The sequence below is a fragment of the Nicotiana tomentosiformis genome, chromosome 2 (assembly GCF_000390325.3).
Source record: "Nicotiana tomentosiformis chromosome 2, ASM39032v3, whole genome shotgun sequence".
Classification (NCBI taxonomy): Eukaryota; Viridiplantae; Streptophyta; class Magnoliopsida; order Solanales; family Solanaceae; genus Nicotiana; species Nicotiana tomentosiformis.
The window spans coordinates 166,017,138-166,089,226 of record NC_090813.1 but is presented as its reverse complement, the minus strand read 5'-3'; the positions used below and the strand labels follow the sequence as shown (position 1 = coordinate 166,089,226).

The window sequence follows — 72,089 nt, the reverse complement described above, 5'->3', positions numbered from 1 at the left end:
GCTAAGAATTTGGGAGCAGAGGTCATCGAAGAAAAATGTGACTCCTTACTTGTAGTAAACCAAGTCAACGGAACCTTCGAGGTTCGAGATGATCGAATGCAGAGATACTTGGATAAATTACAGGTGACACTACATCGGTTTCAAGAATGGACCCTACGACATGTACCTCGAGAGAAAAACAGCGAAGCCGATGCCCTTGCGAATTTGGGGTCATCGGTCGAAGACGACAAAATTGGCACGGGGACTATCGTGCAACTTTCGAGGTCAGCGATCGAAGAAGGCCACGCCGAAATAAACTCCACAAATCTGACCTGGGATTGGAGGAATAAATATATCGAGTACCTAAAGAACGGAAAAGCTTCCATCGGATCCTAAGGAATCGAGGACTCTACGTATGAAGGTCGCACGATTCACATTGGCCGAAGATGGAACACTATATAGAAGGATGTTCGATGGACCATTGGCAATATATTTGGGTCCCAGAGACACCGACTACGTCCTAGGGGAAATTCATGAGGGAACTTGCGAAAATGATTCTGGTGCTGAATCATTGGTTCACAAAGTCATCAGAGCAGGATACTACTGGGCCAATATGGAAAAAGATACGAAGGAATTTGTTCGAAAGTGCAACAAGTGTCAAAGATGTGCACCGATGATCCACCACCCCGGGGAGCAACTCCATTTGGTCCTATCCCCATGGCCGTTCATCAAATGGGGAATGGATATCACCGGCCCTCTACCATCGGCCCCAGGTAAAGCTAAATTCATTTTATTTGTGACTTACTATTTCTCTAAATGGGCTAAAGCACAGGCCTTCGAAAACGTCAGGGGAAAAGAAGTTATCGACTTCATCTGGGACCACATTATATATCGATTCGAAATGCCTGCTGAGATCATATGCGACAATGGAAAATAATTCATCGGTAGCAAAGTAACAAAGTTTCTTGAAGACCACAAAATCAAAAGGATCTTGTCAACGCCATATCACCCCAGTGGGAACGGACAGGCAGAATCAATGAACAAAACCATCATTCAAAATTTAAAGAAAAGGTTGAACGACTCTAAGGAAAAATGGAGAGAAATGTTGCCCGAGGTCCTTTGGGTGTATCGAACAACATCAAAATTCAGTACGGGGTCAACACCGTTCTCTTTAGTATATGGTGCCGAAGCTCTAATCCCGGTAGAAGTCGGGGAACCTAGCATCAGATTTTGATATGCAACAGAAGAGTCGAATCACGAGGCTATGAATACAAGTCTCGAATTGCTAGATGAAAAATGGGAAAGCGCCCTCGTTTGAATGGCCGCACAGAAGCAACGGATCGAAAGGTACTACAACCGAAGAGCCAATTTTTGACATTTTAGAACCGGGGACTTAGTACTGAGAAAAGTCACCCTCAATACTCGAGACCCAAAAGAAGGAAAATTCGGCCCAAATTGGGAGGGAATGTATCAGATCCTCGATATCGTCGGAATAGGATCTTACAAACTCGGCATGATGAACAACGAACAGTTCTCAAATAATTGGAACGTGTCACTCCTCAAACGTTATTACTGCTAAGGTATAACCTTCTCCATTTTTATTTATATTTTATACTAACCTTTGCAAGTGTTTAATCGAAGACATCAAAGGATTCTTAAAATGCAGTCCTTAGGTCTGAAAGCACGCGTTGCACTCTTTTTCCCTTAGACCGGTTTTTATCCCAAATGGATTTTTCCGGTGAGGTTTTTAACAAGGCAACCATTGTTCGTGCTAACTTAGAACAATTCAACAGTATCCGAGGCTCCTTTACAATCAACCTCGAATACTGAGGGGCATCACCCTCGGATAGTTATAAGGAAAATACTTCGTGTCGACAAGGTCTCGATAGGTAAATTTTGTAGAGGACCAAATGGTCAAATAAACCGTATCCATTTAGATTACTCGAGCCCTAATGGCAAAACATGTACGCATGTATAATTTATTGCAAGAAGTATTTTTCCTTACCAGATACTCCATGTTTTAGAAAAATTTATACTTTGCAATTTCATACTTATGATCTATGGTAGAAACTGGCTTAAGGGCCGATCGCAACTGAAGTTCAAACAATTTATCCGATACTCGGGGACTGCCGTCCAAAAAACCGACATGATCGAATTACTAAACCTCGAGATCGTACGACCTTAAAAGGGCAATCCTTAATTTTATAGGTCACGGCCACCCCACTCGGGGACTGATACTCCAAACAAGTTTGAAGTATAACAGGGGAACAAGCCCAAAAGGCGAATCCCAGTTAAATACGGCCAAATCAACACGGTTCGGTCCGATTTACGTTATTAAACAAGCCTTCGAATATTTTCATAAACCGGTTAAAAAAGGCTACCCTCAGCTAAATTTCTAAGGGTCTTGATAATATCGACCCTCGAAAACCCTAATGGATACAAAGGCGTTCGAACTCTCGAACAAATTCTTTATTTTATGCTAAGGCATTACGAAACAAAGGGTCTCAATAATATCGACCCTTGAAAATCCTAATGGGTACGGAACTGTTCGAACTCTCGAGCAAATCTTTTATTTCGTGTAAAGTCACAACAAAATTTATATGATTAAACGATAAACTTATCAAGCAAAAAAAGGGAGAAAGCCATTCTTTTTGCTATGGCCGTGTAGGCCTAATTTAAGAGCCTAAAAGGCCAGTTTATTTTTGAGTTCGAAGAAATCATCCTCACTCAATTAAAACCTAAGGGTCACCCTATTCCGTGTTCGAGCAAGTACTCACTTGATTATAAAAACTATACTAGTTCACTTTCGATCAAAATGCCTAAGCCTCGAACTTATGAAAAAAACTTTCACAGGGCATAAAAGAAATAAAGACAAGTCGGAAAGGTAAGAGATCTTTATATATATGAATATTTACAAGGTCCGATCAGGATCCTATAAAAAATATCAAAAGTGAAAAATCCTAAGGTTCCTGATCTCCTCCGGGGGCAGCTTCTTCAATATCGAGGTCCTCCCCATTCTCGGACCCGCTCTTGCTGCCATCATCATCCTCATCATCGGATGTGGCTAGCGCTCCAGCTTCGGCTTCATGCTCTCTAGCCTTTGCTATCTCGTTTGTAAGATCGAAACCTCGAGCGTGAATCTCCTCGAGGGTTTCCCTCCGAGATTGGAATTTGGCGAGTTCAGAAATCTAATATGCTCGAGTTTGAGCGGTCTCGGATGCCTCTCTCACTTGGACTTGAGTGGCTTCAGCATCAGCCTGATAGACGGCCACGATCGCATCCGCCTCGTCCTTTGCATTTTCGGCTTCAGATTTGTCCTTGGCAAGTTCGGAAGCCAACCGAGCCTCGAGCTCCTCTATTTTGCTTGCTTGAGCCGAGCTCTTCTCTTTCATGCCTTAAAGTTGAGTTTTGACCGATGATAATTGGGCTCAAGCAGTCTTTTTTTCTGCAGCAAAGCGGTCCATACCTTCTTTCCACCCCAAGGACTCCGCCTTTATCATGTCGACCTCCTCACGGAACTGCTCGATCCTCTCGATCTTCTGCTGCAGTTGTGAGATTGAAATGTTATCCACCGTTCCCGAATCGAGCCCATGAGCTTTTAACATTTTCATTACCTGCTCGATCAGGTCTGTCTGATCTTGGTGAGCCTTGTCCAACTCGGCTCGAAGATCTTTGATCTCTTCCTCTTTCTGCCCACTAAGAAGTTTGAGGGCATTTCTCTCCTCCAAAAGCCCTCGGAAGTCAACCTCACATTGGCTCAGCTCTGCCTGAGACTTGGAAAATGCCTCCTGATGAAGAGCTAAAGCCTATATGAAAAAGAGGAAAAGTTAGGCAGAAAATGGAAGAATATGACATCAACAAAGGGAATCGAGACTTACCTGATTCAGGGCTTGTTGAGCCTCGAAGAAAAGACCAAATGCATCACTCGGGTTGGCAGCATCCTCGATACCTGTAAACAAATCACGGAAGGGGTCCTCTCCCTCATGAGCTCTATCTACCTCGAGGGCTCCCAAAGCTCGGGCTTCCCAAATCTCCCCTTCGGAAAAAGCAGGGAGAGTGGGCTAGTCTACGATCACTATTACCCCAAGTGAGTCACTTGGGGCGTTCTCCTCAGTTCGAAAAGCTTCAGGGCCAGTCCCTTCAGATATACCCGCCGTTTGTTTACTTCGGTGGGAGGCATCCTGGATCTCCAGCGACTCGGGGACTTTGCCCGAGTCCTTCTCCAATACCCCCTCAGTTCGAGGTAGAACCTCATCAACCACCATTGATCCAGCTGTCTTTGGGGCATCAATGGTTTTCTTTACTAGGGCCACCAGTATGAGGCCGTCGTTTTCCTTTTCTTCGTCATCATCCCTTAGACGCCGAACAGATTCTTCGGTCAGAAGGATGGTGTTCTTCCTCGGCTTACGAGCTGTCCTTGTCTTAAGTTCTGGGTCCTCGGAAGCCGAGGCCCTTTTTCTCTTGTTGTCCTTCGCCGGTTTCGGAACCGGGGCTGAAGTCTCTTCCTCACCAGACGGGGGCCTCATGGTCGCATCTTTTCCCAGGCCTACACGCAAGAAAATTGGTTAAGTATAAGAAGACATTTTGATCGAATCATCAAAGACATGGGAAAGGGGGCTTACCATGAGTTTTGGCCTCCCATCGGCCCTTTGATAAATTGAGCCATGAGCGCTCAGCGTACGTAGAGGCCGAGGCCAGGTCCCGAACCCAGCTCTTGAGGTTAGGAATTGTACTAGGCATCCAAGCGACTGCTACATCGACCGCTACATCACGGAAAAGGATATTGATAAGAAGAAGCAAAGGGGAAAAACAATAAATAAGAACTAACAGAGGGATAATACTTACGCTTCATATTCCATTTCTCAGGAAATGGCTTTTTCTCGGCCGGGATTAGGTCAGAAGTCCTCACTCTAACGAACTGGCCTATCCAGCCTCGGTCCTTGTCCTCGTCTATGCTCGAGAATAACACTTTGGTGGCCCGGCATTAGAGTTTTATTAACCAACCTCGATAGAGGTGGGGACTGTATAACCTGATGAGGTGGTCGAGGATGAAAGGCATACCCTCGACTTTGCTCACGAAGAATCGGAGCAGAATAACAATTCACCAAAAAGAAGGATGGATTTGGCCTAGGGTTATTTGGTACTGACGACAAAAATCAATGACAACGGGGTCGAGGGGGCCCAGCGTGAAAGGGTAAGTGTAAACACTTAAAACCCCTTCCACATGGGTGGTAATGTCTTCTTCCGGGGTCGGGATCACCACTTCTTTGCCTTTCCAGTTGCAATCTTTACTTACCTGCTTAAGGTACCCTTCGGTTATCGAGCATATGTGCCTCGACACTGGCTCGCATCAACCAGGAATCGACGAGGCTTTATCGGTTTTGAAGTCAGAAGTGATAACACACCCCCCGGGAACACACTCTTCAGGTCATGGCTCCACCGATGTTTTGTTGCCGGCCGGCCGCGATGAAGAAGCGTTTTCCTTTTGAGGAACAGTCTTTGATGTTTTTGCCATTTTTGTATGGATTTGAAGTTAAAAATAGATGAAGATGATAATATTTGGTGTTTTGAGAAGATGGTAGCAGTGAAAATCATGGATTTGCAGATGAAGAAGTTAGAAGATATAAAAAGCTTTGGAGATTAAGAATCTGAAAGTAAATGTTCGAAATGGTGGAGAGAGGGGCTATTTATAAATTTCACAACGACAGTTCAATATTGGCAGTGGCCGACCATCGACTGACGTGCATTTTATTCCAAGAAAACTGTACATACGGGACGTTTCAGTCGCTTCCGTTGCTTATGTCACAAGGATGACATCATGACAGGTCGAGGTAGAAAATCGAAGGCTCAATTCATTTCTTGTCATTACACTCCAAACAAATGAGGGGACTATCTGTATACGGTTAAAACTAGGCCCACCCAATTTTACTGTTTGACCGAGACCGAAAGTTTGTATCGAAGGACGACTCTGAAGTGGAGCGGATTGAGGTACGAAAACAAGGTGCCGAGATCGAGATTCGAGACACCTGCCAAGATCGAGGCCTATAGCAATCGAGACAGAACGATACAGGCATCGAGTAATACCGAAGATAGCATAGTAACGGAAAAGCAAGATATCCGCGACTGGTCGAAGATCATGGCGGAAATTTCGGAACGGATCGAATCAAGAACGGTTGTTTAGTTAATCATGGGATTTCCTTCTGTAATTAAAATTGTACCATATATAGAATTCCTCTACTATATAAAGGGGGTTCCAACAATTTGTAGACACAACTGATACAAAAGCAATATAATTTTCTTTCTCGCTCATACTCTTGTTCTTCAACTTATTGTGTTTTTATTGTCCTTGCATCAATCAGTTCGAGGATACTCTAACTCAAGGGTTGTGTTCTACACATATACTGGTTTGATTTACTTTATTGTATAATTCTATCATTAATCTTTATATATTTCAATTGGTATTAAGTGAAATCACGTATCCTTAAACCTATATTATAAGTTTAATTGTTATCCAATTTTAAGGGTAAATAGCTTGGCGCCCACCGTAGGGCTAAGGATAATAGTGATTGCTTAAAACCGATTCCGATAACACATACTACTTTACGCTTGTTCTTGTAAGTATTTTTGTTTTCAGGAAAAAATATGTCAAACTCACAAACAACACCCGCACATGGTGACAACGGTTTCGGATTTCACGGGGAGAATGACAATATAGCCGCCCCAGGAATCGAGGTGCCTTAGGCTGATCTCCAGGGAGTACCAATTGCAAACCCCCATCGATGTCAGTTCACTTATCGCCCTAAATACAAATTTGGGCGCTGATCCCGAAGGCAGCGTACGCATGGAAGGTCGATCTGGTGGTCGAGGTACGCAGGGCGGAGGAGATGGTGGAGTTAGCCTCAAATTGATATTTGAAATGTTACAGGCTCAACAAGTCGCTATAGCGCAACTACAAAATCAACATCGAGGGCCGAATGGGGTAGAACCAGGAGTCGTCCATAGGACCGAGCCAGTGCCGGAAAGGTCAAGTGCCAATGAATCGGGGACTGACCCCTTATTATGAAAATGCTCGAGGAGCTCACTAAACGAATTGAAACGGGAGAAAAGAAAATCGAGGCAAATGACAAGAAATTAGAGACATATAACTCCCGGGTTGACCAAACACCGGGGGCACCATCAATTTTAAAAGGTATGGACTCGAAGAAGTTCGTGCAGAAGCCGTTCCCCCCAAGTGCGGCTCCGAAGCCCATTCCGAAGAAATTCCGCATGCCGGAAATTCCCCAAGTACAATGGGACCACCGATCCAAATGAGCATGTCACCTCCTATACATGTGCAATAAAAGAAAATGATTTAGAAGATGATGAGATCGAATCGGTTCTACTAAAGACATTTGGTGAAACTCTATTGAAGGGGGCAATGATATGGTATCACAATCTGCCACCTAATTTCATTGATTCCTTTGCCATGCTTGCAGACTCTTTCGTAAAGGCACATGCCGTAACAATAAAGGTTGCGATTAGGAGGTCAGACCTCTTCAAGGTAAAACATAAAGATAACGAAATGTTGAGGGATTTCGTATCTCGGTTCCAGATGGAACGCATGGAACTACCACAGTCACAGACGATTGGGCTGTTCAAGCTTTTACTCAAGGTTTGAAAGATCGGAGTTCGGTGGCCTCACGACAGCTAAAGCAGAATTTAATTGAATACCCAGAGTAATCTAGGCCGATGTACATAATCGATACCAGTCGAAGATCAGGGTCGAGGATGATCAATTAGGGACCTTTTCCGATTCCTCTTATCCGATCAGGCCCGTTGGAAGAACTCAGAGAGATATCGACAGAGAACCTCGGTCGAACAGAGACCGATATCAACCATACAATGCAGATCGTAGAAACAGCGGCCCGAGATGAATCCCATCCAAAATGATCGAAGGAACGATCGAGGACAGAGCTCTCGAGGGCTCATGAGCAAAAACGGTTTCGATAAACGTGCCGATCCCACAGAGGCACCACGATTATCAGAATACAACTTCAGCATCGACGCATCAGGTATTGTGTCAGCCATTGGGAGAATCAAAGATACTAGATGGACCAGGCCCTTACAGACCGATCCATCCCAAAGGAACCCCAATTAAATATGTAAATACCATGGTACACATGGTCACAGAACCGAAGACTGCAGACAACTAAGGGAGGAGGTGGCCCGTCTATTCAACAAGGGTCACCTTCGAGAGTTCTTGAGCGACCGAGCAAAAAATCATTTTAGAGATAGGGATGCAAACAGGAAAAACGAGCAGGAAGAACCACAGCACATGATTCACATGATCGTTGATGGGATCGATATTCCACAAGGGCCCGTTTTCAAACGCACTAAGGTATCGATCACCAGGGAAAAACGAACTCGAGACTATGTACTAGAAGGCACTTTGTCATTCAACGATAAGGAAGCAGAAGGGATCTCACAACCCCACAATGATGCGTTGGTAATCTCTATACTTGTGAATAAAATTCAAGTTAAACGTATTTTAATTGATCCAGGAAGCTTGGCCAATATTTTTCGATCGAGGGTTGTGGAGCAGCTCGTCCTACAAGTTCAGATCGTGCCTATACACATACTCTCTCTCTTAAGCCTGCTATTCGACCTGTTGAGCCACTTTATTTTTCTCAAAGAACAAAAAAAAAATGAATTAAACTGAAAGAAATCTTTACTCCAAGTGTAAACCCTAGAAACATGTGGAGTAAGAAATGAAAGTTAAGACAATACACTCATTTTTCGCTATCTGTAAGGGTTTTCAAAGAAACTTATTCACGTAGATTTTCTGAGGTTTAACATACATTAGTTGGACTAACTTATCTGCCATACATTTTTCTATTTTCATATTTACTTTTTACCATTATTTGCTCTGTTCTTCGTTTTTTTGTTGATTCTTATCAAAATTCATGATAACTATTTTTCAATTTTAAATGTCTACTTTAAAAGATTTTAAAGTTTTAAGTAGTGCAATCAAAACATATAACTAGAAAAATAAGTTAGTTAGACTTTAACGGTTGAGTAGAACTTCTTGAATAAATTATGAAAGAAAGAACTAAAAAGCACCTTAAAAACTTCAGATTTTAAAGTAAAAGGTCTACTCAAAAACAATTCTTATTTCGTTTGGGTAACAAAAGAGTAAAAGAGAAAGAGAAAAAAAGAAGCTAAAGTAGTGGAAAGTTGGGGAAAAAAGAAAAGACATTGCATAGGTAAGATTGTCCAAGTTACAGTGCCATGAGGATGGAAATTAAAATTGTTTGAGGCATAAGCTTATCAATTTGGAAGTCCAAGTTTAAAATTCAGTTATAACACTCGATATGAGCTCACCTGTCAATAGCTTGATGTCCAATTTTAGCAAGGACTTGTACTTGTGGATTGTACTATGAGGTAGTTCGATGAATTAATCAAAGTGCGCATAAATTGATTTAAATATGATCATTATTTTAAGAAAAAAAGTTAATCCAAATTAATACAACATGATTTTTGTGGTTTGATACCTTAGAAAGGTGTCTGCAATGATACACCCAACAAAATAAATAGGGTTTGTGTGTTCTCAATGTAGATAGGAAGTTAAAACAATTACGGCTTTTTTCATTTCCATGAGTACTAAATATCTCTGTTTGTTTGGGAAAGAGAAGATGTATTTTGTCTTTTCAGAAGTAATATTCTTTTTTACAGGGAGATGGAATTAGGCAATTGCAAAATCATCAAGTCATAATTGCGATTTTGCTAGGAAATAAAGTTTGAGCCAAACAGCACTTGAAAAAATGCTTATACATTGTTGGAACAGGCAGCAATGAACAACTACCTTTTGCCAGAAAATTACCCAGTAAGTGGTTTCTACACACCAAGTCAATATGATAGAGCAATATTCCCATCAACTACACGTTGGGATTCATTGGTAAAACCTTCCTATACTTTATGTATGAATATTCTATTTAGGCTGGGTTTTGTTTGAGACTAGACTTTATATGGAGTTGGAGCAAGGAAGATTGCACTGTTTGGATTACCCCAAATAGGTAAGAGTTGCAAAAACACAATACCAGAACATGTGAAATGAGGCACTTCAACTATGTACGAAAGCAAATGTAACGCCCCGACCAGTCGTTTTGAGCATTCACATTCCGTTTAACTATTTGAAGTCTTGAGCAGTATCGTATGATGCATTATGACCTGTGTGAATCGTCGGTTTTGGTTTTCAGGTTATTCGGATTCGATTTGGAAGAATGAATTTCATGATTGAAGCTTTAAAATTGGATGAGTTGACCGAGTCTGACTTTTGTGAATTTGATCCCGGAACGGAGTTTTGATGGTCCCGTTAGATCCGAATGGTGATTTTGGACTTGGGCGTATGCCCGGATATGCATTTGGATATTTCTAGAAGGATTCGGCGCTAATTGGCGAAAGTTGAAAATTTAAAGGTTTGGAAAGTTCATAAGTTTGACCGAGAATTGATTTCGATGATATCGGGTTCGGATTCTGGTTCCGGAAATTGGAATAGCTTCGTTATGTCATTTGGAACTTGTGTGTAAAATTTGGGTTCATTCCGGGTTGATTTGATATGTTTCGCCGTGAGTTTTGAAAGTTGGAAGTTCAAAGTTTATTTAAGTTTGAATTGAGGTGCGATTCATCGTTTCGATGTTGTTATGTATGATTTGATGCCTCGAGTAGGTCCGTGTTATGTTATGGGACTTGTTAGTATATTCAGACGGGGTTTCGAGGGGGCCGGGTGAGTTTCGGACGAGGTTCGGGCCATTTCATCGCATGTTGCAATTGGCTAAGGTTGCTGGCTCTGGTGTGGCCACATCTGCGGACAATTGGTCGCATAAGTGACTTCGCAGATGCGGGGGTTTCCTTCGCAGAAGTGAAAAGGGCAGCTATGCGTGAAGGCCGCAGAAGCAAAATTTATTTCGCACTCGCGACATCGCAGACGCGGAGGGATAAGTCGCAGAAGCGAGATTCGTCGCAGAAGCAGAAGCAATGGTCGCACCTGCGTGTGCGCAAAAGCGGAATTTGTTCCATAGGTGCGATGGGCAAAATCTAGTGACTATCCGCAGGAGCAAAAATTTGGTCACACAAGTGACGCCACATAAGCACAAATCTATTCGCAAATGCGAATATGCCTGGGCAGAACATATATTTCGGAGAGTTGGTGCTTTTTCATCATTTTTGAATTTTGGAGCTCGGTTTGGACGACTTGGGAGAGGAATTTCACCATGTGAATTGGGGTAAGCATTCTTAACTCGCTTTTGAATATATTTCATGAATATATCCTAGTTTTTGGCATTAGGGTTTTTGCCATAATTTCACCATGATTTCGAAAGAGAAATTAGGGTTTTTTGCCTAAAGTTTCATATAGTGAATTTTTGAGTTTTGAACGTCGATTCGGAGTCGGATTTGAGTGAACCTAGTATGGTTGGACTTGTACTTGAATGAATTTTTGAATTTTGTGAGTTTCATCAGGTTCCGAGGTGCGAAATCGGGTTTGAATTTTTGGTTGACTTTAGACTTTTAATTAAAGATTCGACCTTTATCATTTGGAATTATTTTCTTAGGCTTAATTTGATGTATTTGAGTTGCTTTTGGCTAGTTTCGAGCCGTTTGGAAGTCAGTACGCGTGAGATGGTATTTTTGAAGCATCGTTTGGCTTGAACGGTATTAGATTTGGCTTGTTCGAGGTAAGTAACACTTCTAAACTTGGTGCTGAGGGTATGAAACCCTGAATTACGTGTTATGTGATTGGTGTTGAGGTGACACACATGCTGGGTGACTGTGAGGGCCGAGTGTTGATGACTTGTGATTCCATAAATGAGGTGCGAGATGTGTTTTTGTGTGCTGATGATGGGCCAGTCTGGAGGACCTGAGGCCGGCTTTTGATTGTATCTTGAGCACGGTGATTTCGGTTGTGTGAGCATGTGCTTTTGGACTTATATGTCCGGTAGTGTTCCTATGGGTGGAAATTGTGGCTCGATGATTGGTTGGATGACTATATGTTGAGTAGGATGTGACTGCGGGATGTGTTCAGATAGTTCGAATGTGATGGGAAAGTTTGCTTGAGATGTGAGAAGGACAATTGGATGCTCGATTTCTGTGGATATTTCATATAGTCTTGAGTTATGAAGGTTTTTGAGGGATTCATTCTTGTTATTTCATTTGTGGAACGAAGTATATTTTCATGTCTTGTTGATGAGTTCAGACTCAGGAAGATTAAGTGATTACGTAGTAGTTGTGGCTGTGAAAGGGTATAGAGAGAGATCAATTTGAGGCTAAGCAGGTGGGTTATCACATGCGGGGTAATCTACGGATGTGTGATCCTTATGATGTTGTGAGGAGGGTTTCTTTTCTACTAGTGGGTTATAGCTGTTGCGATTTGAGTTTGGATTGGTTGAGAAAGTTGACCTGATCATCACGAGGATGAATGCAAGATTTGCAGATGATTTGAAGTATTAGATGGTTATGAAGGATTGAGTTGAATTTCAGTGCGAGATTATGGCAGTAATAGAGTATGGGTATGGTGAGTTATCAGATGTTTTGATATATGGCTTGAGCTAAGTGGGAGAGTCCGCTATCGAGGATTTGATTGCATGGTTATGTGTTAAATACTAGTTTTGTTCTGAGGCACACTTGTGGATCAATTATGACTTGCAGAGGTTGAGATCGAGGATGACTCGAGTAAGAAAATTTTTAGATACAGGTTATGTTGCACTTTATGGGTATATGAAAATCATGGGATGATTTGATTTGATATTCGTGACGGATGTGGTGTGCATGGAGTAGGGATTCATTCAGTTGCTTAGAGGTATGGATTACTTCTTTGGGTGTTATTGTGCTAATGGGGCACGGGTCATTCGGCCCGTTGGGCGGTGCAATTGAGATTTGAGTAGAGTGGATGACTTTCGAAAAGGTTCTAATGGATTCAGGATTTACATGTGGCAATTGAGAATTTTTCGAACTTGTATATGGCTAGAATCTGAGATTTGCATCGGATGGTTTCGGGACTTGCGATATTTATATATCATTATGGATTCTAAATTTTAGCATCAGGAAGGTGAAGAAAACGACTTTAGATTCATAGAAGGTCTCTTCAGTGTGGGTGTCTCGGTTGTGGTACTTTTGGGGTGCTTAAGAGGGAATACAACGGCTTATGGACCTTAGGGCGGTGTGGTTTTATGCTAGGATCTCTGGTGGTGAGTTTTGGGTAAGGATCATGGTGTTCTGTCAAGGAGAATGTCAACTTGAGGATAATTCGGAAGGAGCTCGGGGAAAGGGGATAGCTTGGTAGCAGTCTGGATCAGCATGGTAATGGATAAGATCGGTTCTTTTGGTACTTATGATGTAGTGAGGCTCTACAAATATTTTGATGGCAATACTCTTGGGTTTGGCGACCTGTGTGGCTTGGTTGAGTTAGAAGATTCAGTTCTGATGGCTTGGTTATGTGCAAATGGATTTCTAAGAGTTCTTGATGGTTTCTACCACGGTTTGAGATGGCTATTTCATACCAGCGTTGGGAGCGTGTTACGTGTTATGATTTTCTCCTAGATGGGATCAAGTGAAAGGCTCCTGGATAATTGAGTACGTATTCTACTGGTGACTCAGAGTTGATTATGAGATTCTCGTACTTTACATATTATGGCATGATAGGTGCGGTATGTTGTGTGGAATGGAGATTTGCATGTGCGGGGTCACGGTTCAGTTTTGAAGGGGAAGGTCATGAATTCTTAGGCAACATGGACGGTTTCAGATGACTAGATGAATTATATTACTACTTGGTATTGCCTGAGGAGAGTGTACATTTCAGAAGGTGCGCTGAGTGTTGACTTACGGATGCTTCGTTGGTATTGCGGTACTCGTTTGGTTGATCGACTGCTGATATTTAGATTTTTGCTATGTGGCACGGAAGAGTTATAGAAGTATTCCTCATGGGATGATCGTGTATGAGATATGTGTTAGGCATTCGAGTGTTGGAGCTGGGATCCGCTATAGTGATTCATGCGTTCTATGAATTTGGAGGCCAGGAGTTCTCAGAAGCAGATTGTTTCGTGGTTGTGGACTGTGAAGATGTGGACAAAGCTAGCCAGATGGTGGTATGAGTTAAGGTTAGGTCATTGTGGACTTTCGGAGGGTTATTTATATATTTGTGGATGATCAGAGTTGATTTGGGGGCCATTGTAGGCCCCATAAGGATGTGTATTCTACACCGGGTTGGATTTGATGACTCAGAACTATTTGTGCTGAGGGGTGTGGAATTCGGTTAGAGTTGAGTTTGTTAGTGTTCGGATATGTTCTATGTGTTACTCTTCTATTCTACGAGGGGTTGTGATTCGTTGGTTATATGCACACATGATGCGGTTCTGTTTGGGCCTTATAGCAGAATTCGTGTGATTTGGTGATTTGGGGTGTGGAATGGGTGATTGCGCCTTGGTTATGGTCTTTTCCGAGCTGTGGTATATTGTGTTGTTTGCTTCTCCGTGGTTATGGTCATGCAATTGTGTACTTAGCGTCGAATTGCTTATGGTTATTGATTTTGAGCATTGGGGACTCGAGGTATTTCATATGGATCAGTGTTTGGATGGGTCACGTATTGCAGCTGAGTTATGATGAGATATGATCCTTTGTGATAGATTCATGTGTTTTGGTTCTACTGTGTGTAATGGGTTCTTAGCATTGCGTTGTGGTTGTACTTGTTGAGCTTGCGAAACAGTTCTCTCATTTGAGTCATTTTTCATTTTTGAGTGCATTTGAATTTTTGCTTGTTGGTGCACGAGTTGCATAGTTTGTAATTCTAGGTAGTATTAGTGTGGCGTGTTAGTAGAGTAACTTGTATTTGATGAGATGAAGTCTTTGGGCCTGAGGTGATTGTTATCGAATTTGATTACGGTGTGTTTGGAAGAGTAATATCGGAAGTCAGCTTAGAATTCGGGTTATGGTTCTGGTAAGGCGAGAGAGCTCCATGACTTGTTGATCTGATAAGTGGTTACGGGTTTCTGCGTATTTTTTCATCATCGACAGTGTACGAAGGTTTTAGAATGAGGTTTTTGTTGGATATGAGGTTTATTACCGATATTGGTCTATATTTAGTAGCTACTGTGGTCAGAAGTTATTGTTGTCAGTATCTAAGTTATGTGGTATAGTATGTGATTGCATCTTGGGATTTGGTTAAGGCTTGATACAGTTTGTTCAGACTTATACAGTGTGTAGATGCAAGATTCGGGTCTTTAAGGAATTCTGGATGTTGGAAATTAGGTTCTAAGGCTTACGGACTAAGGTTGAAGTAATGATCTTTGGTTATATTGTGTTGTCAGGCTTATAAGGAATAAGGTGATGTGGGATCACCCCGGGGTATGTGCACGGTAAGGTGGCATAGTGATTTGATGGATTTGGAACGACTCTTGGCATGTTCGAGGATGAATGTATGTTTAAGTGGGGGAGAATGTAACGACCCGACCGGTCGTTTTGAGCATTCACATTCCGTTTAGCTATTTGAAGTCTTGAGTAGCATCGTATGATGCATTATGACCTGTCTGAATCGTCAAGTTTGGTTTTCAGGTTATTCGGAATCGATTTGGAAGAATGAATTTCATGATTGAAGCTTTAAAGTTGAAAGAGTTGACCGAGTCTGACTTTTATGAATTTGACCCCCGGAACGGAGTTTTGACGGTCCTATTAGGTCTGGATGGTGATTTTGGACTTGGGCATATGCCCGAATTTGCATTTGGATATTTCTAGAAGGATTCGGCGCAAATTGGCGAAAGTTGGAAATTTGAAGGTTTGAAAAGTTTATAAGTTTGACCGGGAGTTGACTTCGATGATATCGGGTTCTGATTGTGGTTCCGGGAATTGGAATAGCTTCGTTATGTCATTTGGGACTTGTGTGCAAAATTTGAGTTCATTCCTGGTCAATTTGATATATTTCGGCGCGAGTTTTGTAAGTTGGAAATTCAAAGTTCATTTAAGTTTGAATTGAGGTGCGATTCATCGTTTCGATATTATGTGTGATTTGAGACCTCGACTAGGTCCGTATTATGTTATGGGACTTGTTAGATATTCAGACAGGGTCTCGAGGGGCCCGGGTGAGTTTCGGACGAGGTTCGGCCATTTCGTCGCATGTTGCAATTGTTAAGGTTGTTGGTTCTGGTGTGGCTGCGTCTGCGGACAATTGGTCGCAGAAGCGACTTTGCAGATGTGGGGTTTACCTTTGCAGAAACGAAAAGGGTAGCTGGGCGTGAAGGCCGCATAAGCGGGATTTATTTCGCACCCGCGACATCGCAGACGCGGAGGGATAGGTCGTAGAAGCGAGATTCGTCGCAAAAGCGGGAGCAGTGGTTGCACCTGCGTGTGCACAGAAGCGGAATTTGTTCCGCAGGTGCGATAGGAGAAATCCAGTGGTTGTCCATAGGAGCTCAAATTTGGTCGCACAAGCGACGCTGCAGAAGCGCAAATCTGTTCGCAAATACAGATATGCCTAGGCAGAACATACATTTCGGGGAGTGGGTGCTTTTCATCATTTTCGGATTTTAGAGCTCGGTTTGGGCGACTTGGGAGAGGAATTTCACCATGTGAATTGGGGTAAGCATTCTTGACTCGATTTTAAATATATTTCATGAATCTATCCTCGTTTTTGGCATTTGGTTGATGATTTCGAAAGAGAAATTAGGGGGTTTTGCCTAAAGTTTCATAGAGTGAATTTTTGAGTTTTGAACGTTGATACGGAGTCGGATTTGAGTGAAACTCTTAGGGTTGGACTCGTACTTGAATGGGTTGTCGGATTTTGTGAGTTTCATCGGGTTTTGAGATGCGGGCTCGGGTTTGACTTTTTGGTTGACTTTGAGCTTTTGATTAAAAATTTGACCTTTATCATTTGAAATTGTTTCCTTAGGCTTTATTTGATGTATTTGAGTTGCTTTTGGCTAGTTTTGATCCATTCGGAGGTCGGTACGTGCGAGATGGCATTTTTGGAGCATCGTTTGGCTTGATCGGTATTGGATTTGGCTTGCTCGAGGTAAGTAACACTTTTAAATTTGGTACTGAGGGTATGAAACCCCGAATTATGTGTTATGTGATTGGTGTTGAGGTGATGCACATGTTAGGTGACGGGCGTGTAGGTGTGCACCATAGGAAATTGTGACTTGGTCAATTCCATGGAACTGTATAGTTGAATAATCTTGTTGTTATTTGTATATTCTCCATGTGTTAGAGAAATTGAGCTATAAGTCATGTTATAAATCATGCTTAGGCTATATGTTGTTACTGTTGGGACTCACAAAGGTCGCATTACATGTGGAATTATTTGCTTAATTTGAAATCACGCACTCAGTCACAACTATTATTTTCATATCATATCTCAGTCTTTGTTGCTATTTATTTATACATTATATCATCATTATTTGGGTTGATTATCATGATTCTTGTGAGCCCGAGAGACTATAGAGATTGATGACTGAGTGAGGCTGAGGGCCTGATTGTAAGGATATTATGGGATCGGGCTACACGTTGCATCATGTTTATTTGATTCATGCCATGATTGGCTTATTATAGCGCTTGGGCTGGAATTGCCCCTCTGGAGTCTGCACATCTACAGTGAGCGCAGGTACCTACTGAGTGCGAGCGCGGGTGCCTTGAGCCAATGCTGAGTAACTGTGAGGACTGAGTGACTGTGAGGTCTGAGTGACTGTGAGGGCTGAGTGATTGGGAGGACTGTGTGAATTGATTACTCTGAGAGTATGCATATAATTTTATCATTGAGTTGCATTGCATTTAACATGCACACTTGACATACAGGCATAGCGACGTATTTTTCTCATGTTGTACGGTATTGCATCTTTCATGACTTCACATATACATTGACATGTAGGCGTAGAGATGTATTTTTCTCATGCCATTCAAAAATGAAACATTTACCTGTGAAAGATTTGGGGAAAAATCATAGTTTTACAATATTACTCATATTTTTGGGGATTTCGGTAAAAGATTTGGGTTTTCACTGATATACTTAAAAAGCATGCCTATTTTTCCGGAACTGTGAACGAGCTGACATTTTATCTCTAAATTATTTCTTTTAGCAATTTTATTATGTTGTTATGAACTATTGTTGGCTATTGGTGTTGGACTCTGACTTTTGTTCCAGCTCGTCACTACTTTCAACCTAAGGTTAAGTTTGTTACTTATTGAGTATATGGGGTCAGTTGTACTCATACTATACTTCTGCACCTTGCATGCAGACGTTGGATACTGATGTTGATGCGTACGGTGGGAGCTGGATCTGAAGATGTACCTGTGTTTCAGTTATGGCTATCACTTATCCTTGGTAGCATTAGATTCGAATTCTGTTCATTTACATTTCAAACAGATGTTGTAATTATTTCAGTTCAGTCTTGTAAAAATCTATATCTTAGAAGCTCATGATTTGTACTACCAGTCCTTGGGAAATTCTTGGTATAAAAGTAGTTGTATTATCATTTCTTCTCTTAATAAATCTCACTAAATTGGATAGTTGTTAATTGACTTATCTAGCGGGGTGGGTTAGGTGCCATCACGACTAGTTGGATTTTAAGTCGTGACAGCAAAATTCACATATATAAACACGTATAGCATTTCATCAATTATGGGTACGTTAATTGATGTTGGGCATATTTCTATATGTTTTAATATTACTTTACATGTTTTAACCTCTTTTTGGTGCTATTTGGTGTTAAAACTACACAACATGTGTTAATTATTGATTTTATGACTAATTAAGTTGTGTATGATGATTTAGGATGTTTGTAGTGCAAATATGAAGAATAGGTGCTCCAACTATAGGGGGAGAGAGTGGATCAAAAATTTATTGATCCCAAAGCAAATGCAAGTATATGTGGTCGTACAAGTAATAAAATTATAAGTCGAGTGTCGAATCCACAAAGACTTGTGTTAACTACCTACTAGTTTCACTAAGATTATTATATAGTCAAGTATTTCTGAGTTCAAAAGTGTGATTGTACTATGCAATAATTCTAACAAGTAACTAATTTATCAAGCAGCAAAATTGTTGTTGTGTATTCAGTAGAGACGAATATTCCAGGGTTGTGATCGATTCACCAATCCTATTGTGCTCTAGTTAACTCTCACTTTCATACAATTTACTCATGGATGCTAATTAATCGAACAATTTTCTCTCGTAGCCTTTTCCTGAAGTACTGCTCGCCTATTCAAAATAGATTAACGCATTGATTCCTATGGAATAAATCTATTAAGAACGCATTAAGATTACGATATATAATTAAGCACGGTGACTAGATATATTCCTATCCTAACCACAAATCCCCCTCCCTCCCTCCCTCCCCCCCCCCCCCTTTCCAGAGTTAAGATCATGCTCTCTTCAATTCTTCTCTAATCTAAACATGGCTTTCCCAAGCATAGCATAGATAGTAAATAGAAACTAACTGTTGGCCAGACAATTAAGCTATTAATCACAGAATTAAAGAAACAAATATATATTGGTGAATTGTAATCAAAGTTAAGTCAACTTTAAACGACAATATTCACGGCTAAATCACAACCCCAGAACTATGGGTTTTAGCCACTCATGATAGTATCAAAACAAATTCACAAGTGTTGAATAATTGAAAATACTAAGAAAAGATGAAGAAAACTGAGATATCCTCACTCCCGGATGTTCCTCGTGTGGAAGACCCATAAACTGCCCATTCACATGTAGTAGCTGGATTATGCTCTGTTTCAGCTCAAAGTGCCCAGTGATTATGGGCTTCACAATATTGGAGGTGACATTAGCAATGTTGGGCATCGCCACCTCCAGAACAGCCATATGTTGCTCATATGCCATGTCCACAGGAAATTGAACAAGTGCATGAAGATTATTTGTGTTCCTTGCTTCCCTCAACCTCCTGTGAAATGTTCTCTCAGGCTCGGGGTCAAAGCCTTGAAGTCTATCCTGGATTCTGACCCTTCGCATTCAATGAAAGTTCCTGAGAACAGAGCAACCAATAAGAAACGTTAGACTTGATGAAATAAATAATTAAAGCAAAAACTAGAAAGTGATCAATATTCAAGTCCCCGGCAACGGCGCCAAAAAGTTGTTGCTCCCAGTTGCACATGCAAGTATACGTGGTGGACAAGGAATATAGGATTGTAAGTCTAGAAATCATGCCCCCGGGGACTTATGATTAACTATCAACTAAATTAAACTAAGACAATTAATCTATTCAAGCAATTTTTTAAAGTATGAATATTTAACTAAAACTAATCTAGAATAGTAAACTATGAAATTAAAGGAAACAAGTCTGCAATCTAAGAGATGAATTCAATGGGAGAAAATATTTCAGAGTTATGGGTTAGCTAACAATCCCGTTGAGTTTTCCACTTAAATTGTCTAATTAATTTATCTGGTTTATTGATTAATAAGGTTAATATTGCTTGTAGCCTTCTCCTGAAGTATTACTCGCCTATTCAAGATAACCTAATGCCTATGTTCTTATGGAACTAGGATTAACAAGAACGCATTAATAATTCCCGTATAATAACCAAGCAAAGCGATTCGGCATATCCCTATCCTAACCGCAAATATGTTCCTGATGCTCGAGTTCAAGATCTTGTTCTACTCAATCTTATATGCAATCTAGAATTCTCTTTCCCGAGTTCAATCCTAGATTCGTAGATAGTATTCAATTGGTGATCAAGCAATCAAATAATTAAGCGCAAGATTGAATAAATTAACCAATATGATAAAATAATAAAAATAATTCAAGCTTCAAACTACAACGTTCATGTAGCACCCAAAACTCTAGAACTAATGAACTATGAAATTAAAGGAAGAGAAGAGAAGAAAAACTAGTTGAAAGCCTCCTCCAAGTGTGGTTTATGTTCTTCCCTCCAAAGTGGCGTGTTCTCCACCAAAATATATGTTAGATCCCATCCAAATTAGGTTTAGGACCCTTTTATATGAGTTGGGACCGTGTAAAGCCGAAATAACCTTGTCCCGAGCGAACTAGGAAAAGTCCACGCCTCCGGCGTCCAGGACAGCGCCTCGCGCTGGCCCTGACGCAAAATGCAGTAGCGTTTTGCGAATTCAACTCTTTTCTTGCGGCCAACTTCCAACTTTCCTTATAAACATTTTTTGCTTTCTTCTTTGTTTCCTTTAATCTCCAATCATCAACCAATCATTATGTCCCCCTCTCTTGTATTAATTGTTACAATTCACATATTTACTTCACCTCATGCCACGTAAACAAACATCCTATGTCCTCCATTTTTTTTCATTTCATGTGCTGCTCCAAAATTGTCTCATCCATGTAGATTTTTGTCTATCCTCTTTCCGATTATAATTTCGTGCTCTTTTTATTTTTGCATAATCTTTGCTTCTAATCTTTCTATTTTTGCACCGCCTTATTCCTACACAGTTAAAATATAATATTAAGTATAAAATGATATAATTAATACTCAAAAGATGATTAAAAGTACTAGAATGTGAGGCGACAATGGTTAAATATATGTATTTTTGGCCAAACATTAGTGGATGTGTCGCATCCGACCTTGGAAAAAAGGCTATTTGCGCACCCTTAGCAGTGAAGTTGGAAGAAGGCATCCACCTTAGTATCCGCACCTAGGTGCAACAAAGTTTAGGTAACAGAGGGTGGACGCGAAGTATCCACCCCAACATCCGATGCTGAGAAGTTCAAGCTGAGGCAGACATGAAGCATCCAACTCAACATCAATTCCTGAAGCTGATTCGGAAAAGGAAAAGGAAAACTTTGGCCCACGACTTTTGTATGCAATCTATAAGCCAAAACGCCTATTTTAGGTCATCTAACACACTTGGAAACAGAGAAAGTCCATCACAGAGTTTGGGAACCACGGAATTCATTTTAAGTTCTTACGTTTCCCTTCTTTTATTGATTTTTATGTATTCTTGGCAATTATTTGAGATTGCTACCATGACTATGTGTGGCTAAAATCATTTATTCTGGGGTTATGGTTTTACATGAATGTTGATATTCAGAGATTGATTTGATGATTTAATTTATCATATTGGGTTATTTATTCATATCTTGAGCCTAATTATTTTACTGCCTAGCTAACAGTGAAATACTATATATGAATCTTGAGTTGAACTTGAAAGAGGTAATTCTTGATTGCAATAGGATTAAATAGAGCGCGATCTTGAACCTAGTCATTAGGGAATTAATTTGCGAATACAGATAGAAATATACCTATTTTCCGTGCTTAGCCAATTTTGCAAGAGATTATTAATGCGTTCTTTTTATCTCTAATCTCATAGGAATATAGGGTTTAGAATAGATTGAATAGGCGAGTAAAAGTTGTCAAATTTCTCTGAGTATTATTGTCCTTGCAGGTTAATAACCCAGATAAATTAATAAGTCGAGTCGATTGAAGAATTCAATAGAATTGTTAGCCATCCATAACCCTGGAATATTATTTCTCATTTAATTCAACTCTTCGTTCTAAGTGTGCTAGTTAACTTTTTCTTCTTTTTAATCGCAGACCTAGTTAGTAGAATTAATCAAACAAAAATCAACTTGAAATTGTTCTTGACTCGATAAATTAGCATTTGCTTGATTTAGTTGATAATTGATTACAAGTCCTCGTGGGAACGATAATCTACTCACTCTTTATTACCGCGTATACTTACGTGTGCGATTTAGGGCAAAATAAGTTTTGGCGTCGTTGCCGGGGACATAGAAATTAATTGTTTCACTAGATCAAGCTTTTACTATGTATCAAGTCAAGTTTTAATTTTATTTTTGTGTTTTCTAGTTTTAGTACAGTTTAGTATATTTTTACTTGTGTTAGATGGCATCTTTTAATAAAAATTGGTTGAATATTGGTTATTCTTATTTTGGTAATCAATTTCAACGACCACATTGGAGCAACGTCTGGGGGTATGATGATGTGCATGGTGGTTTTGGTTTTGGAGATAGAAACGGAGGAGGAACATCTCTGCTGGACTTTACTAGAGAATTTGATTTGGTGTTAGCAAACTCGAGTTTCCCGAAGAAGAGGGAGCACTTGGTCACCTTTCGGAGTGCGGTGGCCGAGACTCAGATTGATTATACTCTGCAGGAAGTTCGATAGAGTTCTTTTCATAGATTTCAAGGTCATCCCGAGTGAGAACCTCTCGACCTTTCATAGGTTCCTAGTCATGGAACTTGAGATCACTAGGAAGTAGAGGAAGAGGGTGATATATAGCCAACATAGGATCAAGTGGGGAGCCTTAACGAAAGCTAAAGTGCAGGAGTTTGGGGTCAAGCTGGTAACTATAGGGGCTTGGAGGAATAGTGGGGACGCAAATGCTATGTGGGCCACGACTGCGCAGTGCATTAGGGAAGCCACGAGAGAAGTATTAGGGGTCTCAAAGGGTTACTCTGGTGGTCACAAGGGAGACTGGTGGTGGAATGGAGAGGTGCAAGGAAAAGTGAAAACCAAGAAAGAAGCATATCTGAAGCCAGTGGAAAGTGTAGACGAGGTGGAGAAGAGGCCGAATACGGAGCATTATAAGTTGGCTAAGAAAGAGGCAAAGCTAGCAGTTACGGCGGCAAAGACTGCAGCTTTTAGTAGTTTGTATGAGGAACTCGAGGGTCGAGGTGGGGATAAGAGGTTGTTCAGGTTAGCCAAGGCGCGAGAAAGGAAGGCGCGTGATTTGGACCAAGTAAAGTGCATCAAGGACGAAGAAGGTAGAGTTTTGTTGGATGAGGGGCTTATCCGTCGAAGATGGCAGACCTACTTCCATAGTCTCTTGAGCGAGGAAGGGGACAGGAGAATTGTACTGGGTGATTTGGAACTCTCCCGAAGTCGTTGTGACTTTGGGTATTGTAGGCGGATTAGAGTTGATGAAGTTGAGGGGGCTATGCGTAAGATGAGCAGGGGCAAAGCGACCGGGCCGAATGAAATCCCGGTGGAGTTTTGAAAGAGTGCGGGCAAGGCAGGCTTGGAGTGGCTCACTAGGTTATATAATGTCATTTTTAGAACGAAGAAGATGCTCGAAGAGTGGAGGTGGAGCACGACGTTTCCTGTATATAAGAACAAGGGTGATATCCAAAATTGCAATAACTATCGGGGTATCAAGCTGCTTAGCCATACTATGAAAGTCTGGGAGAGAGTGGTAGAGCCATTTAAAGGTTTCAAGTTTAGCAGGACCAAGACAGAATACTTGGAGTGTAAGTTCAGTGGCGAGACTCAAGGAGGGGAAGGGGAGGTGAGTCTGGACTCGCAGGTCTTCCCTAGGATAGGGAGTTTTAAGTACCTTGGATATGTTATTCAAGGGGAATGGGAGATTGATGAACATGTCACGCATCGTATTGGGGTGGGATAGATGAAATGGAGACTCGCTTCTGGTGTTTTGTGTGACAAAAATGTGCCACCGAAACTTAAGAGTAAGTTCTATAGAGTAGTGGTCAGACCAACGATGTTGTATAGGGCAGAGTGTTGGCCAGTCAAGATCGCTCATATCCAGAAGATGAAGGTAGCAGAGATGAGGATGTTGAGATGGATGTACGGGCACACTAGTTTAGATAGGATCAGAAATAAGGTTATTCGCAACAAGGTGGGCTTGGCCCCTATTGAGGACAAGATGCGGGAAGTACGACTTAGGTGGTTTGGTCATGTGAGCAGGAGGAGCACAGATGCCCCGATGAGGAGGTGTGAGAGATTGACATTGGAGGGTCTACGGAGAGGTAGAGGTAGGCCAAAGAAGAGGTAGAGAGAGGTGATTAGGCAAGACATGGCGCAGTTTCAGCTGACCGAGGACATGACCCTTGATAGGAAGGTATGGAGGTCGAGTATTAGGGTAGTAGAGTAGGTAGTTTAGGGTGTTCATAACAGTAGTATTGGCAGGCAGTCTCGCTTTCTGTTGGTAGTAGGTTTTTATGACTAACCTTTATTTTCTTTCATTGTTGATCACCTTACTATCTTGTTATTTTTATTCTGCTTTTATATGGCTTTTTAGTATTGTCCCTTCTTGTCTATATTTTTATTAATGTGGTACTTTTTCTTTTCTGAGTCGAGGATATATTGGAAACAACCTCTCTATCCTCATAAGGTAGGGGTAAGATACGCGTACACACTACCCTCCCCAGACCTCACGGTGTGAGATAATTCTGGGTATGTTATTATTTTCTTGTCTATATTATGGAGGACTCCACTTATGGCAAAATTGTAAAAATATTTCCGGGAGCAAGTTGGGGGCAATATCTCAATCTTTTGAGTGAAATATTTGTAATGTGTGTGGTAGTCAATGTGGCCATTGGGATTATTGTCCTAATTATTTTTATCCTTTTTCGAGCTCTTATTATGATTTTTCTAATAATATTTGTGAATTTGATAGGAGCAATGAAGTAGGGGATGTTGAGCGTGCTTCTTGTATTATGGACATGGTGAGGCAAGTAGCTGAGCAACGAGATGAAAATCAAAAAGCTATAAAAAGAATTAGTGCAGCAATCACGAGAATGAATGCCAAGGTGGAGGAATTAGATGAAAAGAGCGAGTTCTCATAAGAAGATAACTTGAAGAAGCAGATATAGTAAGCCAATCTTGGCTATAGGAACAAGCTCAATTGATGAAATTTCATGAGTTTCTCCGTAATGGTCTTTCAAAAATGGCAAAACAGCTGATAGAAGGAAGAACTGAGCTAAGGCAAGAGATAGACCAATTTGGCTCAAATACCCATGACCTGCAGACTCAATTGAATAAAAAGGTTGAGGCGTCTGATGCTCAACAACCAATTGTTATGGATACTGGCCAGCTTGTGGAGCAGAAAAGGAGTTCCAACTATTCCACCAAATTATTATTGATGATGCCAAGGTTGAGGATGTGTGCAAAAGTGAGGATGTCAAAAGTGAAACGATTTTAGAGTTGGAGCGTATTGGACCTCATTTTAACCACTTTTCAATATTATGTTGGGATGATGACATGGGAATCGATCCTTTCGGGCCTATGAAGGAGTCAATGGATGAGGAACAAAGTGCATACACTCTAAAATTTGCGATACCAAGGAGATAAAATGATATTCTTCACTTAAAGGACAAGAAGTGCAAAATGCGACATTATTTGCTTGGTTCTTTTGTATTCATAGCATCACCCCAGAACCATAATTTCAAGCTTGACTCAAATTTGGGGATACAATTTATATCTTCGAGGTGGAAGAAAAAGTGGTGAAGTTGGTGTAAGTCGGGCCACTACTATAAATCACGCGTTTGTTGGGAGGCAACCCATCATGTATTTTTTTTACGTTTTATTTTGTTTTTGTTTGCAGATTAGGGGAAGTCTGAGTACCCGAAGTTGAAGTTGAGAAGCATGTTTAAGCTTAAGTGTGGGGTCGTCCCGACCCAAAATATTGAAGATCATATTGCTAGCTACCCTAGAGGGTCTCAGGGAGTATTTCTTATCCTTGTTTTAATATTTTTCTTTGTGATCATGCATCGAGGGCTATGCATAACATAAGTGTGGGGTGGGGGAATTACTTTCTGAATGTAATTGTATAAAAAAATCGTTATTTTTTTAACCCGTAGCTAGAAGTAGTTTAGTTTAGAGTAGTTTCTTCTTCTTAAAAAAAAAAGGAAAATTCTTTATTTTCCGCTAGCTTTATATACAAGTAATTTTCTAATTCTATTTCCTAATTGGCAAGTAGGTACTCTTAGTTTTTTGAATAATCCTTGCTGCAAAGTTTGGAAAATGCAAAACTCCGTACCTCCTTAGGGCAGTACAACTATTTTGGGACAACAGAAATTGCAAATTTGATTGCTATTGAGAGAGAGCGTACAATGATCTTCTACCTTCAGATACGGATATTCGTCATTTGGTCATGGACAATAATTTTGGAATTTGGAGTAGTGCAGCCGTTTATGAAATTGAAAATGGAAAAGAGCACTGAAATTTCTCAATTTACAGTTTAGTTCCAGTATTTGAATCTTTTTCTTTTTGTCCTCGTTTGGTTTTGTTGAAGGTTGTTATCCTTGCCAGCAAGGGATCTCCCAAATCTATATGTAATGAGTTGCTCTCTCATTTGGGATATATGATAAATGAAAACCCATAATTCCTCTCTTCTTCCTCTTCTCCCTTTGTTCTTTCTTTTCTTTTTCTCTCTTGTATTGCTTGCTCAGCTTAATTCTGATAACAAGTTGGTATCAGAATTACCCTTCTTGTCGGACCAAACCCATGGCTACAGCTCAAAGATGGAATGGGCCCAAACACAGCTGAAAGATATAGAGCTTTTGACAAAGTTAGCCGCTCGGCAAAAACTATAAACAGCCGCCTAGCCCACAATTGCATATTACAACTTGTAACCAAAAATAAATAAATTATGTTAACTAGCATATATGTGCTGCACGCCCTCCCTAGTCACCGAAGTCCAAAATTTGGCGATGGATCGCCACTTCTCTAGCATTCATTTATTGATTCTCCTTCTTGCACTAAGCAATTTCTTCTATCGGATTGTCGTGTCCGTTGGGAAAGTTTCGAGTGTACTTTTTTTTTTTTTTGTGAAATTGAAGAAATCATGAGTTTCGCAAAGAAAGACTACGAGTTTCTGAAGGAGATCGGAATTGGCCCTAAAAATCTAGGTTGTTATGTCAATGGCACCTGGAAAGCTAGTGGCTCCGTCATCTCCACTGTTAATCCCGCCAACAATCAGGATCTTAATTTTTAACGATTTTAAGTTTTTTTTTAATATTTAAATTGTACTAGTGGTTAATTTAAAGCTATTTTTGTGGATACAGACTATTGTTGAAGTTGTAGAAGCTTCTGCCCAAGATTATGAGGAAGGCATGCAAGCTTGCTCTGAAGCAGCAAAGATAATTTGGTTCAAAATTCACCTGCTAAAGTAACATTTATGATCTTGACGAGGGAGGTTTTATTCTTCTTAGTTTCTGCCGCCAGAAAGGATCCTAGAAATCCTTATCCCTGTAACCTCTTTCTTTTGTGTATTATTAAGGAACAATTGTAGTTTGATTGAGAACAAATATCTGGTATACAATTTTAAATAATTTAATTTCAGGCCCACCATTAGTAAATATTTACATGGATATTTATGTATTTCTTTTGGTGAAAATAGATTTAAATATTGGTATATTACAAAATATATACAAAATAAACTATCACTATACAAAAATTATATAAAATAGACTGTCACTATACAATTTATATACAATAGACTGTCACTTTACAAAATATATATAAATAGACTGTCATTATACAAAAAATATACTAAATAGACTGTTACTATACAAAATAGACTGTCACTATACAAAAAATATACTAAATAGACTGTCACTATACAATGTATATACAATAGACGGTCACTATAAAAAATATATACAAAATAGACTGTTACTATACAAAATATATACTTAATAGACCGTTATTATACAAAATATATACAAAATAGACTGTTACTATACAAAACATATACAAAATAGATATATCGAGCTATTAGATGTAATATGTTTGGGCCGGAGGGATATTTCATGTCAATGGAAAAAAATATGGGTTATTAAAATTTTAAGGGGCTATAGGGTAATTTACCCAAAGATATATTTTGAAACTCAACGTCTGGTGGTGATGTCTGGACAAATGTGATCTAACTATTAATTCATAAGCATTTCAACCCCTCTACAGTCTTGAACACTGGATCTAATTCTGGAAAAGACTAATAAGGTTTGGTTCTTATACAATATAGTCTAAATATGCTTCCCCTTACTGGTATTTCAGAAATAAGGCTTGAGGCTTCTTTGCATGAGCACTACCATTTTGATCTATTTCCTTTACTCCACCGTGAGAGTTAGTGGTGGCTAAATGGATTTAAAAAATAGTTATCCACTCATATTATTCATTCATAAAAAATGGATTGGATAATGAAAATTTTAAAAACGGGTTAAATATGGATAAGAACCATATTATCCACTTAAAAAATGGATAACTAATGAGTTTAACTTTAACATTACTCAAGTTTGGGAGACTAGAAATTCTCCCAAAAGTAATCATATTCAAGAAACCATGGATTATATGGATATTCATATTTTCCGTCGGTTAACCCGTCTTTTATCCGTATTAAGTATGTATCGGGCCAGATAATTTATCCGTTTTTGCATTACCCGTTTTCGACCCGTCCCATATCCAACCCTGTTGGGTGACACCGTTTGGTGTTATAGACCACATAAGGGAAAAAAACTGTCTCCATCAATTTTCACTTCTGAATTCCGTTCAACCTTTGGCTGACTTAAATTTTGAGCGAAAAATGTCTTAGATCTACTTTACCTTTCCGTCTACACCCAAACAAACCAGTTTAACCTTTCCCTTCTTATCAATTTTGCCCATTTTCCTGCTCCAAATAAACATGCACCAGAAAAGTTAAAATCATTCAGGGTAATATTATCGGAATCCATGATTAGCTAAGCGCAGAGTAGATAAGCAAAAGAGTTTCTAGAGATCAAGGACCAATTCAGTACTTATACCTATAGCAACTTTAAGAGATCTAACAAAACTAAGCTTTTTGATTTCTTCTCTTAGTACAAGTCTAAAAGTATAACTTATGCATTGAGCATTCAGAAACTATAACTTCAAACGTACTCTACTTTCCACCTAAGTTTACAACTATCTATTTCTCGTACTGCACCTATTTCAAAACAACAGCTGCATTTCTGAGAGCCAAATACCTCTGAACATAGTCACTAGGAAGCGATCTTATTATCTTGAAAACCTCAGTGTTAGCATAACGGAGTTTAGTTCTTGGGTCAAAATATGGTGCCTGCATGTCAAACATAAGAATATTTTACCATCCAAAAACATTTGTGCTGGAAAATTATTTTTGATGGCATAAAGGACTATAAGAATGCACACAACCCCTATTCAGTGAGAGGATATGACAGTAAGACAGCACAGGACAGCAAGCAGAAATTTAGACCATATCATACAAGGCACTCTGGGGCAAAGGTACCTCGAATCCTGTTACGTCGCATATCTTTTTGCATGGATGCATAGAAGGTGGTGATTCAATGTTAACATCTACAGGGATTGAGCAAACAAAGTCAAAACTTTGACATATTCATTAAGCTACGAATGATTGAAAGGAATATCTGCAAAATAATGTCCCTACACTGGGAAACAAATAGACTGTTGCTCATGAAAGCATATTTTGAACGTTCAACTTGTATGATGATTGATGATAACAGTTCAGCATATAAACACGAAAGATATCATTTCCCCATCTGCAATTTAATTCAAAATAAAATAGACTGTTCTTTAATCACTTTCTAACTGATAGTCAAAAGTCTGGGGGTTTAGACTGTTAGCAAATGTTTAGTGATGTTGCTGGAAAATGCAGCAAATTTCAAGGCAATCTTCATCAGGCTCGACAACGACAACAAAGGTGCAATGCCAGGAAAATGCATCCATGTTGTAGAGTTTTCCAGGGAATCATTATCTTCACAACCTAATTATTGATAGATCTTGGCAACCACATATGTTTTCTCAAATACTAGCAACCAAAAAAATGCCAGAGCACTGTCAGTCACAGCAATATCTGCCTGAAAGCTCTTCAAACAAATTGGGTAAGAGCTACTATACATGCTCAGGAAAAAGTGGTTGCAACGAGGAATAAAAACTGATGACATGATTTGCAGCTCAATATGCACTAGTAAAGAAAATTAACCAACAGCCAGCACTGAACAGGAAGTTCTTCAACTCCTAGGTCTTGCAGAAGTTGAAATGCAGTGTATTGAGTCAAGGAAATGATGCAATCAGTCAGAGGCGTTCATTATTCAATTATTCCAAAAAGTCAGATAGAAGCATTCATTCCAGCTGTAGTGGTTCTACTAATATGGTTTCGGTCAGTTTCTTTTGACATTTTTAAGAAACTTGGGTAGCAGGTTCAGTTGCGGTTCTCAAGAATAGGCCACTGAACTGAGCGAAAAACTTACTCTTATGTTCGCAACAACATAGTAAAAAGGAAAATACATATCATAGTGGAAAATAAAGTATAAATGGAGAAACATGGTTAGTGAGCATTCATATAGACGACCCACTTGTTCGGGACCGATGCCAAGTTGTTGTTGTTGTTGTTGTAGTGGAAATATGTCTATTTGCATCTGAGATTTGAAGGATCAAAATGTTTAAGGTTTTTCATTTTTGAATTAGAAATCAATTTGTTGTCCTTTTTTACTTTTTCCACTTGGTATAACAACTTACTTTTTAGAACTCAGTCGTGTACTCTCACCTTTTCACTCTTACCATCAGCCTTCCACTTTTGCACTACTGCACCAATTTAGGCGGCCTCTTCTCCTTCTCTCTTTTTTTTGACCATCTTCGGAAGAAGTAGAACCCTCTGTCTCTCTTTCACCCCCCCTCTCCCCGACCCCCTCTCCCTCTTTGATATAATGGTAGCACAGTTTGCAGTTGATAATATGCACAAGAACTCAAGAAATCAAGTTCGTATGTCACACCTAGTTGTGTTCTGTATCAAAGAAATACCATGTAAAGGAGTTCACAGATTCTTCTTTTCACAAATTTCAACTCTTTTTCAGTCTAATATCAAGCGTTTTTACGTCTTTCTTAATATATTCTCAAGTTGGTATCTGAGGAGAAAGAGTCCTCTATCTTCTTTTTTTCAAAGGTCTACCATTGGGTCAAGTAGAATCCTACATGAACTCCACAATGCATTCAAACCACTTTGAAATTTATATATATATATATATATATATATATATATATATATAGGGTTTGCTAACCTACTACATGGTTGTAGTAGGTTAGCATTGTATACATATTTAGTTTCTCTAAAATGTCCTCATTATTTGTTGCCATCACATTAAATTCAAGGACTTTTTTGTCCTTTTACTAAATTTTACATTTCATCTTTTCATTTCTATTTTCAGACGGGAAACATTACCCCTCTATTTTCCATCACCACCCATTGTTCTTCCCAAATTCCAAAAGGGATTTTCTTTTTTCAGTATCTTTCTCTTTGCACTTGACAAATAACGTAATGAAGTTAAGAGTTTAGGAACATGGATGAAAAATAAGAGAGATATAATGAACACGAAGAATTGGTAGTGCCGCTATCTCTTTGCACTTCCACCTCTATTTTCCATCTTTTTTCTGTTTATTAGTACCTTTTCTCTTTTTTGTCATCTTTCTCTTTGCACTTGTCAGTGCCGCTATCTTGGTTTCCCATCATTTACTTGTATAATGTTTAAAATTTAGGAACAGGGATGAACATTTAGAGAGATCTAGAAAATAAAATTTCACATTCAATTGAAAGGAACATGAAGAATTAGGGGAATATAGGTGAATTCATAGAAGATTAAAAACTGGGCATACAAAACTGATGTTGAAAGTAGAAGATGAAGCTTAGATTTTTCTTCTACAAATTGCTCATTGACTCCATGTATATCATTTGTTCTTCGGTTACGGATAAATGAGAAGAGGAGAGGTTCTTTTGGTTTAGAGATGAAATGTGGAATTTAGTAAAAGTACAAAAAAAATCCTTAAATTTAATACGTTGGCAACGAATAATGAGGGTATTTTGGAGAAACCAAATGTGTATACAATGCTAACCTACTACAACCATGTAGTAGGTTAGCAAACCCCATATATATATATATATATATATATATATATATATATATAAAAATAAAAAATTGGATTCCTACCCAGTGTTTGGTACCCACATTGGGGCCCTGAATAATCCGGATTCCTGTGGCGTCAAACCCATTAAAGAGGGGAGCGCTCCCTTTCATGATTTTTTCCATTTCCAAGGCTCAAACCTCAAACATTTGGTCAAGGATGGAGGTAGCCTATCCATCCATATGCCTCATATATATTAGTGGCTTCAGTACATTGTGATTGTCAAGTATATAAATGTGGACATGAGGTTATCTTCAATGCTCCAAGTGCGACTGGGCATGTTTCAAACCACTTGCTTTTTACTCACTCTATAAGCATCCAAATAAAACTCCTAATGTTTTTGAATTACAAGTATATGCTAAAGATGAAAATAGGTCGGAAATCAGAAATTCAGAGTCTAAAAGCATTTAAACAAGCGCTCCTCCGCTACAATTATAGCGCACATGTGAATTCTACGTATTATATATCTCATAATGGTAATATATATGTCATGTCAATCCTTTGTTCACCATAGCTGACCACTATCGACACGGCATGACAATGATGCAGGTGTGGAATTTGTGTCGGGTCAATTTAAATAGAGTATGTAGGCTAACTACAATGAGGAAGGAGGACGACAAAAGAACAAAAGGGGAGAGGGAGAAAGAGAACAAACACAAGAAGGAAAAGGATAAAAGCATGTCAGAGAATCAAAAAGAGAAGCATAGTATCTGAGCCATCACTGTTATCGTCGACTCTTGGATATCGATTTGAAACCATTAGCTATGAAAAACAAAGAATCGTATGACTAGCACGGCCTAGCGGTTCTTTTTTCTAAATGCTGGTATGCTGGTCTTAAACAAAGAGCTTACAAATAACTCCAGAAAAATGTACTACATTTATTGGGATGCCCATAGTTGTGGGTAAACAAAGATTTATACCACAAACACTGTTCTATCTACATGTACTCAACCTAGTAAGAATTCCACATTCACCTCTATGTCAACTTTGATCTACTCATGTCAACCGATGATTCATCTAATAAAGCAAGTATATGGTCACTCATTTCTTTGACAAGAAGACAACTGCCAAAAGATACAACTACTTGGGAATCGTCCAAAGTGACCAATTCAAGCGAACTCCATAATAATTCAAAACAACCAAACAAGCGAGTTCCTCTACAAGTAGCATAGACTAGAACAAGCTATAGACACAAGACATGGACAAAAAAGCAAGAGATGAAAGGAAAGAAGGGGGTCAGGGAGGAGAACGGGAGCAAAGACAGAAAATAAGATAGCGATGACAACCTCCTGACTGAGAGGGACAAAACACTATTAGATGTAATTACATGGAGCTCGGCATCCTATTATTTATCCTTAGGGAAATGATCAAGGGGTTGTCGATATGAGTTCTCAACTTCTCTTCTTTTCTTACTGGACAAGAATGTCATGTGGTTAATGGAAGAATTTTCTGAGTTATTTTTAACTTGTACTTCTTTCTGCGCTGAAACTCAAGCTCAATTGGGTGAGATAAGGTATCTATATTGAGATTGTAAAAGGATATTTTTCCACAAATTTTTCTTTTCCCGTCTTATAATTGCATTTTACATCAATCTACTTATCTTCATAGAACCTAACAAAATAGAAGTATTGAGCAAAAAATATAAAAGAGATTAAATTTAAACTACGTGTACTGCTTGTTACATGCAATTATGCCTCGAGTACCTTCTTATATCAAATCTGATATTTAATAAAATCTCACGCCTTCTTCTTCCCATAATAATTGAGTTCCTCATATGATTTTATTTCCAAAAAAATTACCATTTTATGTTCCTCCTCATGTCTTTAGTGGTATGTCCTTTGCTCATAATCTATCTCCGTAATTGGACAAGCATTGTGCTCATGCTATCTAGCGTGTTTTGACTTGGATATTCTATGTTGCAAATAATATCATTTTCTCTTCTTTCCTTAGCCAACTTGAAGTTGTTTATAGGACTTTGGTTGTCTCATAATTTTACCCATCTATGTGCAGATACCCTCATCATCTACTTTAGAAGTCTAGTAATTTCAGAATATTTGTATGACGACAAGTGAAGCAAATCACCTAGTGTGCTATTATCATGTTTTCCCTCGTAAATGTTGCTAAGTAGTTAGTCATATACAGTGTTCCACATCGGGAAGTAGATACCGATTATTATGTAATCAGTGTATATAAATAAACATTGTACAACACTTTAATTAATTAATAAAAAATTTCTCTCGTGCATTCTCATATGGTATCAGAGTTACCGTGAGAAATTTATCGCTGTACATAAATTCTAGCGACTCCGGGAAGAGAAAACAGTCAATCGGAAGCCCTTTTTCCGGCAAAAACAAGTCTGTCTGCAAGAACCATACTATCCGGCAGTGTTGGGCAAAAACCAACACCACCAGGAAGTAGATCACACATCGGCGACCAACCCTCAAAACAATCTCCGGCAGAAAAGGACCCACGCGCCCTCAAGCGCCGCCGGAAGAAGTTCTCCGGCATAGCTCCGACGTCCACGCACCGGCGCGTGAGACTGTTTCAGGCCAGATTTTGGAAAAATTTCTTCAGAACAGTCTCTTCTCCTTGCAAATCCGAGCCTACCCATCCAATTAAAATCAAATTCTGACCACTTTTATATTTTTTCGGCGTGAACAGTGAGCTTTCCGGCGAGAACAGTAATTCCCAGAAAATTTCTACTTTTCCCGGCGCAATATTATAATGGCATTCGTATCAGAAGCCTTTAACTCGCAATCTGTTGGATCCAATGCATTGAATCCAATCCAAATGGTTTCTTTACCGGATTATATGGAGTTCCTTCGGTACAAAGCATGTAAACAGACATCTTCAGGGATAGTTTCCGTTTTTCAAACAGATAGTAGCGTGACTTGTGTCTCTCAATCTTCAACCTTTGAGTCTTAGGTCACTGATTCAGGTGCATCTAATCATATTTCTGGTAACAAATCTCTTTTCACTACTATTTCATGTTCTCAATCTCTCCCAACAGTCACAATGGCCAACGGGTCTCAAACCATAGCAACTGGAATAGGTCAAGCAAGTCCACTTCCTTCCTTACCTTTAGATTCGGTTCTTTATGTTCTCGGTAGTCCTTTTAATCTCATAGCCGTTAGTCGCTGAGCCAAATCACTTAAATGCTTTGTTTTATTTCTTGATGACCTTGTTTTTATACAAGAATGCAGTACAAAGCGGATCATTGGTACCGGGCGTGAATCAGATGGACTTTATTACCTTATCCTTGCAAATCACATGGACTCACATCTTTTCTTCCTTCAACAACTTGTCGTGTCACTGATTCACCAGATTTATTACATAAACGGTTGGGATATCCCATTTTGTCAAAACTTCAGAAAATGGTACCCGGTTTATCTCACTTGTCCACTCTAGAGCGTGGGTCATGTCAGCTCGGTAAGCATAGCTGCTCCTATATCCCTCGGCGTCTTGATAATCGAGCAGAGTCACCTTTTACTTTAGTCCATTCAGATGTTTGGGGTCCTAGTCGGGTCAGTTCTACCTTGGGATTCCGCTACTTTGCCAGTTTCATTAATGATTATTCCAGGTGCACTTGGATATTTTTGATGAAAAATTGATCTGAGTTGTTTTCTTTTTTTCAGACCTTCCACGCTGAAATTCAAAATCAATTTGGGGTTTGTATCCGCACATTTTGTAATGATAATGTCCTAGAGTATTTATCTTCCCCATTTCAGCAGTTTATGAACTCTCATGGGATTATTCATCAAACATCTTGTCCGTACACATCTAAACAAAATGGGGCAGCTGAAAGAAAGAATAGACATCTTATTGAAACTACTCGTACCCTACTCATACAATCTCATGTTCTGTTGCGTTTTTTTTTTTTTGGGGGGGGGGAGTACAGTTCTTACATCTTGCTATCTTATTAAACGTATGCCATCTTCAGCTATCCAGAATCAAGTTCCATTCTCTGTCCAATTTCCCCACCTACCTTTGTTCTCTCTTCCACCCCGTGTCTTTGGAAGCACGTGTTTTGTTCATAACCTTACTCCAGGAAAAGATAAGTTAGCTCCTCGTACTCTTAAGTGCGTATTTCTGGGTTACTAGAGAATGCAAAAGGGGTATTGAAGCTATTCTCTTGACCTCCAGCGGTACCTTATGTATGTTGATGTTACCTTCTTTGAAACCCAATCATACTTCACAGGTCCAGGTAATCACTTACATATTTCTGAGGTGCTACCAGTTTCATCTTTTGGAGATTCAGTCACTATCTCCCATTCATTTTCCTCTACAACTCCAGCTCCACCACCTACAGCTCCAGTTTCAGTTTCACCACCTATAGCTCCAGTTCCAGTACCTAGTCCAGTTCATCCTTCTGCAGCTCCACCACTCTTGACTTATCATCGTCGTCTACGTCCAACATCAGGCCTAAGGGATTCACGTCCTGCATCGGATTCTGTACCTACTGTGGACTAGTCTCCTCTTAGTCAACCAATTGCACTCCGCAAAAGTGTACGATCCACACTTAGTCCTAATCCCCATTATGTCGGTTTAAATTATCGTCTGTCATCACCTCATTATGCTTTTATATCATCTTTGTCCACTGTTTCTATCCCTAAGTCTTATAGGTGAGGCACTATCTCATCCAGGATGGCGACAGGCTATAATTGACAAAATGTCTGCTTTACATGCGAGTGACACTTGGGAGCTTGTTCCTCTTCCTTCAGGTAAGTCTACTATTGGTTGTCGTTGGGTTTATGCAGTCAAAGTCGGCCCGATGGCCAGGTTGATCAGCTTAAGGCTCGTCTTGTTGCAAAAGGATACACTCAGATTTTTGGACTTGATTATAGTGACACTTTCTCTCCCGTGGCTAAAGTAGCATATGTTCGTCACTTTTTGTCCATGGTTGTTGTACGTCATTAGCCTCTTTATCAATTAGACATTAAGAATGCTTTTCTCCACGGTGATCTTGAGGAAGAAGCTTATAAGGAGCAACCACCTGGTTTTGTTGCTTAGGGGGAGTCTAGTGGTCTTGTATGCCGATTGCGCATGTCACTATATGGTTTGAAACAGTCCTCTCGAGCTTGGTTTGGTAAGTTCAACACAGTTATTCAGGAGTTCGGCATGACTCGTAGTGAAGCTGATCACTCTGTGTTTTATCGGCATTCTGCTCCTAATCTGTATATTTATCTGGTGGTTTATGTTGATGATATTGTTATTACTGGCAATGATCAGGATAGTAATACTAATCTGAAGCAGCATCTCTTTCAGCACTTCCAGACTAAGGATCTGGGCAGATTGAAATATTTTCTAGGTATTGAGGTCACTCAGTCTAGCTCAGATATTGTTATTTCACAGCGGAAGTATGTCTTAGACATTTTTGAGGAGCCTGGAATGATGGGTTGCAGACGTGTTGACACTCCTATGGATCCGAATGCTAAGCTTCTGCCTGGACATGGGGAGCCTCTTAGAGATCCAACGAGATATAGGAGGTTAGTTGGCAAATTGAATTACCTCACAGTGACTAGACAGTGTTGTCAAAGGCGTGCTTAAGCCCTGAAGCGAGGCTCAAAACATGTTGAGCATTTCGCCTCGCTTTGGGGGCGCTTCAGTGTTGCATCAAGGCTCTAAGACATATTTTTCCTTGCCAATGAGTGTAATCCTGAAAAGGAGACACTAAACAATTGATATTTCATTTTATCATAATTCTTTTTCAATTTTTTTGTTTGTATATGTGTTATTCATGCTTATAATTATTGGTCTTGGACTACATATATATATATATTTTTACTTTTTCTCCAATTGCGCATTTTTTCATTAAAGCCCACGCTTTATTTGCGCTTTGCGCTTCAAACCCCAACGGATCTTAGAGCTTTTTTACGCTTTTCGCCTTTAATAACACCGACTAAACCTGACATTTCTTTTCCGGTGAGTGTTGTAAGTCGGTTTATGGAGACTCCATGTGATAGTCACTGGGATGCAGTTGTTCGCATTCTTCAGTATATAAAGTCAGCTCCAGGCAAAGGGTTACTATTCGAGGATCGAGGCCACAAGCAGATTGTTGGGTATACAGATGCTGATTGGGCAGGATCACCTTCTGATAGACGTTCTACGTCTGGATATTGTGTTCTAGTAGGAGGTAATTTGGTCTCTTGGAAGAGCAAAAAATAGAATGTAGTTGCTCGATCTAACGCCGAAGCCGAATATCGGGCTATGGCTACGACAACGTGTGAGCTAGTTTGGGTCAAGCAGTTGCTCAAGGAGTTGAAGTTCGGAGAAATCAGCAAGATGGAATTGGTGTGTGATAATCAAGTTGCTCTTCATATTACGTCAAATCTGGTGTTCCATGAGAGGACTAAACACATAGAGATCAACTGTCACTTTGTCAGAGAAAAGATACTCTCAGGAGATATTGTTACAAAGTTTGTAAAGTCGAATGATCAGCTAGCAGATACTTTCACTAAGTCTCTTACTGGTTCTCGTATTAGTTACATCTGTAACAAGCTCGATACATATGATTTATATACATCGGCTTGAAGGGTAGTGTTAAGTATTTAGTCATGTATGGTATCCCACATCGGGAAGTAGATACCTATTATTATGTAATCACTATATATAAATAGGCATTGCATAACACTTTAATTAATTAATAAGATTTTTCTCCCGTGCATTCTCACAAATGTGTTTATCTGGTAGTATATGTCGATGTCCTAGTCATTTATAGGAAACGACCAGGACATGATCACATAACTAGAGGAATATTTATCCAGTCATTTTCAAACAAAAAGTTTTTGGCAAGGGAAGATAATTCCTAACTATTCACATCTCCGAGTCAAGAGATGGCCATAAACTGGTATGGTTGACCATAAACTGTTTGACAATCCAGTGAATTCGAATCATAAACTATTACCAAACCAAAAGAAGCTAAATTCAGATTTCTTTTAATGTGGGTGTAGTATAGTATGTCAATTCATGTAAGTTACATATATCGACCACATTATGTTGTTCTATGAATCCTATATATTAGACATTCACCAAGTCAAGGTTTACTAAAAAAGGAAACAATCAAACTATAGAATATTCTAATTTAGATTGGATCACAGACCAGTTGATCAGTCATCTATCTCTGAACACTGTTTATTTAACTGAAAACCTTGTATCATGAAAACTAGAAACTAGAACATTGTTACTTGATCTTAGTGCAGTTGCTGAATGTCGAACCATCACTGCAAGTACTTGGGAACTCATACAAATAAAACAATTGCTTCAAGAATTGATATTTGGAGATAAAGAAATATAATGTGATAATCATAGCACTCCATATAGCTTCCACCATAGTGTTTGTGAAGTAACTCAGAGTATAGAAATAGACTGTCCGTTGAAAGAAAGCTCTTCCCAAGGAAGATGTGATAGAATTTGTCAGCACACTGGACCAACTAGCATCCTTTAATTTGGAAAAAATCACCAACTAGTAAACATCACAAATGCCGTGAGAGGACCGCACAATCAGTATATTTATGACAAATTTGGAGCATATAAAAATTCTATTCTCCAAGACAGAAACAAAAATGGTAGCAACTAGGATGTTCATTTTAGAAGAGATGTGCAAGACTGTGAAATTGATAGCCTATTGGATATGCTAGCAAAAGTGGAGGAGTACAATATTGATGTGAGCCAACCAGATACCATTTGCTTGGGGAATAAGGGCACTGTCACAGTAAAAGAATGCTACAGGCAGATTGGTTCCCAGAACCAGATGATAGATGCATGGCCCTGGAAGTTAATATGGAAGACCAAACAACCTATCGAAATCATTTGCCATAACTGGATTGCCCTCAATAAGGCCTACTTAACTCAAAACAACCTCAACAGAAGAGGTTTCCAGTTGGTCAACAAGTATTATTTATGTCTGGGAGATGCAGAAACTGTAAACCACCTGTTTTTGCATTGGCCAGTGGCATTTGACCTTTGGAATATGTTCCTCTGCATTTTAGGCTTGAATTGGGTCATGCCACAGAATATGAAAGAGGCACACTTGAGCTGGAGTTTATGGAGAGTTGATAAGACCATCAAAAAAATCTGGTTGATGATCCCTGGTGCTATTTTTTGGGGTTTATGGAATGAAAGGAATAGAAGCTGTTTTGATGGAATCTCAACTCCAAATCACTCTCTCAAAGCTATATGCCTACTCAGTCTTTTTTGATGGACTAAGTTAGCTTCTGTAATTATTAGCACCGACCAATTTTTGGACTTTGTTAGCTCCCTGGTCTTAGATTGACATTGTAAAGGGAGCTACAATTCTTATTATTTCTGCATTTCAATACTTTTGTAATTTGCATCTCCTTGATGCCTTTTGCTACTGAAACACCTTATTTCATCAAAAAATATAAAAATTCTATTCTCCACCTTAAAGAGGAGTGTTGAAATTATTAACAATATAGATAAAAGGTCAAAAACACCCATTGGAGAATTAATGATATGAATAACAATCAAGAAGTGAAGCATGCCCAATAAATGCATGACGTGTGACATCGAGGTCTCATATTATATGTTCAGCACAAAACCAACTTAAGCCGCCTTTTTCCTTGTTCTCTACTCTCTGTCTTTGTCTTCCATCTTCAAAAGAAGTGGAAGATCCGTCACTCTACCGCCACCACCACCCCAAATCTCTCTCTCTCGCAGATATAATAATACTGCCATCAAGAATCATTAACAACCTTTGGGTAGGAAAAGAAGTATCAATGATCGGTTTAGTAATTTGATTGTCGTGAAATTGTTTGGGCATTTCAATTTGGATCTAATATGTTATAATCAAAAGCAGTTTATGCTACATCTATTTTTGCTATATGCTAATTGGATACAATAAACCAAGTTAACCGATCAACCTCAGTATTGAGCCAAAACCGAACCAACAAAAATTTGGTTACACATCAGTTTTTTCTTTAAGAAAACTAAATATTTGGATACCAACAGAATTAAGACTCAGCAAATGAACCAAACTGAATAAATATAGCTATATCTTGCAAAAACCTAGAACACAACCCTATTCTACATTACAGGCAAAGGTATTGAAACGCTAAATGCATGATTCCAGATAAAATTTACGATATAATCCTAGTCTGCTTATGCCACAAATCTCATAATGCCCACGAAATAAACTCCAAACAATTTCGCTTAATGACGGAAAATGCAAAAAAGTTATGCTAATCATAAGAGATTGGAGATTTCAATTTCAACCTTAGAAATTAGTTGTAAAAGCTTAATTGAAAGCAAAAAATAGGGTATAGGTGAAAGATTGAGACTCACAAGTAGGTAGGCCAGGAGGAAAATTTTCGTAATTTTCAGCTTGAATGATCTGCTTGAGATGCTTCCAATGACGGCCTCTGGCCTGTCCTTTAGGGTACTTGTCGTACATCTGAATCTTCTTGAATTTCATGTGAGCTGGCAGTACTAGCTCTGCTTCTATCACTTCGCGCTCCATCTATAGCTACCAACCGATTTGCTGATGATTGAATAAGGGTGTTTTACTTGGGCTTAAAGATGATTGCCTAGTCACCTATAACTAAACCCAACTTTATTTTTATTTTTCTTTTAGGGAAAATACATACTCGCTACGTCTAATATTATGGAAAAATTAATTAGGATGGATTTTAACAATTTTATCCTCATTCATCTCTTAATATTTAGATGAACGAAATATTTACCCACAAAAATAAAACTATTTATATTTACCTATTCATTTATTTTTTTACCCATCAAATTAATTACATTTCCTAATATATATATATATATATATATATATATATATATATATATATATATATATATATATATATATATATATATATATTATTATTTTATTTTTTTTGTTTTGTATTTCATCACCTTATTTGCTACCTCATCCATGAAATTTTCTTTCCGCCTTGCATCTAATGTTGCTAATCACGTTTAAAAATATGAAAGAAGATCCTTGTGTGTGATTCTTGGAGAGAAACAAACTTTTTATTTGGATTTTTAATTTTTATATGTACTTGACTAGTTTTGTTAAGTGTGTGATTAATGGCTAGAGGTTGGTAAGTTAGGACTTATTTGAGACATTTCTGTAAGATTCCCAATTAATTTTGTCTTGAACTTATAAAGTGACAAATAATTTAAGACAACTATTTTTAGTAATCATGACTGTTAGTATGAGGGAGTTTATTGTACCCTAAAAGTTATCTCAAAAAGGAAGGAAAGGAAAAACTACTTCACGAATTATGCGTGAGAGGTAAAAACGTGAGTTAAAAAGTTGGCTAAAGTGACACATGTCCTTTTGTAATTGGTCGTGCAATGAATTATATTTTTAATTGAAATTTGCCCAACACTCGTCTTTCCTTTACTATTCCCCTCTAGTCATACACAAAACTTCAATCCCACTTTTTGTGAAAACTCTCCCTTCTCCATCGATGTTGAGCATAATCATTCACTAGTTGGCTTTGTCCCACTAGTGTAACAATGCAAAGCCTCCATGGATTATAAGGTAGCTTTGTGTTGATCATGGTGGGTGATGAAATTGGAAAGGAAGAAAGAAAATTGGTTTTGGGTTTCTGTAATTCTATTGCAAGTCTGACGAGATAGAGGGATAAAGGTTTGTGGGTTTTAAAGAGAGAGAGAGATAGGAGAGAGAGAGAGCATGTGTATTGATTACATAATCTAAAAATATTATAAAGTCGAAGCAAGTTGCAAGTTAATCCGTGGTCAATGGCGGAACAATGCGTTTGCGGTTTGTAGTTGAAACATGTTTGGCTTCTCTCCTTAGTATCAGTTTAAGCACTATTGAGTTGAGCTTAAAATGATTTTGATGATTAACAAACAATTGTCAAAGAACCAGGGGTCTTGAAGATATTTATCATGCTCACATACATGATTGCATATGTGTCAAGCAAATATCCAAAGAAACAGGGCAGACATCAAAAGAACTAAATTACCGGAAGACGCTGATCAGAAGCTGCGAAGATAGTTCCTTATGAAAGTTTAATTCCTTGGAGGATTTATTTCTGAGACGCTGCATTACACGCCTGCAGGTTTTGATAAACAACCGGATAGACCTTCCTAGTAGACAGATCCAGACATCAGCTTGATTGGTAAGCTCCACTCTCCCGGAGTTACCAGGTCTAGACTTTGAACTCTATTTTGTATATACAGACTTGAGAGTAGGCCGGGACCCTGCCCTTACCATTATACAGTTTTGTTATTTCTAGAGGCTTGTAGACGAGTCCTGTATATTTTGTATGTTAGTATTGTGGCCTTGTCAGCCCTGTGTATATGTTCAATTTGGTATTGCTGGCTGTAGACGTTCATGGTGGCATCGTCGGCCTGTACAGTTATGTATATGAGCTTTTGGGCATGTTTACTCCTCAGATGAGATATACGTTATTTTCAAATGATTAGGAATATGGCTTTATCGGCCTTGATTGGTATTGTCAGCTTGCAAGTAGGACTCGTTGGCCTAAGTTGAGGGTTACCCCTCCAGAGTTCACAGTTATAAAGTTGTACGCTCTGGCCGAGTATGTCACCGGGTGCCAGCCACGCCTCCCCAGGTTTGGAGCGTGACAAACTTGCTATTAGAGTATGTCTGTCCTAGGGAGTCTATAAGCCGTTTCTAGTAGTCTTGTGTTATAGATGTCTTGTGTACCACATTATATAAAGAGGAAGCTACCAGGCATTTAAGAGTCTGTTACCCTTCTTTCAAATCCAAATTGTGCTATAGAGCTGAGTCATAAAAATTTGAGTCATGACTTATTATTGGGTCCAAACGCACACACAAGTATACGCGGTCGACAAGTAATAAAGTGATAAGAAAGTATAATTCCTACGAGGATTTATAATCAACTATTTTCCAATCTAAGCTATTTATAAATTTAATACTCAAGTATAGGGGTGTACATAGGTCGGGTTGGTTCGAATTTTTTAATTACCAAACCAAACCATTGGTGTCAGGTTTTTAAATTTATAAACCAAACCAAACCAATAAAGTCGGATTTTTCAATCTCAATTTTTATCGGGTTTTTCGGTTTTTTTCGAGTTTTCGGGTTTTTAACCGGTTAAGTCTTAATAGCAAAAATATTGTTCCAAATATTTATTTTAGTCCTAGTAGGATACAACTATATAATGTATTTTCTAAGAAAATAAAATAATAATATGAGATGAGTCATAATATTATACTAAAATATTCAATAACATAAATAATAAAATCGTACAAAAAAAATATTACTAATTAATACATCATAATAAAAATTAACATAATCTAAAAATACTATCTAGGTCGTGCTAAAATAAGTACAACTAATAAGTATTATTAATTACACAACTAAGCATAAAAAAGATAAACTAGGTTATACATTTTTATTATAAATCAATGCAAAGCTAAAAAATAGATATCCAACACTATTGTCATTCCTAGTGTTGAATTGAATTTTCTTTATTAGCATTAGTATTGATTTGAACTTTATTTGACTTACTACCTTTATGGGCTATATAATTTATTGGACCATTCAAGAAAGTTAAGTCCAAATTTTAAATAATACTTTTAAAGATAAAACTATGAACAAATTTAAGAAATATTTATATATTATATTACAATAAATATTTATATGTATAAAATATTTTTTAAAATTACATAAATGTAATGTCGGGTTGGTTTGTTTCGGTTTGACTTTTTTTAGTTAAAACCAAACCAAACCAATTATGGTCGAATTTTGTTTTTCCAACACCAAACCAAATCAAACCAAACCACAATCGGTTTTTTTTTCTCGATTTGACCCAGATTATCGGGTTGGTGCGGTTTATCGGTTTTCTTTATACACCCCTACTCAAGTGAGTGTAAAGAAGATGATTGTGATTTTTTAAAATAAATTAATACGAGCTAATAAGCAAGCAAGTAAATAAGATCGCAAGTAGAGCAAACAAACACTTAGAAAGAATTCAATGAGATGGGGATATTCAGGTTTATTGGATTAACGTCTCTCCTATTGCATTTTTCGGGTTGATATAATCACTTGACTTATCTAGTTTGTTGTTTAGCAGGGTTTATTATGCTTGCAAAGTTCTTTCGATGCTTTGCTCGCCTATCCAAGCCAACCTAAGACTATATGTCTATAGAATCAAACTTGACAAGAATACATGTATATTTCCTGCAAAAATAACCAAGTAAGGCAACTAGAATATGTCTATCCTAATCACGAATCTATTCTCTGATGCCTGGATTCAAGAACTTACTCTATCCAATCTTATATGCAATCTATAGTTCCCACTTTCGAGTTCAACTATAAATTCGTAGATAGTACTCTATTGTTAGCTAAGCAATAGAATAATTAAGTGCAAGATTGAATAAATAAATTAATATGATAAAATCAAGCAAAACAATCAACCGTCAAATTACAATTGTTAAGAACGACCCATAACCCCAGAATAATGACGTTCTTAGCCACTCATGTTCATAACAATAATCAAAAAATTATTTTTAAACATAAAAGCTATGAATACTAGATGAAGGATGGAAGAATCGACGAATTACTTGCTCCCGAGTGTTTCGTACTTGTGTTTCTCTCTCAAAGTAGTGTTCCCCCTCCAAAATAGGTTTATATTTGCTTTTATACGAGTTGGGGGCGTCTTGGGTTGAAATAACCAAGTCTCGGGAGAAATAGGACAAGTTCCTGTCACCAGCGCCCAAGGTAGTATGGGGCGCTAGCCGTGGCGCTGGGAATTTTGCACTTCTGGAAACTGCGCCACAGGTAGCGCCCCACGCAACCTGTGGCGCTACTTTGCGGCTTTTTCTTGTTTCTTCCCCTTTTCTCTTCAATTCATGCACCTTTGACCTAAATTGCCTTCGGATGATTCCTACACATAAAAATAGTAATAATTAGCACAAATTATTACATTACACATCCAAAATCTACGAAACATGAGTAAAATGTGAGGCAATATGCACATAAATATACATACTTTAAGCCAAATATCAACACTCCACACTTAAACTCTCGCTCTCCGTCGATTAATGGAACTATAAACTACACCCCAATAATGCACATCTCAACTAGGGAGGAGCAATTCAAATTTTCAATCATACACTTTAGCTTTGACTATAATCGATACTGGCAATCAACCATGAACATATGAAATTCACATTTTTTCATTTTAAACATGTCCAAGTATACACAATGCAATTGAACCATTTCAAACAACCTATCCACAACCACCCTACCTCAAGAGCCGACTTGTTACCACTAAGCACCCTCAACTCGCACACTCACCCAACAAGAGAAGTCTACAACATTGCCAATCCGTCATAAGATCATGTGCCCTGACCAAAAAACAAGAGAGTGCATGTAGAAATAGTCCACACATGAATTTGAACATAAATTAAGAACATCACACAATTGAAAAAGTCGCTCACTCTCACAAAGAATTCGTGTGCATCCGGTGGTCATACTATAAGCTTGCCCGTAGTGTACATCTCTACTAATCTAAGCTATCCAAGTCTAGGATCAATTAGGAATTTATGGGTTGTAATGTAGGCTAAAGGACGGGTATGATACATTTAGGAAAAGTGACTAACCCTCCTAAGCACTTTAATACACTACACTCAAGAATCGAACACGTATTCTTCTTAATCAATTCACTCGCCACAAACCATACAAAACATAGCCCTTTCTTCAATTAAGAACTTCTACATCCCCACTAGCACGAATTAGTAAGATTAGGAGATGTGTGTATTTCTTCCTTTTGACTATCAACATTATTTGTATTTTTTTCAATGCAATTTTCTTTTCTCTTTTTTTTTTGTACAAACACTCCATACATTAAGGTTCATCGGCTAGTGTTATTTTTTATAATTTAGTGCACCTTATGGGCTCTTCCATGGTTCCACTCGAAAGCTACTTTCCAAATCTCCCACCTTGCTTCTTTTAGCGCCTAAGTGCCTTTGGAGGTAAAGGTTTAACAAGCTCAAATTAAGAACAAAATAGGGATACAGCTTGTAGTGTGGGTGCCAAAGAAAAGGTCTACAGGCTCAAAGGGGATCGCAACGGGAAAATTTTATTTTGTAAGTGACAAGTACATCTATGATCAAGCAAGAAACACCTACGTCATCTCCCAGACTAGCACAACTTAATGATTTCGCTTCGATTAACACACGGGGCAAGTTCTAGACCAAACAAGATAGCACACAATAACACAAATCCTCACACACACATTGCACATGACTCAATTAAGACGGTTCTGTTCAACTCTCAAGTCAAGCAAGCATATATAGTTGAGAAATTTTAAGCAATAATGTACTAAGTGACTTGCAAGTCAAACAACTGAGAAAAAAATGTCACATAGTAGGTTATTTATTTTACTTTAGACATCACAATCCAAATCAAATATATAGGAAGATAGAGTGCATGCCATAGCCTAATGTGCCCGCACCAAACATATCAATAGGTATTTCAGAGCAACTCAGTTTTCTTCCTATCCTACTCCTAAAAGAACAAAATACCCGGTTCAAGCTACACCCTACCGGCACCCAAAGAAAAACCAAGGGATACTACCTAACTATCCAAAAAAAAAAATTGGTGTTTTTAATCGGACTTTAATCCCTCAAAAAAACTGTCCAAAAGATCCATCGTTGGAAAAAGTCCGAGCTTTTTCTGATTTTTTTTATTTTCATTTTTTAAAGTCTACTACTCTAAACTAGACTACTTCTAACTATGGGTTCTAAAATAAAACTAGTAAAATAAAAAATAGTTTTATACAATTACAAGTCAGAAAGTAGTTCCCCCACCCCACACTTATGATATGCATAGTCCTCGATGCATATTCACATAGAAAAATATTAAAATAAGGATGAGAAATACTCCATGAGACCCTCTAGGGCCTAGCTAGAACATGATCCTCAATATTAAGAGTTGGGACGACCCCACACTTAAGCTCAACATGCTCATCAACTTCAACTTCGGGTACTCAGACTTCCCCTAATCTGCAAAACAAAAACAAACAAAACATAACACTAAAAAAAATAAAATAAATAAAATACATGCTGGGTTGCCTCCCAACAAGCGCTTCATTTATAGTCATGGCACGACTTTGCTACTCTGCTCAGGCTGGGCGCTTTCGCTTCCTCCTCTTTCTATGGAGTTTTGCCTTTTTGCGCGCTCTAGGAGGATCTACTCTTTCCTCTCTGACCCTCTTCTCTTTTACCTTTACACATTCAGCTCGCAACACCACTTCTTCTAACTCGATTTTCTTTTCCATGCTACTAGGCTCCACATAAGGACATTTCTCTATCACCTTTGATTCTACCATAGGGATCATGCACAAATCCTTATAATGCTTAGGAAGTTAAGCGCCTTGTACATATTGAATGTTATTTCTTCATCATGCACTCTCATCTTTAGCTTGCCCCCCCCTCCCTCACATCAATAAGTGCCCCTCCAGTGGCCAAGAATGGTCACCCCAAAATAATTAGAACCTCCTCCTCATCCATATAGTCAAGAATAATAAAATTTGCGGGAAATATGAACTTTCCTACTCGTACCAGCACATCTTCAATAAGTCCTTCAGGCACTGCTAATGCCCGATCTGCTAGCCGTAGAGTTATAGTAGTAGGCCTGGGGGCTCCAAGATTCAGCTGCTTGAACACTGATAGTGGCATCAAATTAATGCTAGCTCCACATCGCACAAGGCTCTACCAACCTCGTGTTTTCTAATCGCCAAGGGAGTTGTAAAATAACCTGGATCCTTCAACTTAGGCGGGAGCTTAATCTGTACTCTAGAAGTGCACTTCTCAGTAAGTGCAACCGTTTTAAACTCTGTCAACCTTCTTTTGTTGGCCACAATGTCTTTCAAGTACTTGGCATATTTAGGTACTTCTTGTAGCACTCCTATCAAAGGTAGATTCACACACACCTGGCTCAAGATATCTAAGAATATTTTGTACTTGGACTCATCTTTTGACTTTTGCAACCTTTGAGGAAAAGGCGGTGGTGGTCTTTCCTCTATCTCTTGCTAGTGTTCATCATCCTTCTTTTCCCGCCTTAGACACCAAATATCTTTCAGATACATGCTTTTGGGAGGGAGGCTCCTCCAATTCTCCCACTTCTTTGATTAATTGCTTGCACGTGTTCTATGGGATTCCTCTAGGTATCACTTGGGAGTGCTCCAGTAGGTTGAGTATTTAGTTGTACAACTAACTGCCCAATCTGCCTTTCTAAATTTTGAAAATCAGTCCTCAACTGCTGGTTGTCTGTTCGAAGCTGCTGGTTGTCAATTAACAACCTTTTTAATATATCATTGGTGCTTTCTTCTACTTGTTGTGGTGGCCTTTGAGGCTGATTGTAGTTCCATTGAGGTGTGTACTGATTTTAAGTGGCATGGTTTCCACCCCATGAGAAATTTGGGTGATTCCTCTAATTGGGATTATAGGTGTTCCCGTATTGTGCATTTTGGTTCATTGGACCTCTACTCTGCTGGCCCACAAAATAAATAGATTCTGGATTCACCGGGCATTGGTCACTCGTGTGAAATTCTCCACAAATTTCACAGCATATGGCCATCCTCTGAACCTGATGTATTTGATTCCCTTGACCCATTGCCATCTTTTCCATTTGGTTGGTAAGTTTAGATATTTCTGCCCGCATGGATGACATCTCCTCTAGCTCAAGTGTACCTGCTACTTTCTGTTTTATCATCCTTCTTGGTTCACCCTCACCTTGCTAGTTATTATCATTTGCAGTGAAATTGTTGAGAAGAGTCTGAATCTCACTATATGGCTTTTTCATGCAACTCCCTCCACAAGTTGAGTCTAGATTTCATTTGGAGGTCTCATCTAATCCATCCACAAAAGTATGTCCCAACACCTCATTAGTCTGACAATGATGTGAGCAGTCCCTGAGTAGTTTCTTATATCTTTCCCAAGCTTAACGAAGAGTCTCACCATCTCGTTGTTGAAACCCAAGAATCTGGCTCCTCAGTACATTTGTCTTCTTAGTGGGAAAAAACTTGATTAGGTAATTTTCGTGACAGATCATCCCATGTGTGGATCGAGTTTGTAGGTTCCTTGTTTAACCATTCGTTTATTTCCTCCATTAGAGAAAAGGGAAACAAAGTCAGTCTGACATAGTCCATAGAGATGTTCAGATGGTTGTATGTATCCGTAATCTCCAAGAAATTTTGTATATGCCTTTGGGGATCTTCACTTGACAACCCCACAAATAGCCCTGTGGATTTAATACATTGCATCATGTACTGCTTGAGCTCAAAGTGCCCAGTTATATCAGGCTTCACGATAACCTGAGTCATGTTCGCGAGACTAGGCCTTGCTGCCTCAATCACCGGTCTTTCTTCATTTTCTGCCATCTCGATTGGCTGTAGTTGGACTACAATACCCAACTCTGCAATTATTGCTCTTTCTTCCGCCTCCCTCCTTAACATGTGGAAAAGTCTTTCAGGTTCAGGATCAGGAGGAGGAAGGTTGTTCAAACTGTTGCTTCTTCTTAGCATTCAAGGTGGACATATGTAGAGTCAGAAACAATCAAACAAATTAACACTTGAACAAAAAAAAATAAAAGCTTATTTAAGATAAATAGCTAATTTCTAAATCCCCGGCAATGGTGCCAAAAACTTGTTGGGTCCCAACGCATACGCAAGTAAACGAGGTCGACAAGTAATAAAGTGATAAGAAAGTATCGTTCCAACAAGGATTTACGATCAACTATTTTCCAAACTAAGCTATTTATAAATTTAATTCTCAAGTAAGTGTGAAGAAGATGATTATGATTTTTGTAAACAAAATACTACGAACTAATAAGCAAGCAAGAAAATAAGATCACAAGTAGAGAAAACAAACACTTTGAAAGAATTCAATGAGATGGGGATATTCCAGGGTTATGGGATTAACGTCTCTCCTATTGCATTTTTCAAGTTGATGTAATCACTTGACTTATCTAACATGTTGATTAGCAGGGTTTATTATGCTCGAAAAGTTCTCTCGATGAGCCAACCTAAGACTATATGTCTATAGAATCAAACTTGACAAGAACGCATGTATATCTGCAAAAATATCCAAGTAAGGCAACTAGAATATGTCTATCCTAATCACGAATCTATTCTCCGATGCCCGGATTCAAGAACTTACTCTATCCAATCTTATATGCAATCTATAGTTCCCACTTTTGAGTTCAACTATAAATTCGTGGATAGTACTCTATTGTTAGCTACGCAATAGAATAATTAAGTGCAAGATTGGATAAACAAACTAATATGATAAAATCAAGCAAAATAATTAACCGTCAAATTACAATAGTCAAGAACGACCCATAACCCCAGAATAATGAGGTTCTTAGCCACTCATGTTCATAACAATAATAAAAATATCATTTTTAAACATAAAAGCTATGAATACTAGATGAGGGATGGAAGAATCAATAAAATTCGTGCCCCCAAGTGTTTCGTACTTGTGTTTCTCTCTCAAAGTGGCGCCCCCCCTCCAAAATAGGTTTAGACTTGCTTTTATACGAGTTGGGGGCGTCTTTTGTCGAAATAACCAAGTCCCGCGTGAAATAGGACAAATTCCCATTAACAGCGCCCAGGGTAGCGTGGGGCGCTAGCCCTGGCACTACGAATTTTGCTCTTCTGGAAACTGCGCCACAGGTAGTGCCCCATGCTACCTGTGGCGCTACTTTGTGGCTTTTTCTCGTTTCTTCCCCTTTTTGCTTCAATCACACACCTTTGTCCTAAATTATTTTTGGATAATTTTTACACATAAAAATACCACTAATTAGTAGAAATCATTACATTACACATCCGAAATCTACGAAACATAAGTAAAATGTGAGGCAATATGCACATAAATATACATACTTTAAGCCGAATATCACTTATGTTTGCTAACGATACAGAGATGCTTGCAATTAGAAAGATTACAGCTAGCCAAAGGGCTAATACAATGGTAGGTAAGGGCACTAGTAGATAGAGAGTTCTTGATGACGTGGCCCAGTTTGTGCCCTATCAGATAGTGCATACCAGATATGCAAATTTCCTTCGTAAGACCTTAAGGTGGGAATATCAAACACACCCCGTGAATAGCAGGCCATAGGAGTATCAGAAGGTAAAAGTATAAGTTTTAATAGGTAAAAGAAGCAAAATGAAGAAGGATATGAGGTACCCAGTTAGTGAAGATTATCAGTATTTACAATTCAGGCAGATAAATATAAGCATTATGAGTTTACTTTCAACATTAATAGATGTATGTACAATTGGCCATACTAATCTAAGTTATGCCTTATGGGAGCTAATAGATATAGTTTAAGAGAATGATGATATATCAGGATCCAGCTGGGGTTAGAGTAACCCAAAATGGTGGATGGATTGTTAGCATTAGCCGACATTTTCGAAGATATTGCGAACGTGATAAAAGTTCTCCTTTTGAGACACCCAGGTGGTACACTCTAGAATAGTACAGTCAGTATGAATACTAGAATGTTTAGAAAATTCAGAAGATAGGCACTGGAATTCTAGAAGGGATAAATATTTACTTTAGTATGATTCGCGTCCCTAGTAAAGAGAGAATGTTAGGCGACCCGAAGAGCCAGTGAAATGGAGCAAGGGGAGCTAAAAGTGAAAGAATGTTTTGTTGAAGTTTTTAGAATAAGGTAATAGACATAAGCATTAGAAGGAGAATAAGAAAATAGTAAACGAAGTATTATGAGTAAGATGTGATAAATGGGTGATAACGATAAATCAAAATATGACATGATGACAGAGTCTACAGTCCAGTGAAGGAAAAGACAAGAGGAGACCGGCCTTGAGACTATAAAAGAGTTTAAGCCATAAAGCCATATCCTCATTTCGAGAAGTGAGTTGGTGACTCCAATGTGATTACCAGAAGGCTAAGTTAGACCCCCCAGAGTAATAAAATTCAGTATGGGCTAGTGAACAAGATAAACTGAACATGAATTAGGGATAAGAGGATTCGATAATAGTTGACATCGTGAGAATTTTCAGATACCACATTCTGGCAATAATAGAATGGATAGCGGAAGAATAACCTTTAAAGGTCATTCAAGAAGACGCTTTCGTTCAGCAAGCGTTGTGAGTAGAGTTAAGCTTAAAGGACTAAGTGTGCCAGTTATACTAGGTGTCACCCTCGTGCGTAAGAAATTCAGTTATCCCTAGTACAGAAGGGTTACTACAAGGTGAGTAAGGGTTATTGAAAATTTGAAAAGACGACGAAGATGAATAAGTAAAACATCTATAGGTAAAACTTCAGAGCATTAAATTTTAGTACGCACCTAAAGGGGGGAAGATGGTATGATATGTTACTAAGTCGGAGTTAAGTGGTTGAGGTTAATATAGAATGGTAAAGGAAGAATGCGGTAAAAAGGCAAAAATAATGAGATTGCATTTATTCAGATCCTATAGATATGTCACGACTCTAGAACTTTATGCAAGCACGACACTAGGAAGAGGCAGCAAGGGTTCCCGTTAAGGATGTTAATTGATAAATAAGTGTGAATTGACACTTGATACATAAGGAGCTAGTGCGAGAGGTAAGTTAAGATAAAAGATATAACCCAAGAGAGGTTACACAAAATATAGATATGAGAATGGACCAACAAGTAGTTAGTAGTTGATTCAGGAAGAGCCTAGTTATGGACAAGAGGTCCAGATAAATCTGCAAATCATGCAAGATAAACATAGTGAACCTCATCATAGTGAATTCAGTGTCGTAGATATGAGATCATAGTCCTGGAGAAATATTCATATAGGAGTTGGGGTAGTGAAAGGTACCGTATAAGTGTTACAGAAATATAAAGAGTGAGACAATCAAAATTTGAGTTCAAAAGAAACCCTACGAGCATAAGGGCACGAAGATAAGTAACTAAGGGTAATTATAGGTGAGTAAGAACATGAAAAATTCCGTCGAGTATACGATATAATAAGCTTGCAGTTTTACAAAAGTCAAAGGGTCTCCCCTAAGTACTACAACGAAAGACTAGCTAAGGAAATAATGATGAAGGCTTTGACCTAAGCATAATAACCTGAATTCGATATTACAGAAGAAATGATCTTGTAACAACAATGTCATTAGAATATTGTATGCACTCTATAAGAAAGTGGCACCTATCGTTACTAATGAACGGGAAGTGAAACTAAAAGTAATATTTGAGTTCATATGAGTTGCAAGAAATTCCAATATGCGTGTGCACTAAGATAAGCAAAGTATTCATGCAACAAGTGGCAGAACGACCAGGAAAAGTAATTGCTTACGTTTAAAGACAGCTGAGAAGGCACGCAAGGAATTATTCGATCTATGACCTAGAATTAGTTACGTTATTAACGCACTTAAGACTTCGGAGTACTATCCATGTAAGATATATGTTGACATTCTTCCATGTATATGAGACTTCCGTATATCATTAAAAGAAAGAAATGAGACCACGCCACAGACAAAGGCTTGAATTGTTAGAAGATTATAATATGGATGTTCCATAGCATCCACAAAAGGTTAATGTAATAACTAATACCCTGAGCAGCAGATTGGAAGACAACTTAAGCCTACTGAAAGCCTGAGAGAGAAGAGGAAGCTCGAGAGTTACATCAACTAAGTAAATCAGGAGTCTGATTAAAAGGTTCTCGTGGTTGCACTCCTAGCAGAGTGATCTCATTCTTGAAGGCTTAATGGATGGTAGAGAAGGGATGTTTGGCATATTTAGCGTTTGTTAGAGATGCTAGTGTTGATACACCTACTGTTGACTTAATTCCAGTAGTGAGAGAGTTTTTGAATGTGTTTCCAGCAGACCAACCAGGCATGCCACCCGATAGGGATATTGATTTTGGCACCAGGCGCACAACCCATCTCTATTCCTCGTGTCGTATGCCTCTAGCAGAGTTGAAGGAATCAAAGGAAAAGTTGCAGGAGGGGTTCATCAGGTCTAGTGTTTCATCTTGGGGGTGCACCAGTGTAATTTGTTAAGAAGAAGAATGAGTCTGTGAGAATGTGTATACTATCAGCAGTTGAACAAGGTGTCCATCAAGAACAAGTATCTATTGCCGCGCATTGATGACTTATTTGTTCAGCTTCAGGGTTCCAGGGTGTTCACAAAGATTGACTTGATATCGGGGTATCACCAGTTGAATATTAGGGCTTCAGACATCCCTAAGACCGCTTTACGGACTGGTTATAGGCATTATGAGTTTTTGGTGATGCCGTTTGGGTTGGCTTATGCTCCAACAACTTTCATGCACTTTATGAACAATGTGTTCTAGCCTTATTTGGATTCTTTTTTCATTGTGTTAATTGATGATACATTTGTGTATTCCCGTAGTAGGGATGGGCTTGAGCAGCATTTGAGGATCGTGCTCTAGACTTTGAGGGAGAAGAAGCTATATTCTATATTTTCTAAGTGCAAATTTTGATTAGACTCGGTGGAATTCTATGGTCATGTGGTATCAAGTGATGAGATCAAGGTGGACGTAAAGAATATTAAGGCAGTTCAGAGTTGGCCTAGACCTTCTACTGTTACAAAGATCAGGATCTTCTTGGGTTTGGCTAGTTATTACCATCATTTTGTTGAAGGATTTTCATCTATTGTTGCTCCATTGACTAAGTTGACTCAGAAGGGTGCTATGTTCAGGTGGTTGGTTGAGTGTGAAGAGAACTTTCAGAAGCTCAAGGCGGCCTTGACTACAACTCCAGTATTGGTGTAAGGCCCCGTAAATTTTTACCTAAATCCCGAGGTTTTGTGATGCCGAGGTAGACTTATGTATTGATGACTGTAGAGATTCAAGCTCGCCGCTGTACGGACTTTTAGGGTTGAACAATGCGTTGGGGTGTTGAAAACAAATTTTTGGCAGAGCAGGGTGTTTCTGTGGTTCATTCTTCGATAGCAGAATTGATCTGCAAACCGCAGATTTGCCGCAGAGTGAAGTAGAGAAATGGCCAAACTTTGGAAGCTATTTTGCGGTCAATTATGTGGCCACATACTCGTTTCACAGGCCGCATATTCGTCGCAGAAGCCAGCATGAGAAATTTTGGAAGGAGGTTCTGCGGTCCTTTATGCGACCGTAGAATCGCATCGGGGCTTCATTTTTTTAATTTTATAACCCGACCCCATTTCGATATATAGACGCATAGGGCCAGTTTTGAAGAAAAAACCTGATATTTCTAGAGAGAGGAAGTACCATAGAGTGAGAGGGGAAGTTCCTAAGATTATTGTTCATCAATTCTTGCTCAAAGTTGAAGAATTCACAAGGAGAAACTCACAAGTTTTTCATCCAAGAGATAAGGTTCCATGTCCTAGTTTCAATTTCGAATTTGGGGTAGAAGATGGTTAATAGGGAGTGTGATTCTTGGGTGTGGGAGTTGTTCATTATTCATGCATGTACTATCAAGGTTGTGGTAAGATTGTTGAGCTTAATTGGGTAGACCTTGGGTTGTGGGGTGAAGGAAATCCACCATATGAGAACCTACAAATCATAATGCCCACCTAGTGTATGATAAAATACTTAAATGAGCTGGAACCATGAACTCCTTCCTAATTTGTGTTCAATTTTGTTATATTTCTAAATAGATCAAAGTTGCTAAGATTTCCGGAACATTGTAGTAATTTAAGGAAGGTCAAAGCGAGGTATGTTGGCTAAACTCCTCTTTTAGAATTGAACCCCACAATGTCCTTGTAAGTCCCTAGTTGCTCATTATAAATTTATTATTCCAAATAAGCCTTGTGTCAAAAGATATATGTGTTCAATATGTATTCCAAATGTTCTTGTTATGTTATGCTACTATTTGAGAATGTGTTCAAAGTATGGGTTGCATATCTAAATGTTATGACTTCAAGTCATGTTTCAAATGAAAGCTATTACGCCAAATTGTGTAGAAATCTCAATGCGCTTAAGACTCTTAATTGCTCACATATGTACTCAAAGTCTTGAATAGAATGCTTTGTTGTTGATGATCCGTGATAATGTTTGAAAGTGAAAGAGGTGAGCATGAAATATAAAATACGGCCAACGTGCCAAGAATGATATTACATTTGGGGCCAGTAGTGCTAGTGAAACTAAGAGATGTGTAAAAAGATGTTGAAATGAGTTGTAAATCCTTTAAATAATAAATACTTTGGGAGTATCATTAGTCACCGAGGAAGGGTAGGTTGAAATAGCCTAACCCCGAAACTACGCATGCTAGTGTAGGAGTGGATTGTAATTATCCCCTCATTTGGGATAGGATTGATGTGATGAGAATATTCCCCTTTATTGGGATGGGATGATTACTAGAAAAGGGTGATGTTGATCCACACGTCATTATGGTGAGATGGCCTAGCCTGTCGGGTCGTGATCGGACGCCATGTCGCAGAAATAGTGGTGACTGTGCTTGAAATTGTGATTGAGATAATGATTGAAACTGTGATAGTGATTAGGAATGTGGTTGATGTCTTTGGGTGAGACGGCCTAGCCGATCGGGCCGTGATCGGACTCTGTGCTAAAATCACAGTGGTATATCGGTGCTAAGATCTCCCAACCTAAAATAATGGAAATCTATTTGAAAACCTATCTTGATCCTAACTTGATGATTTAGTATTGTTTGAGACTTCCATTGATTTTATGACTGTTCTTCCTTGTATTGTTACATGTTCTAATGAGAGGGTGTTTAGTCATACATACTAGTACTATTCTGTATGTACTAACGTCCCTTTTGCCGAGGGCGCTTCATCTTTAATGGATGCAGGTGGTTCCGCAGCAGGTGGCATTGATCATTAATACCAGCACACCCTCTTCCCAACAGATTTGGTGAGTCCCACTTCATTTCGGGGTCTTCTATCTTTTGTTCCCCATGCATTGTGTTTGAGGTATAGCTGGGGCCTTGTTGCCAGTATTATCATGGTATTCTTTTGTATCCATTAGAGGCACCGTAGACACAATGTGGGTTGTACATGGGGTTGGGGAAATCAAACCAGACTTGTTGTGTTTGAATCAGTTATTTCACTTCAACTATGAAAGTGTATGTATTTTGGGAGTTTTAAAAGTGAAGTAATTAATGGTGATGCAATTAGTGTAGTTCATGAATCCTCTTGTGTTAATTAATGATATTTATCTTCTCTTTATTTATGGGTGAGTCGGGTTGAAGACAATCTAGTAGGCTTGCTCGACCAGGTTATCTCGGTTTAGCGCCTGTTGCACTTTCTAAGGTTGGGCGTGACAGTTGGTTTTGCCTTTAGGATCGGGGTCTTATGCGGTTTGTTATGATGCTTCTCGGGTTGGCATTGGGTGTGTGTTGATGCAGGACGGTAGGGTGATTACCTACATGTTGCGCCGGTTGAAGCCTCATGAGAGGAACTATCCAGTGCATGATTTGGAGTTAGCAGCTATTGTTCACGCATTCAAGATTTGGAGGCATTACTTATATGGCGTGTCTTGTGAGGTGTATACGGATCGTCAAAGTCTTTAGCATCTATTCAAGCAAAAGGATCTAAACTTGAGGTAGCTGAGGTGGTTAGAGCTATTGAATGACTATGATATCACTATTATTTATCATCAGGGGAAGGCTAATAGCAGACGCCTTGAGTAGAAAGGGGAAGAGTATTGGGAGTTTAGCATTTATTCCAGTTGAGGAGAGGTCTTTGGCTATGAATGTTGAGGCATTGGTCAATATATTTGTGAGATTGGATATATCGGAGCCTAACAGAGTCCTTGCTTGTGTTATATCTCAGTCATCCTTGTTTGAGCGCATTAAGGCTCATACACTATAATGATCCCCATTTACTTGTCCTTAGGGACACAGTGCAACGAGGTGGTGCTAAGGAAGTTTCTATTGGTGATAATGGTGTACTGTGGCTTCAGGGCCGGATTTGATTCTTGTAGATGGGTTGAGAGAGTTTATTCTTGAGGAGGCTCATAGCTCGTGGTATTCTATTCATCTGGGTGCTACGAAGATGTATCATGATTTGAAGCAGCATTATTGGTGGCGAAGGATGAAGAAAGAAATTGTTGGACATGTTACTCGGTGTTTAAGTTGTCAGCAGATCAAGTATGAGCATAAAAGACCTGGTGGATTGCTTCAGAAGATTGAGATACTAAAGTGGAAGTGGGAGCGCATCACTATTGACTTTGTGGTAGGTTTGCCTCGACATTGAGGAGATTGACGTTGTTTGGGTCATTGTGGACAGACTGACCAAGTCTGCACATTTCATTCCAGTCATGACTTCCTACACTTCAGAGTAGTTGGCTATGATTTATATCAGGTAGATTGTCCGCTTGCGTGGTTTGCCGGTGTCTATTATCTCAGATTGAGGTATTCAGTTTACTTCGCACTTATGGATAGCTGTTCAACATTAGTTGGGCATGCAAGTTGAGTTGAGCACTGCATTTCACCCTTAGATGAACGGGCAGTCCGAGTGGACCATTCAGATATTGGATGATATGTTGAGAGTTTATGTCATAGATTTCGGAGGCCAGCGGGATTAGTTTCTTCCATTAGTGGAGTTTGCATAGAATAAATATTAGTCGAGCATCCAGATAGATCCTTATGAGGCATTGTATGGGAGGCGATGTCATTCTCCGGTTGGTTGGTTTGAGCCAGGTGAGTCTAGATTGTTTAGCACATATTTGGTTCGTGATGCTTTGGAGAAGATGAAATTGATTCAGGAGCGGCTTTGTACAACGTAGTCCAGGAAGAAGAGTTATACTAATAGGAAGGTTCGTGATGTGGCTTTCATGGAAGATGAGAGGGTTCTTCTCCGAGTTTCTCCTATGAAGGGCGTGATGAGGTTTTGGAAGAAGGGCAAGTTTCACCCTCGATATGTTGGTCCTTTCGAGGTGTTAGAGAGAGTGGGTGAGGTGGCCTATAGACTCGCTTTTCCACCCAGATTAACTGGAGTTCACCCAGTGGTTCATGTTTCCATGCTTCGGAAGTACTATAAGGATCCGTCGCATGTGTTGGATTTCAGCTCAGTGCAGTTGGATGAGAATCTGGCTTATGAGGAGGAGCCGGTGGCCATTTTGGATGGGAAGATTCAGAAGATGAGGTCGAAGAGTATTGCATCAGTGAAGGTTTAGTGGAGAGGCCGAGAGGAGACTTGGGATACCGAGCTTGATATGTAGAGCAGATATCCTCAGCTTTATGATATCCCAGGTATGACACTAAACTTGTTCGAGGATAAACGTTTGTTTAAGAGGGGGAGAATGTAACGGCTCAGCTAGTTGTCTTGTGTATTTGATCCCCGTTTCCCTATTTGATGCTCCCCATATGCTTCTTTGTTGTTTTGTGACTAGTGGGGATGGTTGGTTTAGTTTTGGGAAAGTTTTGGAGTGAAATGAAACACTTAGTTCCATGGTTGGAAGCTTAAGTTACAAGAATTAACCGAGGTTTGACTTTTGTGTAAATAATCTCGGAATGATGTTTTGATGGTTCCAATAGATTTGTATGGTGATTTTGGACTTAGGATTATGTCCGGATTTGAAGTTGGATGTTCTAAGGTTGATTTTTCTCTATTTAGCGAGTTTGAAATTTGAAGAATTAGAAGGTTCATAGGTTTGATCGGGAGTTGACTTTGATGATGCCGGGTTTGAATTATTGCTCAGGGAGTTGAAATAGGTTCATTATATCATTTGGGACTTGTGTGCAAAATTTGGGGTATTCTTAGTTGGTTAGACGTGGTTCGACATAAGTTTGGAAGTTTGAAGTTTGATTAGTTCATTAAGCTTGAATTGAGGTGCGATTTATAATTTTTATGTTATTTTGTATGATTTGAGACCTCGAGTATGCTTGTGTTATGTTTTGGGACAAGTTGGTATGATTGGACGGGGTCCCGAGGGGCTCGGGGTGTGTTTCATATGGGTTTCGGTTCATTTGAGGTTGGATTGGAAGTTATAGTCTAGTGTTTTTGCACCTACGAGGTTTAGTCTGCAGGTGCGAGTCCACAAATGTGGATTGGGGGTCACATATGCGAAGGCTAGCAAAGGGCAATAGTGTCCGCATGTGCGAAGCTTTGGGCGCAGGTGAAAGCCCAGTCCGCTGAACCGGGCTCGCAGAAGCGTAAGCTTGACCGCTGAAGCGACATGCCAGGGTATTAAGTTGGATCAGCATCTGCGAGGATTTTTTCGCAGACATTTAGGCCGCAGAAGCGAGAACACTGGGTAGAAAACTTTTAATCAAGGGTTTGGCTTCTTTTGTCATATTTTGTGATTGGGAACTCGGATTGGGGAGATGGTTGAGGCGATATTCACCCACTTGGATTGGGTAAGTATTTTTAACTTGGATTTGATTATTATTCATGATTCTATCATTGATTTTGACTGTTGTATGGTGAAATCAAAAGGAGATATTTGGGTATTTTTACTATGATTTTGGAGAGTAAAAAATGGAGATTTGAACCTCAAATCGGAGTCGGATTTGGATGAAACTTGTATATTTGGACTCGTATTTGAATGAGTAGTCAGGATTTGTGACTTTTGTCGGGTTCCGGGAGGCAGGCCCTAGTTAACCTTTTGGTTGACTTTTTGCTATTTGCTAAAGTTTAAAGTTTTATCACTTGGAATCGATTTCTATCACCGTGTTTTATGTTATTGATTTGTTTTGGGCTAGATTTGACCCGTTCGGAGGCCCATATGAGAGGCAAGGGCTCTTTGGAGTATTGATTCTCGTGCTTTGAGGTAGTATCTTGCCTAGGCTTTGTTTTAGAGTATTTTCCCCATAGATTACGATGCTTGCTATGTGTTGGGGGTGATGCACGTATGTGGTGACAAGCATATCTGCATACACTATGGTTATTACTGGTCCGAGTAGATCTTAGGCTATTTTGCGCCTTGTTTTTATATCATGCCTTCGTTTTACCATATTTTCTCTACTTGTATAACTACTGGGGTTATTATTCATGTTAGAAATCTTGTCTAGGCTATGTGCTTATCCATTTGAGACATGTTAGGGCTATTTGCTCTGCTGAGCTGTTTGGCTTGATTATAGTCATAATTTTTAGTCATGGTACTATATCTGCGTGTTATTTCACTATTTCTATATACTTTTGTATCTGTCATTTCACATGTTGTTGGTTTCTATCCTTGAGCATTGCGAGTTTGAGTGGATTTGTGGCATAATGGTATAATTTGTGCGGTATATTAATTTCTAATACTGTAAGATATTGGCATATTGTGATTTGAGAGGATGAATAACCGAACTGGGGTCTTAGAGCCGTCATGATATTGATATTGAGGTGACGCATACACCATGCCCCCCTTATTGGGCTGAGTGGTATTGATATTAAGGGGACGTGTGCGCCAGTCCATTTGGCTGAGTATGATCGTTGAATTTTGATCCGATCATGCACTTGGGCTAGGATCCGTTCCTCCGGATCCAGGTGATAATCCATGTTACTTTGGGCCCTGAGAGTGCAGGCACTTGATATGTGCTGAGTGAGGGGCTTTATGCCAGACACCCAGACTGTAACGACCTGGCCAGTCATTTTATGTATTTTAGCCCTGTTCCCCTATTTGATGTTTCCCATATGTGTGTTTGTTGTTTTGTAACTTGCGGGTTTGATTGGTTTGGCTTCGGGAAGGTTTTGGAGTGAATTGGATCACTTAGTGTCGTTTTGGAATCTTAAGTTATAAAAAGTTAACCAAGGTTTGACTTTCATTAAACGACCTCGCAATGGTATTTCCATGGTTCCAATAGGTTTGTATGGTAATTTTTGACTTAGGTGTATGTCCGGATTTGGATTTGGAGGTACCTAGGTTGATTTAGCTCTATTTGGCGAAAGTTGAAAATTTGAAAGTTTGGAAGGTTCATAGGTTTGACTGGTAGTTGGCTTTGGTGTTATCAGATTCGGTTTGTTATTCTGGGAGTTGGAATAGTTTGGTTATGTCATTTGGAACTTGTGTTCGAAGTTTGGGCTTAATCCAGATTGGTTAGGCTTGAATCAGACGTTTGGTTTGAAAGGTGGAATGTGATGAACTTAAGAGAAGCTTTATATATGTTTGGGCTGACGATTCTTAGATTTAATATTAGTCTTGGTGTTTGGAGCATTCAAAAAATTGTGGAGTTGGAACTTGTTGGTGCGATTGGATGGGGTCCCGGGGCCTCGGGTGTGTTTTCGGGTCGTTTCAGTCCATTTCATCTTGGTTTTGGATTGTTGGTTTGCTGATGTGTTGCAGTGCTTCGCAATCGCGAAGCTAGTCTGGTGATCGCGATGAAGAGGGAGCAGGCAGAAGGATTTTCCTCTTCGTTCACAAATGAGGTCATGCGTTCACGGAGAGGAGGGAGCTGAAGCAACATGATCACGTGAGGAGGACACGTTCACGAAGGAGTGATGCCAGAGGGGAAGGAATACCTCCGCGTTTGCAGAGCTAGGCTTACATTCATGTAGGCTCAGTAGGTGGTCAGGTATCGTGTTCACGTAAGGATTTCGCATTTGCAAAGAAGGGGTAGCAACTGGACAAGGATTTGGCCTTTGCGATCGCAAAGTTGGTCCCGCGATTGCGAAGTGTATAACTGGATAGAAGTATAAGTTATTATTTTCGGGACCTTGAGCTCATTTTATCATATTTTTGGATTGGGAGCTCGGATTGAAGCTATTTTCACCCACTTGGATTGGGTAAGTTTTCTTGATTTGAAGTTGATTATAATTCATGATTTTACCTTTGATTTTGGGATTTGATTGGTGAATATAAAAGAGAATAATTAGGGGTTTTGGTAAAACGTTTCTATAGTGAAAAATATAGATTCGAACCCTGATTTGGAGTCGATTTTGGATGAAACTTATATATTTGTACTCGTATTTTAATGGATAGTCAGGATTTGTGACCTTTGTTGGGTTTCGAGAGGCGAGCTCGAGTTGACTTTGTGCAATTGATTAAAGATTTCACCTTTATCATTTGGGTTCAATTTCTATAGCTTTGTTTGACATTATTGGGTTGTATTTAACTAGATTCGAGCCGTTTTGAGTTGGGTCTTTGAGGATTTCGCACTTTTGGTGATTTTAAGGCTATCAGGTGGAGGTAAGTCTCTTGGCTAACCTTGTTAAGAAGGAAACCCCTAGGAAATGACTTGTTTGCTGTGTGTTTGAGGTATTGGGGTGGTGTATATATATGGTGGCGAGCGTATATACATTCATCGAGTTTATATCATGACCGGAGGTAGAAATTGGAATATGTTTTGATTTGGTTGACTATGTGCTCGTTTGATTCACGATTTATTTAGCTTATGTGACTTTGTGTGCTCTCTTATTTATGATAGAAATCATACCTAGGCTTGCAATTAATTGTGAAAGCACGGGAACTTATTCTTGATATGTTAAATTGCTTAATTGTTCGTAGTCACATAGAGATTTCATGAGCACATATCCGTAAGATATTTATTAAGTCCTTATGCACATTCTACCTATAATTCTTGAGCATATACATACATTTTCAATAATGGATTCGTGATTCGGACTGAGAATTTTGGCACGAAGGGTAATCATGCAGGTAAGACACATATATGACACATTGGACATGATGATCGGATATTGATTTATGAGGGATGCTATTAAATCACTCATGCGCTTGGATTTGGATTCGTCCCTCCAGAGTGAGGTGATAACCCATGTTACTTTGGACCTTGTGAGCGTGGTCGATACATGGATTTTATACCAGGTCGATACATAGATTGTGTATCGGGTTATGTTGATACATGGATTGTGTATCGGGGTACATGGATCTTTTACCGACTGAGCATGCATTCGTACTAATGACTCATTTAAATATATTTAATTAACTGATAATTGTTACTTGACATCGTTATAAGCTAATTGGGAGATCCGACTCCGTAATTTGAGCATGTTATCTTTTAATTCGATATCTGCATAGCGTTGTTGTTATTTCTGTTCCGAAAACGCATGCTTAATATGTTTCAACTATTGATATATGTGACTCCTGTTATTCATGATGTTACTCATTGTTCAATTGTTAAATTTTGTTATTACATTTGTGTGGTAAGTATTCGGAAGTATGTATCCTCGCTACTACTTCTTCGAGGTTAGACTTGATTCTAATTGGGTACCGATTATAGTGTACTCATACTACGCTTATGCATATCTTTTTGTGCAGATCCTCATATGGGTCCTAGCAGAGCTTCCTGATTCGGCTAAGAGATTTCGCGGAGACTTAGGGTGAGCTACACTTCATGGATCTACTGCACAGTTCCCGATTCCCTATCCCTTTTATTATTTCTGTCTATTTGTATTTCCGACAATTTAATATGTACACAGACTTGATCCCATTTCCGTAGTTTGCTCGTGTACTTGTGCCACCAAGTCTTCGAGGCGTATTATGTTGGCTGTGTCTAGTCCATGCTTGGGTTCTACCCGATATTATTATTGTATTGAGACTGTTTCCATATTTAAATATTAATTATCTTTGTTAAATAATGAAAATGGGCCCCTTTTTATTGATTTCGAGTTGACTTGCTTAGCAAGTTCGGCTAGGCACCATCACAGCCTTGAGGTGGGATTTTGGGTAGTGACAAATTAGTATCAGAGCTCTAGGTTGTGTAGGTCTCACGAGTCATGAGAAGGTCTAATAGAGTCTTGTGGTTCGATACAGAGATGTGTGTACTTATTTCTCAGAAGCTACAAGATATTAGGAAACTACCCATTCTTTCATTCTTTATCGTTCAACTTTATTGATCAAAAGTTTGAATCTTTGTATTTCTATTCTCTCAGAGATGGTGAAAATACGTTCATCAAGAGCAGTAGGGCAGACACCAGCCCCTCAGGCTAGGGCTGTGAGTGGTCGTAGTTGAGACAGAGGAAGGGCCCGCACTGGATTTAGTGCCCCTATTAGGCCAGCCACTATGGAGCCACCAGTGGCTCTGATGGAGGAGCAGGTTTTCGATCAAGGTGAGCTAGTTGGACCAACTTAGGTCTCAGCGGGGTTTATTGCTACTATAGTACTTCAGGATACCCTTGTTCGTTTGGTTGGTTTAGTGGAGGGTCTAGCACAAACCAGAGTACTTTCTATGGAACCAACTACTTCTCAGGCGGGGGAATGGTATAGACTTCCGCTTATCACACTCCTGAGCAGGTTGTAGCTGGTTATCATATGCTAAGTGTGGTACATGCTGGGGGACATCTTGCTGTAGCTGCTGTTAGGCCGGTAGTGGATGTCGCTATGTCTGAGGAGGAGTAGAAGAAGTTTGATTGGATCAGGAAGATAGTTCCTCCACGTTATAATGGTGATCCTTTTGTTGATGCACATTATTTCATAGATGGTTTCCAGGAGATTCTATGGAATCTTGGTTTGGTGGAGTCGAATGGGGTCGCATTCACTACCTTTCAGCTTCAAGGGCCAGCCAAGAGGTGGTGGCAGTCATATGGGCGTAGCAAGACAGAAAGGTCACTTCCACTCTCTTGGAGTCAGTTCTCACATCTCTTCTTAGAGAAGTTCATTCCCCTCACGTAGTAGGAGGAGATGTAGGTTCAGTTCGAGCACCTCCAGCAGGGTCGTATGTCTGTGATCGAGTATGAGATGAGATTCATTGAGCTATCCCATCATGCAACTTTTCTTATCCCTACTGAGGTTGAGAATGTGAGGAGGTTCATTGAGAGGATAAATTTAATATCAAGATGCTATGGTCAGGGAGGCAGAGACTAGTACTACATTTCTTCAGGTTGTGGACATAGCGCGGGGGATTGAGCGCATCCAGGGTCAAATCAGGGAGACCATGGTGGTGAGAGGCAAGAAGCCCTGCTATTTTGGTGGTTTCAGTGGTACCGTGTCTGGATGTAGGGATCATTCTGGGAGATTCCATCATAGCAGGCTAGTTCCTTCATCTTATTAGCCCGCTCGTGGTGCTCCAGTTGAGTCTTCATTCAGTGTATTACCAAGATCGAGCTCCTACCGTGCTCCTTCAGCACTAGTTCTTCTAGTAGGTACTCGGGTTATTAGAGGTAACCTTAGTTTCAACAACCATTCTCAGCTCGAGGTTGTTCTCAGTATGGAGAGGTAGGGGCATATCAAGAGGGATTGCCCCATACGTGGTAAAGGTGCAGCACAACAGGGTTCTCAGGCAGTGACTCCAGTTATAATTTCTACACCACCAGCCCCACCAACTAGAGGGGGAGCTCAGGCAGTCTAGGGACGCCGCAGAGGCGGAGGTTAGTCGGGTGGAGGTCAGGCCCGTTGTTATGAATTTCTAGGCAGACCCGAGGCAGAGGCTTCTGATGCGGTTATCATAGGTATTGTTTCGGTCTGTAACAGAGATGCATCAGTTCTATTTGATCATGGTTCTACATATTCCTATGTGTCATCGTACTTTGCATCATATTTGGGTTTGCCCTGTTCTTCTCTTAATATTCCCGTTCATATATCTACATATGTGGGTGACACTATTGTGGTGGATCGCGTGCATCAGTCTTGTTTGGTTAAAATTTGGGGCTATGAGACAAGTGTTGACCTTTTGTTGCTTAGTATGGTGGATTTTGATGTGATATTGGGTATGGATTGGTTAACTCCGTATCATGCTATTCTTGATTGTCACGCTAAGACCGTGACGTTTGCTATGCTAGGGTTGCCAAGGTTGGAATAAGAAGGTTTTCTTGGGTATACTTCTAGTAGGGTGGTTCATTTTTGAAGGCTTAAAGGATGGCTGAGAAGGGGTGTTTGGCGTACTTATCCTTTGTGAGAGATGTTAGTGTTGATTCTTCTACCATTGAGTCAGTTCCGATTGTGAAGCAGTTTCTAGATGTATTTCTAGCAGACACTAGGCATGCCACCCGATAGGGATATTGATTTTGGTATTGAATTGGTGCCTGGCACTCTGCCTATATCTATTCCACCATACAATATGGCTACAGTAGAGTTGAAGGAATTGAAAGAGAAGTTGCAAGAGTTACTGAATAAGGGTTTCATCAGGCCTAGTGTTTCATCTTGGGGTGCACCCATGTTGTTTGTTAAGAAGAAGGATGGGTCTATGAGAATGTGTATTGACTATAGGCAGTTGAACAAGGTGACCATCAAGAATAAGTATCCATTTCCTCGCATTGATGTCTTATTCGACCAATTTTAGGGTGCTAGAGTGTTCTCAAATATTGACTTGAGATTGGGGTATCATCAGTTTAAGATCAGGGCCTCAGACATTCTTAAGATGCCCTTAAGGACTCGTAATGGACACTATGAGTGTTTGGTGATGTCTTTTGGGTTGACTAATGCCCCAACAGCCTTCATGCATTTGGTGAATAGTGTGTTTCAGCCTTACTTGGACCCTTTTATCCTTGTATTCATTGATGATATCTTGGTGTATTCTCGTAGTACTGAGGAGCATGAGTAGCAATTGAGGACTGTGCTCCAGATTTTGAGGGAGAAGAAGTTATATGCTAAGTTATCCAACTGTGAGTTCTTGCTGGACTTGGTGGCATTCTTGCTCCACATGTTATCTAGTAATGGGATTAGGGTGGACCCGAAGAAGATTGAGGCAGTTCAGAGTTTGCCCCGACCTTGTACCGCTACTGAGATCAGGAATTTCTAAGGCTTTGCTAGATATTATCGCCACTTTGTGGATGGGTTTTCATATATTACATCCCTATTGACTCAGTTGACTCAGAAGGGTGCTCCATTTAGGTGGTCCGATGAGTTTGAGGAGAGCTTTCAGAAACTCAAGACGACATTAACTACAACTCCAGTTTGGTACTACCCTCAGGATCGCGGTCATACACAGTCTATTGTGATGCTTTGAGGGTTGGTATTGTATGTATATTGATGCAAGATGGTAGGGTGATTGCCTATGCATCGCGCTAGCTAAAGCCCTCGGAGAAGAACTATCCGGTGCATAATTTGGAGTTAGTTGCTATTGCACACACGCTCAAGATTTGGAGGCATTACTTATATTTCATGTCTTGTGAGGTATATATGGATCACCGGAGTCTCCAGTATCTGTTTAAATAAAAAGATGTGAATTTAAGGAAATGAAGATAGTTGGAGCTATTGAAAGACTATGATATCACCAGTCTTTATCATCTGGGGAAGGTAAATGTAGTGGCTGACGCCATGAGTAGAAAGGCAGAGAGCATGGAGAGTTTGGAATTTATTCCAATAGTGGAGAGACCATCAACTATTGACATTCAGGCCTTGGACAATAAGTTCGTGAGGTTTGATATTTCGAAGCCTAGCATGGTTCTTGCCTGTGTTGTGATTTAGTCGTCTTTGCTTGAGTGCATTAAGGCGTGCCAGTATGATGATCCCAACTTGCTTGTCCTTAAGGAAACGGTGCAACGAGGTAGTGCCAAGGAGGTGATTATTGTTGATGATGGGGTATTGAGGCTTCAGTGACGAATCTATGTTCCAAAGGTGGTTGGTTTGAGGGAATTGATTCTTGAGGAGCTCACAGTTCGCGGTATTCTATTCACCCATGTGCTACGAAGATGTATCATGATTTGAAGCAACATTATTAGTTGAGAAGGATGAATAAGGACATTATTGAGCATGTTGCACGGTATTTGAACTGTTAGAAGGTCAAGTATGAGCATCAGAGACCGAGTGGTTTGCTTTAGAGGTTAGACATACCGAAGTGAAAGTGGGGCATAACACTATGGACTTTGTGGTTGGGTTGCCACTGACCTTGAGGAGATTTGATGCTATGTGTGTTATTATGGATAGACTGATCAATTCTGCACATTTCATTCCAGTTATGACTTCCTACACTTCTGAGAAGTTGGCTCGAATTTATCATAAAGAGATTTCTTTTCTACTTGGTGTGCCTGCGTCTATCATCTCGGATAGAGGGACTTAGTTTACATCACATTTTTGGAGAGTGGTGCTATGTGAGGTGGGAACGTAGGTTGAGTTGAGTATGTTTTTTCATCCTCAGATGGACTGGCAATTTGAGCGGACCATTCAAATATGGAGGATATGTTGAGAGCCTACATCATTGATTTCGAGGGCTAGTGGGAGCAACTTCTACCGTTAGCACAGTTTGCCTACAACAACAACTACCAGTCGAGTAACGAGATGGCCATGTATGAGGCCTTATATGAGAGGCGATGTCATTATCCAGTTGGTTGGTTTGAGCATGAGGAGGCTACATTGTTGGGCACTGATCTAGTTCGTGATGCTTTGGAGAAGGTAAAGTTGATTCATGAGTGACTTCGTACAGCACCATCCAGGTAGAAAAGCTATGCCGATAGGAAAGTTCGCGATGTAGATTTCATGGAGGGTGAGAGGGTTCTCCTTAGTGTCTCGCCTATGAAGGGCGTGATGAGGTTCGGGAAGAAGGGCAAGTTGAGTCCTCAGTACATTGGTCCATTTGAGGTTTTGGAGAGAGTGGGTGAGGTGGCTTACATGCTTGCTTTTCCACCCATCTTGTCGGGAGTACATCCAGTGTTTCACATCACATGCTTTGAAAGTATCAGGAGGATCAATTACATGTGTTAGATTTTAGTTCTGTATAGTAGGATGAGAACTTGGCCTATGAGGAGGAACGGATGGCTATTTTGGACAGGTAGGTTCGAAAGCTGAAATCAATGGATATTGCATTGGTGAAGGTTCAGTGGAGAGGTCAACCAGTCGAGGAGGCAACTTGGGAGACTGAGCATGATATGCGGAGCAGATATCCACATTGTTGTTTGCATTCTAGGTATGTTTCTAAACTCGTTTAAGGACGAATGTTTTTTTAAGAGGGGGAGAATGTAACAATCCGGCCGGTCGTTTTGTGTATTTTAGCCCCGTTCCGCTATTTGATGTTTCCTGCATGTGTGTTTGTTGTTTTGTGACTTGCAGGGTTGATTGGTTTGGGTCATGAAGGTTTTGGAGTGAATTGGAACACTTAGTGCCATTTTGGAATCTTAAGTTATAGGAGTTAACCAAGGTTTAACTTTCATGTAAACAACCTTGGAATGATATTTCAATGGTTCCAATAGGTTCGTATGGTGATTTTGGACTTAGTCATATGTTCATATTTTGATTTGGAGTTTCCTAGGTTGATGTGACTCTATTTGGCAAAAGTTAGAAATTTGAAGGTTTAGAAGCTTCATAGGTTTGATCGGGAGTTGACTTTGGTGTTATCAGGTTCAGTTTATTTTTCCGGGATTTGGAATAGATTTCTTATGTCATTTTAAACTTGTGTGCAAACTTTGGGCTTAATCCGGATTGGTTAGGGTTGAATGGGATGTTTGGTTTGACGTTGTAATATTATGAAATTAAGGGAAGCTTAACATGTGTTTTTCCATCGATTCTTGGTTTTAGTGTTAGTCATGGTGTTTGGAGCATTTGTACAAGTTTGGATAAGGTTTGGAACTTTTTGGTGTGATTAGATAGGGTCCCAAGGGGCTCGGGTCTGTTTCCGGGTGCGTACCATTTCTTTTTGGTTTTGGATTGCTGATTTGTTGATGTGCTGCAGTGCTTCGCGATCGCAGATCTAATCTCACGATCGCAGTGAAGAGGGAGTAGGGAGAAGGAAGGATTTTCCTCTTCGC

General features: G+C 39.4%; 2 protein-coding genes across 2 annotated transcripts; one reads left to right on the top strand and one right to left on the bottom strand.

Moving 5' to 3' along the window:
• Positions 1–26,728: 26,728 nt before the first annotated feature.
• LOC104115285 (protein EIN6 ENHANCER-like) lies at positions 26,729–42,173 on the bottom strand. Its single transcript, XM_018777357.3, has 4 exons — positions 41,938–42,173; positions 29,951–30,018; positions 29,608–29,761; positions 26,729–26,900 (listed from the first exon to the last, which is right to left on the bottom strand). Exons 1-3 carry the CDS (start codon positions 42,110–42,112, stop codon positions 29,630–29,632), a joined length of 375 nt encoding a protein of 124 aa, XP_018632873.1. The 5' UTR covers positions 42,113–42,173; the 3' UTR covers positions 26,729–26,900; positions 29,608–29,629.
• A 17,409-nt stretch (positions 42,174–59,582) lies between these two features.
• On the top strand, positions 59,583–60,705 carry LOC138906012 (uncharacterized). Its single transcript, XM_070194530.1, has 2 exons — positions 59,583–59,762; positions 60,316–60,705. The coding sequence occupies exons 1-2, from the start codon at positions 59,583–59,585 to the stop codon at positions 60,703–60,705; spliced, it is 570 nt and encodes a 189-aa protein (XP_070050631.1).
• The last annotated feature ends 11,384 nt before the right edge of the window (positions 60,706–72,089 follow it).

Bases quoted from the DNA above. Each gene is read 5' to 3' on its own strand.
- LOC104115285 (XM_018777357.3), bottom strand. From the start codon at position 42,112: ATGGAGCGCGAAGTGATAGAAGCAGAGCTAGTACTGCCAGCTCACATG. The intron at 30,019-41,937 runs GTGAGTCTCAAT...CAATCCCTGTAG, and splicing joins TCCTCCTGGCCTACCTACTT to ATGTTAACATTGAATCACCA. The intron at 29,762-29,950 runs GTACCTTTGCCC...TTTGACATGCAG, and splicing joins GCGACGTAACAGGATTCGAG to GCACCATATTTTGACCCAAG.
- LOC138906012 (XM_070194530.1), top strand. From the start codon at position 59,583: ATGTATCATGATTTGAAGCAGCATTATTGGTGGCGAAGGATGAAGAAA. The intron at 59,763-60,315 runs GTAGGTTTGCCT...TGTACAACGTAG, and splicing joins GCATCACTATTGACTTTGTG to TCCAGGAAGAAGAGTTATAC.